The sequence below is a fragment of the Zingiber officinale genome, chromosome 6B, assembly GCF_018446385.1.
Source record: "Zingiber officinale cultivar Zhangliang chromosome 6B, Zo_v1.1, whole genome shotgun sequence".
In the NCBI taxonomy this organism is placed as follows: domain Eukaryota; kingdom Viridiplantae; phylum Streptophyta; class Magnoliopsida; order Zingiberales; family Zingiberaceae; genus Zingiber; species Zingiber officinale.
Window position 1 is genome coordinate 114899429 of NC_055996.1, and position 71344 is coordinate 114970772.

The 71344-nt window shown below is 39.6% G+C and overlaps 4 protein-coding genes across 8 annotated transcripts; 2 read left to right on the forward strand and 2 right to left on the reverse strand.

Annotated features, from left to right (window-relative positions):
• Positions 1–13950: 13950 nt before the first annotated feature.
• On the forward strand, positions 13951–15729 carry LOC121989046 (glucan endo-1,3-beta-glucosidase 10-like). Its single transcript, XM_042542856.1, has 2 exons — positions 13951–15321; positions 15399–15729. Exons 1-2 carry the CDS (start codon positions 14041–14043, stop codon positions 15465–15467), a joined length of 1350 nt encoding a protein of 449 aa, XP_042398790.1. The 5' UTR covers positions 13951–14040; the 3' UTR covers positions 15468–15729.
• An 8265-nt stretch (positions 15730–23994) lies between these two features.
• On the reverse strand, positions 23995–26095 carry LOC121989055 (protein PIN-LIKES 7-like). 2 transcript variants are annotated; one of them, XM_042542871.1, is made up of 8 exons: positions 25755–26095; positions 25583–25662; positions 25256–25502; positions 24978–25166; positions 24798–24898; positions 24658–24710; positions 24390–24575; positions 23995–24309 (listed from the first exon to the last, which is right to left on the reverse strand). In XM_042542871.1, the coding sequence occupies exons 1-8, from the start codon at positions 25887–25889 to the stop codon at positions 24302–24304; spliced, it is 999 nt and encodes a 332-aa protein (XP_042398805.1). In that variant the 5' UTR covers positions 25890–26095; the 3' UTR covers positions 23995–24301. The 2 variants fall into 2 exon arrangements, with proteins under 2 accessions (XP_042398805.1, XP_042398804.1); XM_042542870.1 differs by having other exon boundaries at positions 23995–24323; positions 25755–26094.
• A 6551-nt stretch (positions 26096–32646) lies between these two features.
• Positions 32647–34960, forward strand: LOC121989052 (probable protein phosphatase 2C 27). 4 transcript variants are annotated; one of them, XM_042542866.1, is made up of 6 exons: positions 32647–32913; positions 33013–33058; positions 33129–33445; positions 33554–33748; positions 33925–34130; positions 34277–34960. In XM_042542866.1, the coding sequence occupies exons 3-6, from the start codon at positions 33254–33256 to the stop codon at positions 34833–34835; spliced, it is 1152 nt and encodes a 383-aa protein (XP_042398800.1). In that variant the 5' UTR covers positions 32647–32913; positions 33013–33058; positions 33129–33253; the 3' UTR covers positions 34836–34960. The 4 variants fall into 4 exon arrangements, with proteins under 4 accessions (XP_042398800.1, XP_042398798.1, XP_042398799.1 ...); XM_042542864.1 differs by having other exon boundaries at positions 32647–33058; XM_042542865.1 differs by having other exon boundaries at positions 33013–33445.
• Positions 34961–34976: 16 nt separating this feature from the next.
• LOC121989063 (aquaporin TIP3-1-like) lies at positions 34977–36216 on the reverse strand. Its single transcript, XM_042542879.1, has 3 exons — positions 35892–36216; positions 35568–35815; positions 34977–35492 (listed from the first exon to the last, which is right to left on the reverse strand). The coding sequence occupies exons 1-3, from the start codon at positions 36022–36024 to the stop codon at positions 35109–35111; spliced, it is 765 nt and encodes a 254-aa protein (XP_042398813.1). The 5' UTR covers positions 36025–36216; the 3' UTR covers positions 34977–35108.
• Positions 36217–71344: the final 35128 nt, after the last annotated feature.

Consider the following 71344-nt stretch of genomic DNA (forward strand, 5'->3'; position numbering starts at 1 on the left):
AACCATTGGAAGGTCATAGTGTAAATAGGAATTAGTTTATCTTGACTATATAATTACACTAGTACACTTAGAGTGTATTGAGTAGAACCATTTGAGGTTGTTTCTTTTATACTGACTTTATAAAGGAAAAAATACCTCAGTTATTATGGAAGTGTGTGCTCTTAATCCTAATATAATAACAAGCACATATATTTGATATTTATTTCTTTAATTTATCAATGGGTGAGATTTAGTTCGATGAATCAATAAGCCCGATAAGTTGGGAAATGATATCACTTATAGTATGTGTTGTTGATTATAGAAGGAAACTGTGTCCTAGTAATGTAGGTTGATAATGTCCCCAAGATGAGCTCATAAAGATTGTCATGTTAAACCCTGCAGGTGAACTTAGTCCGACATGACGATAAGGTTGAGTGGTACTATTCTTGGATTAAGATATTGATTAAATGAGTTGTCAGTGACTTACTTAATTAGTGGACATTTGACATCTTAAACACAGGGAGACTAACATACTCATAATAAGAAGGAGCCCAAAAATGTAATTTGGGATTGATGCGGTAGTTCAATAATAGTTCTCTAGTGGAATGAATTATTATTGATAAAATTAAGTTGTGTGTTCGGGGCGAACACGGGATGTAATCGACCCACCTCCTCCTCTCGGCTCGAGGCCATCTTATGTAACTACTATACCCACCTTTTATACCCACCTAAAGGGGGTCGGCCAAGCTAGCTTGGGAATCAAGCTAGGGCTGGCCTAAGCTTGGTTTATGGGTGGCCGACCCTAGCTTGAACCCAAGCTAGAGGGGCCGGCCATAATAAAATTAAAAAGAATTTTTATTTTTATTTTTATTATGTGGAAGATATATTTTATTAAAGAGAATTAAAATTAAAATATCTTTCTTAAAAGGGTTTACAAAAGATTAAAGAAAGAGATTAGATCTCTTTCCTTATTTGTAGAATGAAAAGATATTTTATTTTCTCTTTGAAAATTATTCACATGTTGAAAAATTAAAATTATAGAAATTTCTTTTTATAAACCATGAAGGGATTTTTTTGAAGAGAAATTTTATTTTTAAAATTTCCGGAAACAAATTAGGAAGTTTTAATTTATTGATTGAAACTTGTCTAATTTTTCCTCTCTATGATGTGGTCGGCCATTATAAGATTAATTGGGAAATTTTATTTTATTTTTCTCAATTAAATCATGTCAAGGAAATTAAGAAAATTTTATTGTAATTAAATTTCCTAATTTACCAAGACTAAGGAATATAAAAGAGGGGGTTGGGGTACCTTCATGAGACATAACCTCTATTATTTTTCTCCCTCTCTTATTCCTTGGTGTGGTCGGCCAACCTCTCTTCCCCTCTTTTTCTTTGTGGTGGCCGAACCTTTCTCTTGGCTTGGAGTTCTTGTTGTGGCCGGATACTACTTGGAGAAGAAGAAGAAGAAGGAGAGAAAGTTTGCATCCCTTGGAGCTTGGTTGGTGTTTTTTTTCTTCTTCCTTGGTAAAGCTTTCTTGTTTTGGCCGAACCTAGCTAGGAGGAGAAGAAGGTGTTTGGTGGTTTCTCATCTTGGAATATCGTTGCCCACACAACGTCCGAGGTTAGAAGAGGAATACGGTAGAAGATCAAGAGGTCTTTCTAAAAGGTATAACTAGTAATTTTTCTTTCCGCATCATACTAGTTATTTTTGGAAATAATACCAAATACAAGAGGCTTACGATTCTAGTATTTCGAATATGTTTTTCGATGTTTTGTTCTTTTGTTTTTTTTCCTTGTGATTTGATTGTTCCTTTCGGTTAACCTAAAGTTATTTTAGGAAATTAAATATTAGCTTTCCATAAAAGGTTTTGTCTAGTCGGTGGTGGTTGCTCCCATATCCAAGAAGGTCATGTGCCTCGCCACGTCAGTACTGGGAACCAATTATGGAAATTAATATTTAATGGAATTAATAACTTAAGGTGATTTGGATCGAACGTGTTAAGTTCCGCAGGAGATCCAAGTCTAAACCTAAAAGAACAAATATATTAAGTTTTGGATCAAACGTGTTAAGTTCCGCAGGTGATCCAAAATTTAATTTAAAAGAACACATGGTAGCTAGGAAAAGGTTCAGACCTTTGTACAAAATTTTTGTACAGTGGAACCTTTAGGTTTTCCGAGTAGCAACCAGTATTATGGATGTGGACAACATGGCTGGCAAAAGTGGACGGCAGCCGATACTTTGTTTGATGAAGATAGCAATGAAATATGCCGTGGAAGGTTAGGAAGAATAGAGTCATAGTTAGGAAGTGAACACATTGTTTCTTGTGGACATAATCCTGGAATTGGAATGTACCATCAGTGGTCAGGATATTAGTTATAGTGAATTTGGCTCTTTTGGTCGTATACTTTATTACTTTGTTAGTTCGGTTTTGATAATTAGTGTTGAGTAATATTACTATTGTAATATGATAGGCTAAATGTTTGTAAGAACTAGCTGAAGGTTAATTGGTTTATTAGCTCAGGTGGTTAATTAGTGTTGACTAATGTTGGTATTGTAATATGATAGGATAATTAGTTTTAGTTAAGATGGATGATGTGGAACATATTAAATAATGCTTTGAACATTTTGTAATGACTTATTCTGTGTTGTTCTTCTTTCGAGACTTAGTTCTCATCTTTGATACTTCTTTAATCAAGCAAGAATGTGAAATTATATTAAAAGAAATGTAAAATTAAATTGCAGTATTATGTGCTATTTTAAATCCAAGAATGGTTATATCTCCCTCCAAAACTTAAAAGAGGATTAGTTGATGGTTTGGTTGCAATCACGACTTCTCCCCTTTTGTGTTAATCACATGACTTCATATTTTTTTTCTTCTTTTGGACTTTGTTAAAAAATTCAACAAAGGCAATGAAAGATAAGAACCAATTCAAAGCATTTGTTATAAATTCAATCTCAATTAATTTGCTGAGCCTTGGAAGCAAACAGACATTCAAATTAAAAATTCAAAGCCTTTGTTATAACATCAATCCAAAATAGAAACTAAATCCAAACCAATATTAAAAGTCAACTATCATGCCAGAATATTTTGAAAGCAACACATTATGTATTAGTTTTGCATTGAAAGGAATGCCAAAACATTAGGTTGCTGTGATTTTAATGCTTCCCTCCGCCACCACCCAGCTTAGGTCCTTTGGGTCCAGCACCCTTTGGAGCACCCTTTGGAGCACCTTTGGTCTGAGTTTTCTGAGACTCTGCAATCAGTTTAGCCTTTTTTTTCCTTCTTCTCATCTTTTGTTTTCTTGATTCTCTCTTTGATTTCACTGCAAAAGATTGAAGAAAATAGTTATTCATTAATAATTAGACAACGAAACGACAATATAGAATAACAAAACTGTCGACTGATCACACTGATACTATTGTGTGTGTGCGTGTGCATGCACGCTCTTGTGCATGCAACGTTCACAAGAATGGTAAAGGAGCCTAGCTACCTCACAGAGATGTAACTTTTATTGAAAATTCTGGCACAAATATAAACTTTAGTTATCAATCAACTGAGTTGCTAGATATCAATTTCAGTGTTCATTCTGAAGGTAAAAATGCTCATAATTTAGACCATGGTTGCATAAATGATATGTCAAATTGCCAACAATTAAACTTCGCCTCTATCAAGTATTGTGATAGATGCTCTCACCAGACAATTGTGTAACAAGTTAAGAGAAGAACCAAACAAATGTAGTACTAAGTAACAACTTGCATACTTTGGCTCATGGTAAGCAATTGCTATGATGAAAACTAAGAACGCAAGATAGTTCCCCAAAAAGCCCAAATCGATATCATCCATCACATCATTATAAGAACAATAAAGCAAATTCAAATAACAAAAGTTAAATAGCAGTGTACTAGCAACATCTTAAGAAAAAACCTAATTTACTAATGACAGATGAAGTGAATCACACTACTTAATATTGTACAAACTCCATTAACAATTTGGACAAATTAAGGGACTAACCTTTGCTTTGACATCAAATTTAAAAAAAAACAAATTATGTTGTTGATTGACTGGTTGCCACAGAACGAATCACTTGACATACATGTAACAAAGAACCCTATAAATAGTAAACCGAGATATTTGTCTACAACGAAGTATATAAAGCAAAAGTTATCTCATAAGTACCTAATAATAATCCTCTATTGATTAAAACATAATAAATCATACCTTTTTTCTGGCCTTTGCAACTAATTTCTTCACAATTTGTTTAATCTTAGATTGTTTCCTCTTTATGGATGGATGACCTCGAGATAGTACTTTTAATGGAGAGTGTATTGTTTTTGAACTCGATGTAGATGCTTCTTTCAGTTGGTCTGCCCTTGAATGATCTATCTGAATAGTAATCAATTTTTTCCTTCGCATCTTTCAAGATTTCCACCAAAATAGAACAACCATCATCATTATTTGCTCCAAGTCGTTGAACCTCTTATATCAATGGAGTGAGAATATTATGCCGATGCCTTTTTCCATCACAACATATTCATCATAAATATTAGTGATACTTTGATAACCATACTTAAAATCTTTGTGTCATCGATCTATAATATAATTTATAGGAATCTCAGCCACCTTCATTCGTATCAATACAGAGATCACATGCCTACATAAAATTCCTGAAAACTCAAAAAGATGGCATAGACACTTAACTTGACAATCTAACTCAGTATAGTGTACCCTGAAGGAAGCATCTCTTATAGGGTCTCCATTTTTTCCCAATAAAGTTTCTACCACTTCAAATATAAAAGCAACCCCTTCTTATCTCACTAGTGAGGTATTACAAAACATCAACCCTTACCTCATCTTGAAACAACTTAAATAAGTTGTTAATGTAAAAACTTTGAAATTATCTTTCAATAGGATAACCAGTAATTACTAGTATCATAGAATTAAAAGAACCAAAATCTTTTTTTTTTTCTTTCTCAATCTTCTTCTTTAGAGTATTATCATACTTCTCAACAAATTGCTTCAAATAAATTTTGGAATGAACATATTCATCAAAAAATGCATTCATACTTTCACTCCTTTGAGATGTGGACATACCAGCCCAAAATTTATCTTTGACGTACACAGATATCCATCTATTCCACTGTTCATGCAAAGATTTCAACCAGTCATTATTCTTTAAATTAAAATCCTCAATCATTTTCATCCAATTCTCATCACATTCATCAACTGTAAATAATATTCTTCAATTGTTTCTTTATCATTTTATATTGAGCATGACCAGCTAATTTTTTGCCGGTAATTTTTTTATGATATGCCAAAGACATAAATGATGATGAGAATTTAGAAATACCTCTTCAATAGCAATTGTCATAGCGCGACACTGGTCTGTGATTATGGCCTTTGGAGCACGTCCAAGCATACATGTCAGCCAAGATTTGAACAACCATATGAATCTTCTAAAACTTTGCTTGATAATAATCCACATCCAAGTAAAATAGATTGACCATGATTATTCACCCCCAATAAAAGGAGCAAATGACATGTCATAACTATTAGTCAAATAAGTTGTATCAAAAGTCACGACATCATAAAAGTAATCATATGCATCCCTACATCTTGCATCTGCCAAAAAAATATTTCTTATTCAAGACTCTTCATCTAAATCAAGCACTTAAAAGAAGTTTGAGTTCCGACTTTGCATGCGGCAAAAATAATTACTCAAGGCTTCAGCATCTCCATCCCTTAACTTCAACCTTCTAACTTCTAAAATATAATTCTTGCACTTTCTCTCATTAAATGAAAAATTCTCATAGCCTCCAGCTTCAACTGCCAATGAATGAAAACTTTTACTTAAAGTTATTCCTGCTTTATCATTTAATTCAAGTTTCCTCTTTGTAGTTGAATCCAATAATTTATTACATCTAAAATGCCGCGACTTTTCCGAGCTCAAGACATGATTATATTCAAGAGATACACTAGTTATCACAAAGTTATCATCATTCAGAATAACAACATTAATCATAGCTTTGTAATTTGTCTTAGTAGAAGGTCTAGGGTACAAAATGCTTGAGATATTGTTTAACCACTTTTGGCACATCCAAAACAAAAATATTTTTGCTTTCCATCATATCCCTTTTTACCACCTAATTTGGAAATACCAAAACCAACATTCTAAGCATAAGATTTATAAAAATTACGAACTTCATCTTCAAATGAAAAAGTGATTCTAATCTCAGGAATCCTGACTTCATTTAAACTAGATGGAGATATGTCTTGATGCACATGGTCATTGTTATCTTTTACCTCATTTGAATCATTTTTTCCTTGTTCCATGACTATTTTTCACCTACATTTATTCAAAAATGGAAGGCACTTAAGTATTCACCTACATTTATTTTTTTTAAAAAAAATAGAAAACATACCCAAAAAGTGAAGTATCCAAATGAAAAGCAAGGAATTCTGGATAGGAAAGGAGGGAGTTGAAATCAAATAAGGAAAAGAGCCTTATTCAAAGGAGAACCTACTTTGGAGAACCCACAAAAGTAGGACAATTCAATCCTAGCTCTTCTAGTTCATCTATAAAGTGACGGTGAGGACAATGGAAAAATAGGTCTCTCTCAAACATTGTCGTCTCTCCATCCCTTTCCCTCTCCCCAACTACTGTAAAATCACACACAAAAGTTTATTATACAGTAAATATAAATGAGAAATGATATACACCTCATAATTTGTCTTGGAGAGTCAAACCCAGCAGCTACCCTGGGGCAAACTGAGTAGCTAAACATAAGAAAACCGAACAACATTAAGATCCAAATAGAAGAAAGTTGATTTGGATAAAAAATACAAAATTTGTAAAATCAGCTAAGGAAACTAGTGTAATCCATTCAAACACTCATAGAAATACCTCATACCTGGATTAATTGGCTGACTCCTGGGGAAAGGAGGAGTGTTTCGTCGATATCTTCGAAGAGACAAAGGAGGGGAGATTTAGGACAGGGAGGGATAGGGGAAGAAGGATGGTTTGCCAAGGTTCAATGGGCGTGAAGAGATTTAGGGTAGGGAGGCATAGAAATGAGCGCGGAGAGATTTAGGGTAGGGAGGCAGAGAGAAATGAGAATAGAGAGATGCAGTAGAGAGAAAAAATTAATTTTTTGGTGATGGCGTGGAAGTGTCCACACAAGAGTCCACGTTGGTCAAGATGAGGTTTCGAGATAGGGTTTTGAGATGTATATCATTTTTCTAACCAAATAATGGGTCGGTCCAATTCTGACCCGTGAGGGACTAAATCTGAATGAGATTTATAGTCTCTGAAATTAATTATTTTAATTTAAAAGATTTAATTGATTAATTCAGATTTATTAGAATTAATTTAAATAGATAGATTTAATTAGATTTAATTAATTAAGTTATTTTATATTTATAAAATTTAGATTTTATTAATTTTATTAATTAGTAAATTGTTGGATATAAAATTTATTGAAGATATAGGAAATATAAATTATGTATAAAAAATTTATATATATAAAAATTTATATGATTTAGTATTTATAAAAAATTATGACTTAACATGTATAAAAATTTATATGACTTCGCAAGTATAAAAATTTTATATGACTTAGTATATATAAAAATTTAGTAATTACGAATGAAATATTCAAAGTATGGGTTGGACATGGCAAAACCTATATAATATATACCTTGAATTTTCACCACTTCTCAAACCCTAATCCCCACCTTGAAACCCTAGTTGGCCCTAAGGTTCTTGCCCATCTTGGATTTTTCCTGCCGGCTCAAGCTCTAAGAGGAGGAGAAGAAGGAGAGGGTTGGTAGCAAGGAAATCAAAAGCATATTCGGTATCTCATATAATGTATTAATTAGTTCATATAAGCTATGGATGTTTTAGGTACCATGGTAGATTAGATAAGTTTTAGATTTAAGTTTAGTTATACTATGTTTCTTCTTATTTCTTATCATGATAACTTTATAGGTTGTGTGTTAATTTCAGATTAACTTTAGTTATGCTATATTTCTTCTTATTTCTTATCATGATAACTTTATAGGTTGTGTGTTAATTTTGGATTAAGTTTAGTTATGTTATGCTTCTTCTTATTTCTTATCATGATAATTTTATATGTTACATGTAAGTTTTGGATTTTTGGTGTGACATATGTGCTACACCCATTTATGCACTTAAATGTATTTATAAGATAACTACCATGTTTTTTAATGTAGGTTTCGGTTTGGACTCATAGGGGACCTTCAGATTTTTGGTGTAACATATGTGATACATCCACTTATGCACTTAAATGTATTTAGAAGATAACTATCATATTCTTTAATGTAGGTTTCGGTTTGGACTCATAAGGGATCTTCGGATTCTATAACCTTTGGATGGTTTAATACTATGGTAGATTAGAGAAGTTTCAGATTCTAAGTTTAGGTTTATGTTTCTTCTTACTTCTTATCGTCATATCTTTATAAGATACATGTGTGAATTTTGGATTTTAGATTTAGGTTTATGTTCATGTTTCTCCTTACTTCTTATTATGATAACTTAATATGATAGAGGTTAATTTCATATTCTAGGTTTAGGAGATTATGGAACCTTAACCATATTTTTGATAACCTTGTAATATATAGATTTTGGATTTGGTTTAGTTATGCTTACGTTTCTTCTTACTTTTTGTTATGATAACTTTGTATGATTTGAATTTTAGGGTTTAATATGCTATGATATTAATCATGCTTTTGATAACTTTATAATATATGATAACTTCGGATTTTAGGGTTTAACATGCTATGCAAGTAATCATATTTATTAATCTTGTAATATAGGTTAGTTTCAGATTGAGGGTTAATATGCTATGATATTAATCATGATTTTGATAACTTTATAATACATGATAGTTTCATATTTAAGGTTAGGATGATATGCACTCAATCATTTCTTGATAACTTTATAACACTTGTTAGTTTCGGATTTAAGGTTAGGATGTTATGCATTCAACCATGTTTGATAACCATATATGTTATATGTTAATTTCAGAGTTTAGGTTTAGAATATTATAACTTTAACCCAGTTATGATCTGGGAAAGTCCAAGGAGCTTATCAAGTTATGATCTAGGGACCTATGCCTAGGGATCTTATTAAGTTATGATCCGGAGACCTACGTCTGGAGAGCTTACCAAGTTATGATCAGGGCAAGCCCGGGGAGCTTATCAAGTTATGATCCATGGACCTATGCCCTGGGAGGTTGTCAAGTTATGTACCAGGCAAGCCTGAGGAGCTTATCAAATTATGATCCAGGGACCTACGCCTAGCGAGCTTACCAAGTTATGATCCGGGCAAGCCCGGGGAGCTTATCAAGTTATGATTCGGGGATCTACGCCTAGGGAGCTTATCAAGCTATGATTCGGACAAGCTTGGGGAGCTTACCAAGTTATAATCTGGGCAAGCTCGGGGAGCATATCAAGTTATAATCAGGGCAAGCCCGGGGGACCTTATCAAGTTATGATTTGGGGACCTACGTCCGGGGAGCTTATCAAGTTATGATCCGGAGACCTATGCCCGGGGAGTTTACCAAGCCGCGATCCGAGTACCCTTGCTCAAGGAGCTTACAAGCCTCGATTCGGGGACTCACGCTCGAAATGTGTACATTATGGGTAAGACATGTCCCAAGTGTTGAATCGAGACGCACGTGAGAAGGGGGAGTGAATCATGAGGTTTTGAAAATCTCGTTCTTTTTTATTTTTAAATCAACGTACGAACACAGCGGAATAAGAGAATAGACAAACAAAAAATAATACGAACACAAGCGGTTTACTTGGTTCGAAGTCTTCAACGATTCCTACTCCAAGACTCAAGTCCCACAGACCTATCGATGGGTAATCCACTAACAAACATCTTCCGATACCTCCAGAAGAGAAGATCGAGTACAAAGAGATCAAAAAAGTGTAACAAACTACACTTTCCGTTTGTACAAATTAAGTACAAGCAAAATTACTTTGTTATTGGCATGTAGGGATCAAAGTGAAAGCGCACGAGTGTCAGTGTCGATTTGTCGACTGCAATCGAAGTCCTCGGAGCAGTTGTCAGGCGCAACAGCTTCGCAGTAGGAAATCAGAGCAATTAGAACCTCAAATAAACGCGTAGTAGCTCGTATAGTAGTTGTTGGTTGATGTTGTTAGTGCAATATCCTCTAGGTTAGGTTGACCAGGTTGATTAAACTTGAGTTGACTCAAGCTTGAGTCTTGATGTTTGAATTTTGATGTTTGACAATACATGGAGATTGCATATGCAATCATCCGATTGGGGAGATTGTTGGTACAATTCCCTTCTGGTCAAGAACTGACCAGTTAGATGTGAAGAAGAGTTAAGTAGGTCAACGTTGACCAAATACTTGACTGGGAAAATCCTAACTAGTGGTTAGACAGTTGAAAAATCCTGGTGAGTGAAGCTAGGTGAAAGATCTAGTGAGTGAAGCTAGGCAGGTTAAAGTCCCGGTGAGTGAAGCGGGGCAGTGAAAAAATCCTGGTGAGTGAAGCTAGGTGAAAACCTTAGTGAGTGAAAGTCTTGGTGAGTGAAGTTAGGCAGATGGAAAGCCCTAATGAGTGAAGCAAGACAGAAGGAAAGACCTGGTGAGTTAAGCCAGACACGTGGAGATCTAGGTGGGTTAAGGTTGACTGGACACCTGGTGTTGGGAAGCCCAAGTAGGTCAAAATATTGACCGGATACTTGGCAAGAGGAAATTCAGATGGGTCAAGGGTGACCGGACATCCGGTGGAAGTCCAAGTGGGTCATGAAAGACCGGATACTTGGCACGAGACGGTAAGTCCAAGTGGGTCAAGGTTGACTAGACACTTGGCACGAGATGGTAAGTCCAAGTGGGTCAAGGTTGACCGGGCACTTGGCACGAGAAGAAAAGTCCAAGTAGGTCAAAAGGTTGACCGGACACTTGGTGAAGAAGTACCAGCAGGTCAAGGTTGACCGGATGCTAGGAATGAGGAGTTCCAATAGGTCACAGTTGACCAGATATTGGAATTGGGGAACCTTGAACTTGAGTTAGGCAAGTCAGGGGGTATCAATCGATCAGTTGATCGATTGAACCGAAGCCCAATCGAGTAGCCGATCGATTGGGAGAGTGTTGCAATAAATAGTAGCCCAATCGATCGACCGATCTATTGGGAACTTATATCGTGCGACAGAAGCATTACCAATCGATCGACCGATCGATTGGCAGTTGGTTTTCTCGTGCGATCGCGAGGAAGCTTGGATCGATCGGTCGATCGATTCAAGCCTCCCTAATTGATCAGCCGATCGATTGAGATTTGACCATTCCGTAGGATGCAGGCGATGGGCGGCTGCGATGGCTGGGATGTGACGTGGCAATCGATTAAGACGAAGCCCAATCGTATGGGTATAGTTGTTGCGAGCATTTTTCTCAGGAGCTTTTACGCGCGATTCTTCCCGATTCTTCACGTGATCTCTCCACTGCTCACACCTAGTTCTTGAAGGCTCTTGGGAACAAGTGCTGGTGCACTTCCAAGGTTCAAGAGGCAACAACAAGTGACAAGTAAGCAAGAAGAGAGGGTTTTTCATTTGTATTCATTGTTTCTTTCTTCTTGTGTTGAGTTGTTGTATGTGTGAGTGTTGTTCGAGGTTTCTCCACCTCCGATAGTTACCAAGAAGAAGCGTTTTTATTAGTGGAGTGTACATCATGTGTGGATCCTTGGATTAGTCACCTCTTCTTGAGGTGGATACCAAGTAAATTTACTTGTTAGCATTGTGAGTGTGTTTTCTTATTCTTTATTCCGCTACACATCATCGAAGAAACACATCACCGAAGCGCGACGAGCTATTCATCCCCCTCTAGTTACAAATCGACCCTAACAGATGCTTGGTCGAGACTGCCTTATAATTAAAGGGCATGGAATGCGCCTTCCATAGACATTGAAGGCGCCTTCAATGTGGTAAATTTGATCCCGACTTCGCTGTACCTTATCTGCGATGGGGTCCAAAATTTATCCCTTGGAAGGCGCCTTCAAGCCTTTGAAGGCACTTTCCATGAATAGTGTGAAGGGGCCTTCTAATGTTTAAAGGCCCCTTCGGGTACTGTTGATCCAAAGACTTTTTGCTCATTTTGTCCTACAAGTTGTGTTAGTCCAAAACTAAAACATCTAACCTGCAAAACAAAGTTAGCATAATGAAAAATAAGAAGTAGTAATTATTTCCTGCCCTCCTAGGACCAAGAACTAGTCAAGGTCTCAAATTAGGGATCCAAAATGGACCTAACCTGAATCGACGCCTACTGTCCCTCAACTAGGACGCACCCTCATTTAGTCACTCTCCTCCAGTGACTTACATTTACTTACCAATTTGCTGTTGGTTGACTAGCTTCTTGACCCCACCAGGTTTTTATGCCAACTGTCCGGTCCGCAGACTCAACTAGACTTTTACTGGTTGTCTGGTCCTGCGGACCCAACCGGTCTTCTTATTAGATATCTAATAGGCCTGTTGACCTATTTGGACTTCGCATAAGCTATCCGGTCTCAAGGATTTAGCTAGATTTCAGCATAGTATCCGGTCCTTCGGACTTGTCAATTCCTGCACACTTGGTAAAGTAAATAGATCATAAAACACCTAACTTAACTCCCTTGTCATTTATCAAAATCTGAGTTAGGCCGTTAGTACAATCTGCACCAACACCAGAGACCTACGCTCGGAAAACTTACCAAAGATATTAGTTATAGTATGTATAGGTAGGGGTTTCCTCTCCAAGGTTTAGATCCCTACCAACTTTGTTAGGGGACAATAACATAAAACTAAGCTCTAGAGTAACTATGTTCATATTTATGTTCCGCGAGTAGTATCTTCACGATCATGCTTTGCATGAATTATGGTCACGATTATGCTTTAGTTATGCACATGTTTGTACTTTAGTTATGCTTATATTGATGCATTAGTTATGCGTATGTGTATGCTCTAGTTAGGTTTAAGAGTTATATTTTAATTATGCTTATGAGTATTATCTGGTATGCTTAGGTTATGTATTAATTATGAAATCATTTATGCTCTGTGAAACGTATGTTTACGTTAATGCTCTAGTTATGATATATAATGTAAGTAGTTAACGGTTAAATTAGTTAGTGTAGATTTTTCTATTAGAATACATGGTTATAAGAATTAATATATATATATTATAATTTGAACATGCTGAATCTTTAGATTCATAATGCTGATTGTTACAAGAGATGAGATGCATGAAATAGATGGTTTTGACTAATGAATAGGCTCAAGATAGAAATAGTATAATTGGAAGGCGCTTCAGCTCATGTTCCACATTATTTACGTTTTCACTTTCCAACTCATATTCTGTATTATTTAAATATTTTTTTAGAAAATATAAATTATAGAATTTGATGACCAGTTTATAATCAGATATTATTTTTAGAATTATTTGGATATTTTTGTTAAATTTAAAGGTCGTGGGTCGAAATTCAGGATAGTCGGAGCATAAATTCTCGGTCTCTGTATAACTCACCTCACCTATCATATACTCGTTTAGGATATTATGATTTACCTTCTTCGTGATGATCTTAAATCGGGTGCAATGGAAATATTAAGAACGGACGATTTCACCTTTTATCACATGTTTAAACTTTTTTTTTAAAAAAAAAACTCATTTAAGATAACTTCAACCTTACCATCATGCATGTCGTCCTTATCCACCCACGATGTGAATGTAGCCCAGCTATGAGCTACCTCCAAACGAAACATGTGCTCTACTTTCTATTCCTGTCCAGGTTTGACATGTTCCAGTCACCAAGTGTAATTGCTCGATAAGAACTGTGTCCATTGCGAATTATGGAATGATCCTGACTTACTGTAATCAAACGGACTGTGTCAAATGACATTTACCACTGTGGATCGGTCAGGTAAGCACGAGAATGAAGCCATGGGCCGATCCCTGTCATATGACCGTGGTCCACTTCCTACTAGCTTCTCCATTCAGTCACTCACTCACTCTCTCCCTGTCTGCGCCTGCTCATTGGATCATCCAATGCCACTCACAGACCAGTCCAGGTCTGCTCTGCCCTGGCCTTTTCATTTTCCGGCTTCCTCTGACTCTTCCGATCCGTCGTCTCTCCCCTCCATAGCCATGCCTCTGCGTTCTCCCAATCTCCTTCCATCATTCCTCGTTTCGCTCCTCCTCATCGTCCTGGCGGTTCCCTCCGCCGCCACATCCGCAGCCCTCGTCGGCATCAACTACGGCCGCGTCGCCAACAACCTGCCCCCTCCCGAGTCCGTTCCCCACCTCCTTGCCTCCGTCGGCGTCGGCCGTGCCCGCCTCTATGACGCAGACCCTTCCGTCCTCCATGCCTTCGCTAACACCGGCGTCGAGCTCGTCGTCGGCCTTCCAGACCGCTGCCTCCCCTCCGTCGCTGCCGATCCCAATGAGGCCCTCGCCTGGGTCCGCACCCACATCCAGGCATTCCACCCCGCCACCAAGATCGCCGCCGTCACTGTCGGTAACGAGGTCCTTACTGGGGCCAACTCCTCCGCGCTCTCCGGCTGCCTCGTCCCCGCCATGAACAACCTCCATTCCGCCCTCGCCTCCCTCGGCCTCGACCGTGAAGTCATCATCACCTCCGCCCACTCCCTCGCCGTCCTCGCTACCCCCTCCTACCCCCCGTCCAACGCCGTCTTCCGCCCCGACCTCCTCACCTACGTCCGCCCCCTCCTTGCGTTCCACGCTCACACCGGGGCGCCTCTCTTCGTCAACGCCTATCCCTACTTCGCCTACGCGGAGGACCCCTCCGGCGTCGCGCTCAACTACGCCCTCCTCGATCCAGCCTGCCCCACCTTCACCGACCCTGCCACCGGTCTCCGATACACCAACCTTCTCCACGCCCAAATCGACGCCGTCTACCACGCCATTTTCGCGGCCATGTCCGCCAAAGGCAGCGCCGTGGAGGTGCGGATCTCGGAGACAGGGTGGCCGTCAGCGGGCGACGCTAACGAGACGGGGGCTTCGCTGGCTAACGCCGAGCGGTACAGCAACAACCTAATGCGCCTGGTGGCGGCGCAGAAGGGTACACCGCTGGTGCCGGGGACGCCCCTACGTGCCTACGTATTCGCCCTCTTCAACGAGAACCAGAAGCCGGGACCGTCATCGGAGAGGAATTACGGCCTCTTCAAGCCAGATGGCACTCCGGTATACAATATCGCCGGCCTGACGCCGCACCAGGGCGGAAACTCCAATTCGACGGCCGGATTAGGCGGATCCGGCGGGGGGCTCGACGGCGAGTCCGGATATTTCAGCATATCCGCGTCAACAACGGTACGCCACACCGCATAAACCATTTCATGCGTACTTCTCATTGATCGCTAACTCTAACCACACGCGATTGGCAACAGATCTCGCCATTGCACTCGATTTTAACGGCGATCGCAGCAGCAGTAACAGCGTTGCGTATCCTCTCGTAGTTCGCCTGGAGCAGGAGGATGAGCTCAGCATTAGGTCATTTTCCTGCCGTTGGAATTTGTAGATGCCTGTTGTTACTTTTTACTCTATGCCTGCCGTTACTCTTCCTATTACCCTTGTATTTTTGGTCAGTAATGCTGCTGTTGAAATTGAAGCTGCTGTAGTAGTGCAGTGTTGTCAGACTTGCTACGGCTGTGTGTGGCTGGGGCCCAGCTCAGTGTAGCATTGTGCGCCTCTTTTTTTTTAAAAATTTATCTTTGTTTCTTTGTGAATTGTTATTACCTGGCAACTGGCTGGGAGGGCGGGCCCATCTTTTTTCGAATTGCAAAACTTTCGAGGAGCGTGGGCGTGCGAAGAAAGCTTAGACAGTGACCGACAGCGAGACATGGAGGAGGATTTGATCTTCCGGTGTGCATCACGTGAACCTGTGACGGCTGCTGCCGTGGGCTTTTAAATTTCGATTTTTTATTAAAAGAACGGACCCATTTTCTTATTTGTTAAAAGAAATATCTTAATTTTAAAATTATTAAAAATTTATTAAAAATAGTGTTCCTGGCAAATCTTTTAAATTTTATGTTGTTTTTTAATATATAAAATGATATAGAAAAATATTAGATCTACGATCAAATATTGGATCATATTAGATCCAGTGTGATATGAAAAAAATATTAGGTTTACATTAGATTTGGTATTGGACCATATTAAATTCAGTCTGAGTTTGATATGTTTTCATATCAGACATAATATATATGATATGAAAAATATTAAGTTTATGTTACATCTCATATTGGATTATATTAGGTTCAAAATAGGTTTGATATAATATGAGATCATATCAGATCTAATGATGTATCATCCTTTTTAATCCTGAGAAAAGAGATATATTAAAAATGGTGAAAAAAAAAAGAGATTTAGTAGATTGACGGGAGGGATTGGAAAAAAATAATATTATTTTTAGTGTTAAAATTAAGATGTTCTTTAGCTAAATAAAAAAATATATCGCTGCTTTTAGCAAAACAGCCGTTTAAATTTCCCCCTGACGAATTTGGCTAGTCGGTCCTGCTCTGTTTGCACCCGAATGCTCTTCTGCTTTTTAAATGCTCAGTTACGACGAGAAGAATGAGCCCGTTCAAACGTTTAAGCAGGTTGTTACCTAGAACTTCATTTTACGTCTAAGTGATGTGGCAATCTAGATACTGATTGTAAGAATTAAGAATCTAGGATTTTTTTTTTTACCAAAGTTGTGAGAGGCAAAATGATTTGTCTTTCAAAATAAAAAAAAAAATCAAATCAAATGAATGTATGCAGCCTTTGGACTAAGAACTTGGCATCGGAAGAAGCTCGTGAGATTTTTATATTCTGTTGTGTCGGATAAAACATTAAAATCCCACGCTTCTTTCCATTAAAAAAAAAAATCTCTCTATAAATTTTTATATTATGTTAGAACAAGTCCGGCGTAGACTTCGACTTTAGATTCAGAGGACAATGATTCATTTCATGTGGCCTTTAGACTCCTGCGTTTAGAGGATGTCGATCTTTAAGACTTTTCTTTCTCTTTGTACCTTTTCTTTAATTTTGGGTAATCATCCTTGATGTGTCATTGCTCGTTGCAGTTGTAGCATTGGACCTTCCTTTTATTTTGATAATCTCTCTTTGTCTACTATTTAAATTGATTAGACCGAACAAATTTATTGAGTTTACTTACCAGAAGAACTGTTTCATTTTCATCAACTGATTCGTCAGAGTCTAAATCGTTGGTCCTTGCCTTCAGGGCAACGTTTTGACTCGGTCCTTTTCTTTGTCCTGCGCACCGAGATTCGTGTAATTCGAAAGTAGAAAAAAAAACTTTATAAAATGCTTACCTCGAGATCTTTGGATATATAGTAGGAATCTACTATAGTTGTCCATTCAGATGTTCTTGGGAACGCATTTAACGCATACCTTACCGTTTCTCCGAGCTTTGTTAGTCCGGTGATCAACTCCTTGATTCTTCCGTGTAGTTGTGCTACTGACTCTCCTTCTTCCAACTGGAGGTTCGTCAGTTGATTCCGGAGCACGTCCCATCTCGCAAGTTTTGTTTCGGAAGTCCCTTCGTGTAACTCCAAGAACTTTTCCCAAAACTCCTTCGCGGAGTTGTAATTTTCAATCTGATTTATTTCTTGAGGTGGCAGCACACTAAGCAGGTGGAACTCGGCTTGTCCATTCACTACAAAGTCCACTTGCTCCTCCTTGGTCTAGTGATACTCTTCTTTTTCTTCTCCTTGGAGATTTTTGGGAGCTACAAAACCATATTTAATTATTAATAATATTTCAAAATCGGTTTTGAAAAATACTTCCATTTGTTTCTTCCACGACGTAAAATCTCCCTCGAATTTAGGTGGAAAAATTCTCGATCCGGCCATCATCTTGATCTTATTGCTTCAGACGACGGTTAGTCCTTCTGAGGCGGTTGGGCTCTGATACCACTTGTTGGTGCAGCGGGCCAGCAAGAGAGGAGGGGTGAATTGCCTGAAATAAAAAAAATACCTTCCTCGTTCTTTCAACTCTAAAAATGCAACAACAATAAAATAGCAGAACTAAAGAAGACTCAGCAGTTGACTTGGTTATAACTTGGGTGGTTGTTAATCCAAGGCGGTTGAACAGCTCACTAAGAATCTCCTTCTTTGAAGACGGAGAAGCTTTTTACATACTGAAAACTCTAAAAGTTGCTAGGAAGTTAGTACAAGAGTTGATATCTATTTCTTAGCTCCAAGGGTCTTTTTATAGCTCCTGAAAATTCTATCTATAGCGTTGAGGGCGCCTCCAGCGTAGCGGTGGATAAAACTTTATCCACCGCTGAAAGGATCATCTTTGACTGGTCGAGGGCACCCTCAATGCCATTGAGGACGCCTTGGATAGTTATGGAGGGCGCCTTGGATAGTTATGGAGGGCGCCCTCAAGTTATGGAGGGTGCCCTCCCGCCTGAAAAAGGCGAAGGCGAAGGCGCCTGGGTTGCCTCGGAGGCGCCTTCAGCTTGCTTTTTCCAACTCTTTTTGACCTTCTGAAGCTCCGATCGCTTGAGTGATTGCGGCCAACCAAAATAGGGTTCACTCGAACCCAATTTTCGTCCTTCTACTCGAGCAGGCTTCCACTCCGGCTTCTCGTCTCTCGAACATCGTGTACGTTATTCTCGTCCACCGGTGTACTCTTCCTCAGCTCTTTCATCCCTCGGACGCACCGAGCTCGTCGGCTCCCTTCCCGTGCCGTCTTTCTTGCAAATTGCGTCTTCCGCTCGACTTCCTGTACTCCTAAACTCCTATACACTTAGACACAGGGATCAGAACTAAACAGAACCTAACCTAACTTGGTTGATCACATCAAAAAAACCACGGGGTTCAACAGCTTTTACTAAGAGATTCGGCTTGATATGACCACAAGCATCAATATGGACAAATTGGAGTGGTTTGGTTGCTCTTGAAATGGATTGGTTTGGAAATCTCTTTCTTGGATGTTTGCCTAGTAAGCATGCCTCACATAATTGATCAGGGTGATCAATTTTGGAATCTCTTTCACCATCTTATGATCTTTCAAAGCTTTGAGTCCATCAAAATTCAAATGGTCAAATCTCATATGTCAAATCCATGATGGATCTTGGATATAAGTCTTCAAGCACATAAATCCACAATTCTTCAAATCCAATAAGAACATCATGTTCTTAGTCATAGACACCTTAGAAACAAGGTTAGAATTTTGATCTTGTAGCCAAAGACAATCATTCATATGAATCTTGTAATTTCTTTCCAAAAGTTGACCAATACAATCTTGATCTTGAGTCAAGGAGTATGGGATATAGTTGAAAATGATTTTGAAGAGTCCTTAGATATGACAACTCTATCTCAAAAACTCAAAGGATGCTTTGGAGAAAGAAAGAAAGAGAGGATTGTATTGGAAAGAAAGAGATTTTGATAAGATTCATTCTAAGTGATCAATTCTCATAGTTGAGTTTGATAAGTTGGGGGTATTGGAAAGAAAAAGATTTTGATGTTATTGACTTTGATATCACTTTGTTGGAAGGTGGTGGACTCTCAAAAGATTTCTAGGAAGAGAAGAGGAGTTGTAGTATATGACTTTTGTATTGAAAAGATACTTATCTTGCAATTTCACAGTATTTATACTACTCAATAGAAACGGCTAGACCATACATTATTAATTATATACATAAATTATAAGATTCATGTTTCACTTAGTTCATATACTGTGTTTTATGATTCATATATTCAAATTTAATTCAACTCCTAACATACAAATAGATCTTTGCGGTCATTTTAGAGCAGAGTTGCCCATTAAAATTTTGTTTTAAAAATATATCGAACTAATTGTATTCAATTCGCCATCAACTAGCTTCACAACGTAACCTTTGATTTTATTTTAATAGAACCTTAAAAATATAATGAGGCAAACTAACTAACTTTTTTTTACTTGATTTTTAAGATAATCTTAAAAAATACGAAGATTTTCATTAGGTTATTTCCTGATCAACTTTGCTGATGTAATATAGTAAGAATGCAGGTTAACCTTCCTTTTCACCTTCCTTTTCACTCACCGTGCACACGCAGCTTAACAAACACTGAGGAAGGGTCATGTCAAGTAGAACATTGGATCCAATTGTGATTCCTTGGATTTGATTCGGAAAATTAATTAATGTGGGAATACCTTGAGCACCTGAGGCCCATTTATGAACTATACACCTCCACTTTATACTCTCCCTCAAGCCAGCTGATCTACCTCCATGCACAAGGAGTGCTGTACTTCTCATTGTGTGTATATATATATTTATACAGTGTTGGAGAAAAAGTGTATATAGCAGTAGATCAGTTGGTGAGGGTGAATTGATGAGAATTGAATGCTTGGCATATGGGCATGCACATTGGGGTTTGAAACAAGTAGATGAGCAGGTGTGGAACTGAGGATTTCATTAATGGAGTGGGGTTGAGAGCATCATGAATGGTGGCAGATCACAAGACAAAAGGGAGGAATTCTGCTCCTTGGTCCAGTTCCTTGAATGCCTTCTCCCAAAAGTTGCAGGTAAATAAATTTGTCTCCAAAACAAAGTAAATGGTAAAAGACTGCTAGCTAAAGTTAAAAACTTGTCTATTAACATAATTAATAGGTAAAAACTACCTAAAGAAAAATGTCATTGGTGCCACGTCGTGACCTTTTTCTCCTAGAATAATAATTAAAGACGAACTTTATGGAAAAGGAGAGGAGAGAATTATAGATCTTATGTGATCAAGCAAGGAAAGTGGAGAAAGTCGATTAGCTTTAAAAAGAAGATCGAGACGAGTGTATATGCTATCTAACTTCTGTTCAAAGGACATTAATTCTCATTTGGATGTTCAATTACGCAGTAGGAACTTATGGGGCAGGTCTTGGCTGTCACTGGCTGGGTGTCAGTTCCAGTTCCATTAATAATAATATATTAAACCAGACCACCCCCACTAGATTTGTAGTCATGTAGCTTTCTGCCAAATCTAATATGCCCATATATTAGTTTACAAGGTTGGGATTTTAGGGTTCAATTCCAGGCAACAATTGAACCTACAAATAATTATGAGAAAAATGCCATGGCCTTTTCCGAGAGAGAGGGGCTGTATTGTGTATGACACAGCGTTACTACCGAGAGGTGGATGAAAAGATTAGGGTTTGCTGTCCTCTCTCACACACACCCAAACAAACACACACACACAGCTTCTCACCCCTCACCATCCTTATTCATACCTGTGGCTTTTCCTTTTAGGCACTGAGGGTTGATGTGTGATTGAGTGGGAAAAAGAATGGGAGAGATGATTGAATCCTTCCTTCTTCATTGAATGGTCATCTCATCATCAACTCTACTCTTGTGTGCACTTTACAAGGAGAATAATCCCATGCCATGCATACCATCCCTACCCCCTCACCAGACCATTCTTTTTCACCCGCTTTTATTAGTCACTTTGCTTAGTCTCTTTCCTCCTCCTCCCTTCTCTCTCTGTGTATAAATACCATCTATCTCTTGGTATGTGTGGTGAGGAGGTAGTATCAAAACCTGAAGGCTGTGATGCGGTGGCTGCAGTTTGTCATGTGGGCTTATCAAAGGGTCGCTTACAGAGGTTATTGGCATCCTGTCCACCTCCAATCCAATTCATATAGCACATAGCCATCTCTCAAGGCATGAGCTTGGAGAGAGATGTAGATGGAGGTGGACATAGCTGCCAAGTGAACTCTGTTGGCTTCTCTTTGTAAAACCCAAGTGACAGATCTAAATTCCTTTGCGAGTAATTAAGCAGTAAATTAAGATGACCAGATGATCAGTGTGAGGGATGTGTGGTAAAGATGACCCAAAATTGTTGCAAGTTCAAGTAGGTTTTGTTTTCTCTTCTTTTCATCTCCTTCGCATGCTGCCATCATGTATCATCATTAGAGCTTGGAATTATACATGCAAACTGTTTAACTTCTTTTGCCTCTTCAATACTTTGGAATTCACGATTATGTACTAGGAAATTTAACAATTCTCTTCTCCTAAATATATAAGTCCAACTTGTTGTACATAGTTTTAATTTACTCTTCGATTTCTCTATTGTTGTTTGTTCACATTAACCTTTCCTGCATTCCACCTCTTCAATACTGTGGTTTGTTGAGAGATTTCCTTTGCTTCCATATATCCCACGAATTAACTGATGTAGCCTCTTATTGCAATTAGGGTTTTCAGAAATTTTTGACCACAGTACAGTGCAATAGGAGTACTTCAGGCTGTAGACAATGATGAGATCTATATATTGCTGAATATATTAATAAGATGCAGTTGAATAATATTCTCAGTAAACGAGCAGGATATGGACTCGAATGTAATCTTCTTAGTTTCCTGCAAAACCATCATTTGTTTCAGGCTTTAAAGATTTCAACTCTTTATCACATTGTACAATGGCAATTACCATCAGCTTTATCACATGAGATATGGAATCTGTACTTGTATGGAAACCCTAGCAATAAATACTCGATATGGTGCATCAAATATCTTCTTTCTGTATCTTAATTTACTGCACAATCTTTTTGCTGGACAGTTGGGTCAAGACTCTTAGCGATCAGACTTTATCTGCTCAACTTTTGTGTGAGATTGCAGGTGGCTAACTAGCTTCAGGTCCTATATTTTCAACAAAAGGCAGGCAATTAACTAGTCTGCAGTTTTGTATGATTAATGCCAATGTATGCGCATTAAGGGTTTGCCTTGGTGGATTTTTCTTGTATTTAATCATCCTTAAAGATCTTCGTAGTGCTCAAATATGTTTGTAGGAGAAAAACAACAGCCCATAAGTAGTTCTTCTTGAGGACGGGACCTAATAATGAGTTGTTTGAAGTTGATGTGTAGAGTGGTCAAAGGCTCATGGAGATCTGGAGGCTCATTCATTACTTAAGCCTGCAGCTAGCTGCAGGGCTGCAGCTATTCAAGGTGAGATTTAATGTGCTTTTGGACCTCTCTGGCTTCCTCATAATTGAATAGTACATAGATAGTTAATTTTAAATGTTCACAAATTATATCTCTCTAATCTACCCTCTTTTCACTGTATAGAGTGTAGATAGTGAGTTTGTTTGAGAAATAAACAGAAGCAGATGATGACGAGCTTTTTCTAGAGATTTTAAGTGATCATCCAGAATTGATAGCAGACTAGATTAGGGTTTTCAATTGGAGGGTAGAATCCTTTAATCTTATGCCATGGAGATTTCTTGTCTGATTTAAGCATTAATTACCATTTGGAAATGTGATGTATACATGTTTGTGTGGACTAAGAGAATGAAGAGATAAAATATTAGTATTGTTCATCTTGAGCTAGAGTTGAAATATATATAGTGAGTAATTAGAGAAATATACAATAATAATTGTTTAAACATAGAAAGGAACATAAATTATAATGCACATAGAGGTGCACACATGTGTACAAATAACATAGACATATATGTGCTTTATTTCTATGGAATTTACCAAAACATATACAATCAAAGCACTTTTCTGTAATTGTTTTTAATAAAAAAAAAAGTGTCAGCTTTGCATTGTGCTTACAAAACCATCTTGCAAATTTAATTTTTTTCAAGAGATGTAGAAATAATAAAAGGTCAAAAGAGCTATTTTGAACTACATGTAATTTGATGAATCAAAATGCATGTATAGGTAGTTATGTAGATAACGTGTATTGACCAACTAGACATCTGCATTAGTAAGGTTGGAGAATATTGGTTCTTCCATTATGGTTAGATTTGTCACATTGAGTTTGAACAAATGAATTTAATGAAAATATGAAGCAAATGTGAAGTGATTGTTACCTTAGGAGTACGTGTGAGTTGTATCTGGGATTCATGAGTACATCTTAGCTTGTAAGAATAAGATAAGCATCTAAGGTTAGTATTATTTACATAGGTAGTTTTATTCTGAAAGCCACAAGCTATTTGGATTAAGATCATTTGTTGTTGTGTCAAATCTTCAACCTTTTGGAGTTTGGATGAGCCAAGTTCTCCAAATTTGCTCCAAATTAAGTGTCATCTTATATTGTTTATAACCAAGCACATCAATCCATATCAATTTATATCCAACACATTTTTTTAAAAAAAAAATCAAGGCTATTGAGATACATGTGCATGAATTCACATCCCCTTGTCGAATCACGTTTATCAAATGGAGGAGACTACGAATCATCACAAACAAACAATCCACACTGTGCAATTCTACGACACCATTGACATGAACACCATGGACCAAACAGTGATCGACAAAGTAGCAGCCAGATAAGTCCACAGGAAGATCACTGAGCACTCCTCTTTACACTGGTCAAATAACTGCGCCATTGTCCCTGCAATTTCCCCTCCATCACCATGCTTAATTTGATTCAATTTAAAAGAAATTTAAGTATCCTTACCGATGCTCATGGCCGGTGGCAATGTAAACTGTATGAGCAACACGTACTGATACAGTGGAGATTGTGGCAGGAAACCCTGGTGCTCTGCAGCCTTCACCACGGCAATGCCAAACAGAGGAAGCATCACGTAACGCACGCAGATGATCGCTGCAATCACCGCTGGCTTCACCGCACACTTGCGCAGTCCTAATCGCCGTGTGTATTTCAGTGATGAACTTTGCTTTCTTTCTTTAAATTGTACAGTAGGATTGAGCGAGACAGGATTCACCTTGTGTTAGATTGCTTCCGAGAATGATGATTGTGCACGGCACGGCGCCTTCCCTGCTTCCGGCCATCAAATTGTATCAAATTCAGTCGAGCGTACATGATCAGCTAGCAACTGAGCATTGACGAGAAGATGTTGCTCACCCTAGTAAAGTCACGGAGTCTTGAACCACTTTCACTGGGGCTTTGTCTCCTACAAATAGTGCCTTCAACCATGGCACCGAGCCGACAATGAAGCCGAGTATCTGAGGTAAACCAGCAAGTGACGGACCTTCATGTGGAGCAGCCGGAAAAAAAAAATCAACTACAGAGCCGGCACTGTACCGAGGCGGTTGTCGGTGGCGCTAACAGCTCCTTAATCAGGGCATAAGCAGTTTCCTTCCATTTGCTTCTGATTGAGTCAGTGCTGGAAGATGGCAGGAGCAGCAAGGCCTCGCGTTCTTGGTTGTTTTCCGACTTTGATGAATTTTTAATCAGATTGTAAGTATGCGTCCATATGAACAAGTTTCCGAGCTGCATAAACGAGCATATGAAGAACGACAGTTATTCCTTAAATTGACTACAGATCTAGCTAGTTTGCAGCACCGGATCTGAGTCTCTACCGCCATTGAAAAGGAAACGTAGCCAATTCCCTGGACATGGCAGACTTCGGAGTCCCCGAACGGGTTGCCATCTTGGTCGCAGATTGCCGGGATGATGATCAGCGGCATGGTGCCCAAGTTACCTGCAGAGCAACAGGCGATGACGAGGGCCTCCAGGTGGCGCTGTGGCTTCAGGATCTTGACGGCAACCCAGCCGAGGACTCCGCCGATCAAGAATGTGAGCCCAACGTTGATGGGCATGAACCACCTCAACGCATAAGAAACAAGAACAAATCGATTATTTTTCCACTGATCATATTCCAATCCACAAACCGAATCTGAACGTACCAAGAAACGAGGTCCCTTGCAGTGACCGTCTTTGCTAGGCTCGCAAACACAAGGGATGGAACGAACACAACGAACGCAATCTGTGTACGTGCATATATGCATACATATAAATGTTGAGAAATTATAGAAGGTTGAATTCTTATAACGACGTGGTGCTGTTGAATCAACTGACCTTGTTGATGTCGTTGCGGGCACTAGAGGAAAGGATGTTAAGGTAACCGGAGGCGAGGAACGCACCGACCAGGCCTACCAGCAACACCTGAAGCACTGGCATGAAAGCCAGCAAGAACAGAGACAAAAACTCCATTTTTTTTCCTAGCTTCACTTTAAATTACTGCTTTAAAAATCAATCTTTCTCTGTTTCAAAGAAGCAATCAAAGTGTAGAACTGCACTCATGATTTCTCCAAGAGTCGTCTGTTTCTATGGATGAAGGAGTGTGGGAGAGAAACTCTGAGTGCCACTGTGTCATGGCGAAGCCCAAGGAACAATGTGGAAGGTTGACTAATTGTGCTAGAAGAGATAAGATCATAAATCGATGTCCCTAAATTGCAAATTCTTTTGACCTCACAATCCACCTCAAGACAAGATGTAGCCACGTATATTGATGCGATGTGTTTGTCGGATATAATCATTGCGTTAGGTTCTGTAAATTATGATGAAATATATTTGTGTTAAGTTCAATAAAATATATTTGTCGGGACTAACGCAAATGATTGATATAGGAACATTACCATAAATAAGTCAGGGTTGATTCTTAGTACGTAGGGAATACGCTAATTAGTTCATCCTCTCCATACATCACTAAATGATGTATTAATGTATTATCATAGTTCGAATCATGATAAAATTAAAATAAATATTTTTTTAATATGTTAATCATTATTTCAAAGATTAATAATTATTTATAATTTACCTTCTCCGTATTAATCCTAGGACATATTTACAGAGAACTACGTAATCATTTTTTACCATCCCAAATTATACTTATAATGATTCTTCTCCTTCAATGGAATGTGAGGCCATCTGAAAAGGTGGACTCATCTTCTGTCACAACTAAAATTTAATGATATAATATTATTTTTTTAACCAAAGGTTTAAGAGGGCTCGGCCTCCTTAATCAGAAGTTAATAAAGAACTAATCAAAATTTTCTTTAGGAGCTTTGTCTCTTTGAGCAGAGCTAATCGAAAATTCTTTCAAAGACTCAGTCTCCCCGAATAGAAATTAATCAAAGATTCCTTTCGGGCCTCTTCGAACAAAAGCTTACCAAAAGTCATCTGGAGGGTTCAATCTTTCTGAGCGGGAGCTAAATTAATATCTCTTCAAGGGCTCAATCTCCTTGAACACGGGCTAACAGAAAGTCCTTTCGAGAGCTCTTCAAAGAATTTGCATTAAACACCCAAGATACTTGTACAAAATGAGGACGTATATTTTTTTAAGCTTTCTCTGAGTCAGGTAGCTTTGCTCATATCTTTTATAGGTTAAAAACTCTAGAGATGTGTCACGCAAAATCAGGCTGGCTTTGACAACTTGCTTGATGACTAGTACGAAGCCTTGTTCGAGCCTTTTTCATATTCGAGGGCTAAGCAAATCAAAATATTCTTGCGATTGCAAGAACTCTTGCTTGGCAGTTGCTTGGTGCTCTTCCTCCCCAACCTTATATGTAGCTAACTCGGACTACGCCAATTTTGTTACTATCCCAACATAATTTTGATGTGATAAGCCAAGTTATGTTAGATCATGTTGATTTTTAACCCTGTGTCTAAGTATGCAGGAACTTAGGAGCACAAAAAGTCGAGCGAAAAACACAGCTAGCGAGAAGGACGACACAGGAGAGAGTCGACGGACTCGATACGTCCGAGGGACGAGGTGCTGTGGAAGAGTACATAGGCGGATGATAAGAAAGCACACGGCATTTTCGAAGGACGAGAAGCCGGAGCGGAAAATTGTTCGAAAACCGGAAGTTGGGTTCAGGTGAGCCCTATTCCCGACGACCGAGATCACCCAAGTGAACGGAGCCGGAGCAAAAGACCCGGACCATGGCGAGCGGAACCGGAGCAGAAGACCGGGACCAAGAGTCGTCCGGGCGCCCGGAACCCTTCCGAGCCCCCGGACCCGAATTGTTATCCGGATCACGTCAAACGCGATCTGTTACGACGGGGATAAAATTTTATCCCCCTCCAGGTGCCTAGAACCCTTCTAGGCGCCCCGACTAAGGCTATAAATATAGTCTTAATTCCAAAAGCTAAAACAGAACACTTGTAAACAACTTCTTCAATTGAGTGCTTTAATTTTTGTAAAAAGGTTTCTCCGCCTAAAGAAGAAGTTAGTGCGTTTTTCAACTTCCTTGAATTAACAACCTCCTCGATTGTAACAAAATAAAACCTTTCGTGCCTCTTCTTGTTAATTTTACTTTCTTAATTTTTGTGCAAGTGTTTAATTAAGCTATAACGTTCGAAGAAGATTCATTTTATTTTGCAGAGCTATTAACACCCCTCTAACTGGCTGTCACCGGTTCTAACAAGTGGTATCAGAGCCAAGTTCGCTTCAGGAGGACTAACCGCCGAATGAAGCACGTGAAATGGTCAGACCAAGCATCCATCGAAATTTGAGGGGAAATTCCCGAGCGGGAAGAAAAAGATGGAGGTATTTTTATTAAGATAGACTTTGAACTATTAATAATTATGGAATATGGTTTTGCAGCCCCGAAAAACAATGAAGAATATCAATGGACGAAGAAGGAGCAAGTCGACTTCATGATAAACCGCAAAGCAGAGTTTCATCTACTTAGCGTTTTACCACCTCAAGAAGTCAACTGTATCAGAGCCTACGAGTCAGCCAAAAAACTCTGGGAGAAATTCTTAGAACTACACAAAGGGACCTCGGAGGTAAAACTAACGAGACGGGACCTACTCCGGAATCATATCAGTAACCTTCGACTAGAAGAAAGTGAAACTATCGCACACCTCCACTCAAGAATCAAGGAGCTCATCACCGGACTCACGAATCTCGGAGAAAAGGTAACCAACCGAGATTCGCTAAGGTACGCACTCAACGTATTTCCTAGGACTACGGAATGGTCGACCTTAGTGCGTACTTTATCTCTAAGGATTTAGTGGTAAACACTTTAAAAGAGTTTTTTTTCAATCCTTGAAATTTATGAGTCAAGATGTGCAGATCTAAAAGGGGAATCGAAGTACAACATTGCCTTAAAAGCAAAGATGGACGAATAAGATTCAGAATCTTCTCTCGATGATGATGAAAAGACATTAACGGTAAGTAGATTTAAAAAATAATTTAAATCTAGCAAATTTAATAAAGTGCAGGGTACAATAAGAAAAAGAAAAGTAAGATGCTACCACTGCAATGAAAAAGGGCATGTCAAAGATAACTGCCCAAAATTGAAGGACAAGGGCAAGGACAAGGATAAGAACAAGAAGTCAGCCCGACCCAAGTATAATCTTAAGAAACGTGGGATGACACATCATCCGAATCAGAGATCAAAGTCATCGCCGAACTTAGTAGCAAGTCATTAACAAGACGAAGACGAAGCAAGCTTATTCGAAATGAGCATCGATGAAGGAGGAGCGACATCGAAAGAAAGCAGTACTTCAAGGGGAGATTCAAATAACAAGATCGACAATGTAAGTCGGATATGATCTCTTCCTCTTGATAAGTTATTCAAAATTGTAAAGTTGTTATCAAAGAATTGTTGTATATTAGAAAAAGAAAATAAAGAATTAAAATATACCTTAGCTATATCTTGTCGATTAGAAGATCTCGACAAAATCAAAACTGAAAATGAAAATTTGAAAATTGAGAATACAAATTTAAATAATCAAATAGAAAATCTAAAATATTCTGCGTGTTTAAATTTGTCTGCTTCAAAAAAAGTTAGGAGGAGAGTGGCGACGACTGCGCCGAGGAGCTGGGCCACCCAATAAAACGCCGCTCGGATGAGGGAAATCCGACCGCCGATGAGAGCGCCGAGCGTGACGGCCGGGTTTACGTGGCCTCCGGATACGTTGTAGGCGACGGACACTGCCACGGCCAGAGCAAATGCGTGGGTGGTGGCCAACACCACCAACCCGCCAGGGGTGCACGCGTCCTCGTACAGCTTCCCTATAGCTCTAAGAATCAAAATTAGTTGTAATGTTCTCCCTGAGAAGTATTGGTAAAAGGAGATGAGTAGATGAAGTAATATATATCAATACATTAGATAGGTAAGTTTAGGGTTCTAGAAATTAAAAGCAGGAATCACGGAAAAAAATAGTAAAATAATATGAGCCTTAAAAAAGGGGAGCCATTTGATAGTCAATAAACATGGTATTTTAGTTTTATTTTGATAAAATTTTATGGTTAGAATCGTGGTGAACCATATTAAAATTGTGTAGGTATAGGAATTTTATTCACTATATTAAAATTGTGCAGGTATAGAAATTTTATTCTTTCTTAAAATAATTCACCAACGAGCAAATTTTTCATTGCATCCATTTATATAAATAAAATATGATTATACAATTTAAGTTTATTTTTATTCGGTATACAATTTAATTAATGGAATTGTAAATTGTAGTTTTAAATCTATTTTAGTAATATATCAAAAAATTTATTTGCTCCCTTTCTCAGATTTATTTAGTATGTTTCAATTATATGCATGATTATTTATTTTATTTATTTCATTATGTAATGCATCTCACATTTTGATTAATGAAATACACATGTTGCGTGTATTTATTTTATAAAATTTTTGATAAAGATAAGAAGATAAAATTATTAATAAATTTTAAAATTATTTTAGGTATGAAAATAAAAAATAATATTAACGTAATTTAATTTTAGACTTCATCAAATCAATTGAGATTCGACAGTTTGTATTATTATCTATAAAATAATTTTTAATAAAATTAGAATATGATTCCATGCGTATTACCTATACAAGTGGGTTAATTTTCGATGACAGAGAAGTCAATAATGACGCAAAAATTGGATTGTTATTTTTTCTAAGTATCTCGATCGGAATGTTGGATTTTTAAGAAGTAAGGTTAATGATTCACGATTTGTTGTGTGTATGTGGGGCGTATGATTAAAAATTGAGGAAATTTAAATATTAATAATAGGCAAAAAACCCTTGGTTAAAAAAATATTATTGACCACTTAAAAAAGTCTAATAAACCGCTGCCAAATAAAAAATTGAATCGATTTATAAAACCGCTCTTAAATTTCATGACGTTCAAAACAGTTTTAAATAATTGATGCTGCAATTAATCAGCTGGATCGGTTTTCCAACGGCTCCTATTACTCTTACCTTTTACAAGCGGTTTCATTTAACCACTCTTGTTGTTACACGTATTTAGAGTGGTTAATCAAACGCTCTTAGAAGACCGGCCCTAAAACATTGGTTTTTTTTGTAGTGAATTCATCTTGATGGTCCCCTCGGGATGGTCTAGTGGCTAACGTATGAGATGTTGCCGCCATGAGGTATGTTGTTCGAATCTCGTCATAGCCGAGGTAAATATCTCCCTTATGTGTTAGTCAGTATTTCAAAGATTAATAGCCGTCCGTGATTTATCTACTCCGTGTTGGCTCTGCGACGGGTTGGCGGGGTGCTGGGTGAGCGTATTCATCTTTTGTCACCATAACACCATCTTAATGAATCAATAAATTCAATGATCGACATTTGCACCGACTTACCATTAATACACAAAGAAGACAAAGAGTTAGGGAAGCCATTATGCACCATTAATACACAGGAAAGAATTGAGAAAGACATTATGCATCATTAATACATATGGAAGACATAATTAGGGAAGACATTATGCATCATTAATAGGTATGGAAGATAGACTTAGGGAGCTCATTAGCGTGGAAGGAGGTATAATATTTTTTGAGGAACCTAAGATACTACTATTCATATTTCTTAGCTAGCTCTTCACCTTTCTGCCGTATCTGGCTTGAGCGTCGAAATGATAAAGCTAAGGCAACCCCAACTCCATTCTAATCCTCCTCTTTTGCTTTTGTTCATTTTCAGGTGTTCCATACGGCGATAATTCCTCTGCTCTATCTCACTCTCCTTATGATTCCAGAGGCAACAATCAACACATCTGTCGTTTATTGGCGGATCATCCTCCCAGAGTTTTGATATAGGATCACCCAGAAAGTATGGAATATCTCGCTCATTAGCACACCCTTACCTATGTTATTATTACCAGATGAAACTCTCAATAATCTATCCCCTTGCAAGGAATATGTGGTCACTCTGAAAAGTCATAAGGTGGCGTTTCACTTTTTATCACAAAATAAGTTGTAATGATATAATAATATTTTCTTTGGCAACTTAATCAAATTAGGTTGCTTAGAAAATGGTATAAATGATAGTGAATTCATAGGATATTTCCTTATGATCCAGATGAGTTGTACGATCATACAAGAAATTGTTTGAAGGTCTTATTTTATATACTCTTATAAATAGGTTCATTCATTTTTGAATTTCCAACGAATTCTATTGCTCCAATTTCCTCCAAATTATAGATGCAAATACATTTGTCATTCTAGAAAAATGTCCTCTTCGTTTATTTAATATATAGCTTTCTGATTTTTTTTTTCTATAAACTAGATGACGAATTTCATCTTCTACTGCCAGGAAGATTTGTTAGGCTAATGACATTATTTTTTTATAAAAATTAAATATTAATTTTGATCGTATACGCGATGCATAAGGAATCTTGCAGCTGATTGCTCAAAGTATTCTCAAATCTTTAAATCGTTCCCTATTCCAACCAAAGACTGCCACGTTAGCCGGCTCAATCTTTAAAAGAAGACCACCGTCAAATTAATCAAACATAGCTGGCGCAACGACAGCCATACATCTTCCACGACCAGGATCCAATCGGACGGCTCACGGTGTCCGCTTTGATGCCTCAAACTACCATCCTATTCGACCCAATTCGGGCCACGGCGCAACGACACGTGTCCATCGTCCTGGCCTTTCGCCTTCCCCCATTAAGAAAGGGACAAGAGGGCGACCTGCGGTCGCCGGTCCCACGCTTCCGCTAATAAAGTACCGCCGCTGCCGTCGTTTTCTTCCTTAATCGCTCTCGTCTATTTCTCCACCTCCAATGGAAAATTCGTGGAGCTCGACAAGGAACACAGAAGGCAGGAGCGACCTCTGCTACGCGAGACGATGGGAAAGCCGCTGGAGCACGTCTTCGTAGATTGATTTCGTGTGTCCTTTCAGATTTCATGCATCGTGGTGATTATTGTGGAATGACTTGGTTTTCCTGCTTCGATCTCTACATCAGTTGTATTTCTGTTACTAAAGCTACAGACTTGGTGAGTTTTGGTTGAGTTTCATGCAAGTGTAGAGCAATGTAGTGTCAAAGTTCAGGTTTTTATTAGGTTTCCCTAAAAAATGAAGCATATGTGTTGCAGATTTTGGTTTGAGTTCGGAAGTCCTACTGGATCTTGTTTATAATTGGTAGCTTTGATTTTCCAATTGTCTAGTTTTATTCTCAGTTGAGATTTACAGCTGATCTGTTCTACGTTAGATTAACATTTCAATTCCTTGGGGTTGACTTCTGGAATTGGGCAACTTTGTATGAGCTATATCTTGCCGAGGATTACATTGGTTCTAGTTGGAAGTTTCTTGGAATCACATGATCTGTGAAGGATTATGGCACCGGGCACGGAAGTCTCTCCGCCATTGACTATGTTGGATAGAAATCTCAGAAGCAAAGACAATGGATCTTCGCTAGGCGGTGACAATGGAGATTCAGAGTCATCAAAGATCTCTAAGGGTGCAAGAGTTCAAAAGCCCCCTAAACACCTTTCAGTAATTCACCATTCCGCAAGCACTGCCCGCCTGGTCCGTTCGGCTAAACTACTGTTTCTTCCTTTATACTTAATCTATGGCAATGTAAGAATCTGCACATATAATTGATATGCTGGCGCTCCAATTTCCTAACTTGTATAGGGCTTCGATTTGGGGACTCTTGCTTTGATATCTCCTGAGCAAGGTAAGACTGCTTTCTTACCTGTGTTCAGGTCAGGCAGTTGCTCGGAGATTGGGCCAAAGTCGAGAATGGAGGACGAGCATATCTGCATTGATAATTTAGTCAGTCATTTTGGAGCTTCTGTGAAATTCCCATCTCCTGGTGCTTTTTATGGAGTGAGTTTTGTTATCTATAGTTGGATTCATGCATTCGTAGGCTTCTTTTCAAGATCAGTCTGCTCGTTGCCTACATGATTAATGCCATTTATTGCTCCTTCCATGTTATATTTTGTATCTTTGTTTCAGTTGAATTCTGTTGTCAGATATTGAGATAAAGCAGTTAGTAATTGCAGGTTTTTGACGGACATGGAGGATCTGATGCAGCTTATTTTGTGAAAAATAATATCCTCAAGTACATAATTGACGACAAGGATTTCCCTGTCAATCTGGATAAGGCATTAAAGAGTGCATTTCTGAAAGCTGATCTTGCTTTGGCCGACTCCCCTTCACTGGATCTGTCATCCGGAACTACAGCACTTACTGCACTAATTTTTGGAAGGTATTTCTAATCCACATCCTAATGATGTCTTGTTCTCACGAATTTTCATGATTGGTTTATGATGATCGATTTCACTCAAGTGTATATTTTGTCTTCCTCAACAGGTTGTCGATATGTTATTACCCTCATATTTATGCACTTTGCAGGTCACTGCTAATTGCTAACGCAGGTGATTGTCGGGCTGTTTTAGGAAAGCATGGTCGAGCTATTGAGCTTTCGAGAGACCATAAACCTAACTGCAAAACTGAACAACTTAGAATTGAAAAGCTAGGAGGCAGTGTTTTTGACGGATATCTCAATGGCCAACTGTCTGTAGCAAGGGCTCTTGGTGACTGGCACATGAAGGGCCCTAAAGGTTCTTCCAATCCGCTTATAGCTGAACCAGAGTTGCAGGAGACAATCTTAACAAAAGAAGACGAATTTTTGATAATGGGCTGCGATGGCCTTTGGGATGTTATGAGCAGCCAATGTGCAGTGACTATAACCCGGAAGGAACTCATGCAACACAATGATCCAGAGAAATGTTCTCGAGAGCTGGTGCGAGAAGCATTGAAGCGCAACACCTGCGACAACTTGACTGTTGTGGTTGTCTGCTTTTCTTCAGATCCTCCCCCTAGCATCGAAATCCCAAGGACCCGAGTTCGTAGGAGTATTTCTTTAGAAGGGCTACACGTCCTGAAGGGAGCTCTGGACACTAACATTTGATGTTGATCGTCTGGTGTGGTAGACCTCTATAGATTGGAGGCTCTCAACTTTTTTGGCATCCTCGATGAATTAAATTATGTTGGCTGCTGAATGAATTAAACATTAATCTATAATTTTTCTACAAATTAGTTCTGCTTCATAAATATTAAAATAGCCGACGGCAAGATTACTCTGCTAATAGATCAGGTGCCACTTATTACAATACTGAGATGCGATGTTCCTACAATCCACTCTACAACAGTAGCGTGAGCGAGAGCGAAAGCAGAGCGATAGCTAGTAGTCTTCGGGTGCTAGAGGTTGGTGAGAACGAGCCGCCTCCGACGGGATCACTAGGAATTCGTAAACCAGCCCTGCCAACGCCGCCCCTACGGACGGGCCCACCCAGTACACCCAATGGCTCTTCCACCTCCATCCGACCAGCGCTGGTCCGAACGCCCGCGCCGGATTCATGGCTGCTCCGTCGAACGGCCCGCCCGCCAGAATGTTGGCTCCTAGTATGAACCCGATGGCCAGCGGCGCGATGGTCCCGAGGTCCCCCCTCTTGGGGTCGATCGCAGTCGCGTACACGGTGTACACCAGCCCGAAGGTCATCACGATCTCCAGGAGCACCGCGTGCCAGTCGCTGACGCCCGACGCCACGGAAAACCCCACCGGCCTCTGCGTATTTCTAGTCTGATTAGTTTACTGCGTGATCAAATCGCGGACGAGGTGAATTTGTGGTGTATATATTACCATGCCGCCGGTTGCGAGGCGGAGGAGGAGAGTGGCGACGACGGCGCCGAGGAGCTGGGCCACCCAATAAAACACCGCTCGGATGAGGGAAATCCGGCCGCCGACGAGAGCGCCGAGCGTGACGGCCGGGTTTACGTGGCCTCCGGATACGTTGTAGGCGACGGACACTGCCACGGCCAGAGCAAACGCGTGGGCGGTGGCCAACACCACCAGCCCGCCAGGGGTGCACGCGTCCTCGTACAGCTTCCCTGCAACGTAACTGCTATTGTTAGTTTCCTATTAATCTTACCAAAAGCTTGAGCGGAGTGATTTTTTGCTTAGTACCGAGAGAGAGAATGGAGCCCTCGGCGGCGAAGACGAAGAGGGCGGTGGCGATGAACTCCGAGAGGGCGGCGCGCATGGTGTCTGGGTGAACGGCGTCCTCGGTGCGGCCTAAGGCGAACCTGCGAGGCTGCATGGCTGCAGCCCTTTTGATCACAGAATCAACGCTGTTGCTGAGTTGCTCTTCTGGCCGGCTGTTGCAGTACTGAAGGAGGCTTTTGCATAGTCATGGACGGTGAGGCGAGGGGAGGTTAAAGGAGGGAAGTGGAGGAGAGGAGAAGCGACGCGTGCGAGGGAGATGAGTTAGAGGCATGGCACGTCGATGAAGCTACGGTAGCGTCCAAAATAAAGGTGGCCAAAACCGCTTTTCCAGTGCCTGTTCTTATCTTGAATTGGGCTGCCCTTCACCACACCGCTACACCTGCATGCTGTCCAAATGTACGCGATCCCGTAAGATGCTCCGCCCAAGAAATGGCTCCGGCGGCAATGTGGGGGCAAGAAGTTTAGGCATCCCAAGCTCATGCTAACTGCAATGAACAGATGATGAACAGAGGCAGCACTTGTCCCTGTCTAGAATTTGACTGGAATATGAATTAGAAGACGAAGATCTATTGAGATGACATCGATATTGACATAGAGACGATTTAGACACCCCTAATATATATATATGCATCTGAAAATGGATCTTCACATAGAACTGAAGAATAGCGGTGGTGAAACTAGCGGTATTTAGGTTCTGCGCATACTCAGACAAGTACATGAAACGTTAGAAATTAGAAATCAGAAAAAAAATCTCTAGCGCATGCCCTCCAACATTCAAATTAAGTACTTTCCCCCCCAAAAAAAAGAATATACGAAGGAAAAAAGAACTATAAAAGATGAGTGTGTATGTGTGTGTACCTACTCAAGGGAGAGTATCTTCCTTTTTATATGACAATGCGTACTTTTGAAAACTGACCGGTGTCAGAGAATGTTGGGTGTCAGAGTCTGTCGGGTGAGGGAGGATACATGGTACCCTCTCATTGATTAAAAGAAGGTTCCATTCGCAAATGATAACGGATCATTGGAATATTCCCTAATGTATGTCAGTTATTCCCTGACAAAAGGTTACGATTCCCTAATATTGTTGTCGCCTAGTGCTTTCTGTCCCGTCTAGGTTTAACTACGGACAACTCGGGATGACCGTTCGAGTGAGCCACCTAACTTAAGTCTTGATGAGGGAAACGAGCTGTGGTGAGGGCCCCATCTTTCAAACTAGGATCGCTAGAGGGTCGACCGGAAGTTGTCTTACTGAAAGTACCATACATGGCTATGCGGATCGGGTTGAGGAAACCCGACCAATCGAGGGAGATCAGGTATTCCTCCAGGCTATGTCTTATGTATCAGATCCGGAATCCTGCTCTGTTTGTACCCGACCGGGAATTATGCAGCTGGTGACACAAGACGGTTTAACTTCTTCTTTCTCCTAACTGTTGACTGTCATATCCCTTTGACTTCTGATCGCCACGTCCCTTTGACTTCTGACCGCCCTGTGCCCTTGACTTTTGACTATCACGTCCCCTTGACTTCTGATTGCTACGTCCTCTTGACTTCTGAGTGTCACGTCCCCTTGACTTCTGATTGTCTGACCTTCTGACTACATGGCATTATCGGGCCCCACCTTTATACACTGTATCATAAGCCTCTCCTCCAAGTCTAATAGAAGGAAGCTCAAGTCCGACTGACTAGACCCAACCTCAAGTTTCATTTACTTCACTTCTATGACTATACATGCTACTTCTTTTCCCAGACCATCGGTATTGTAACCTGTTTAATTGCTCAATCAACCGCAGGAGAAGGACCGCTCTAATTCCTACAGAAATTGACTTTCCCCCTCTTCTTCTTTAAAAAGGGGCTGACCTCCACTAACAGAAGCATATTTCCTTTAACTGACGCCCCTTAATCATGGATTCAAACTCCGAGTTGGATGAACTACAACACCTTCACTAGCAACTGGCTCATATGACCCAACTACTTGCCCAGAAGGATATGGCCTTAGTTGAGATGATGCAAGAGAGGGATCTTCAATCTTCCCTTTGTAGGGAAATTGAAGCACTCGCTAGCTGCTAAATCACGGGCCCGTGCTGAGGTAGCGCTGAAATAGAAAGCTTATTTAGATATGGAGAGTCAAACTCTTCCTAATCTATTTGAAAGAGAAACACACCTCTTCTATGTCCCTTCTGCAAGAAGAAGCAAAAATTAAGGATGAAACAATTGCTCAACAACGACGCATGCTTCAGTTGACTTAAGCTGAGCTAGAACATGCTCGAATCTATCTTGAGCAAGCAGGTCAGGCAGAACGTGTTTGCCTAAGGTGTCGACTCATGGCTGACACTGGAAGAGAATTCTGAGCATTTAGGTGTCCTCTATGTCTTTACAAATGTAAGAATGAGCTTTTGAGGGGTGATCCCCTGTAATTTATCAATTAAATGTAGATCTGATCGGGTTTCAGTCTTTATTCTTGTCTCTTTACTCCTTTCCCACTGAAACTCTCTTGCTTCATGCAGACATCTTTAACAAAAAGGGCGTTTTCGAATATCCCCGAATTATGTGACGATAGAGATGCTAGTTGCCCTTAGAGAAATTACTTCTTTGAGCCATGGCAAGGACCCTGCCCATCTATCACCCCTGATGTGATGAGTTTAACATACTGACTAAGAGGTAATTGGTGTGGTGAAGGCCTTGCTTCCTTATAACCTGTGCAAGGGTGAGAGTTTAAGACACCGACTGAGAGGCCTTTGGTCGTGAGAGCATTCTCGCTTATAATTCGCGCTGGGATGAGAGTCTGGAATGTCGACCAAGAGGTCGTTGGGCATGAGAGCATTCTTACTTATAACTCGTATTGGGTCGAAAGTCCGGAATGCCGACCGAGAGGTCGTTGGTCGTGAGAGCATACTCACTTATAACTCACGCTGGGGCAAGAGTCTGGAATGCCGACCGAGAGGTCGCTGGTCGTGAGAGTATGCTCACTTATAACTCGCACTAGGGCGAGAGTCTAGAATGTCGACCGAGAGGTCGTTGGTCGTGAGAGTATGCTCACTTATAACTCGTGCTAGAGCGAGAGTCTGGACTACCGACCGAGGGGTCGTTGGTCGTGAGAGCATCCTCACTTATAACTTACGCTAGGGTGAGAGTCTAGAATGTCGACCGAGAGGTCATTAGACGTAAGAGCATGCTCACTTATAACTCGCGCTGGGGCGAGAGTCTGGACTGCCGACCGAGAGGTCGCTGGTCGTGAGAGCATGCTCACTGATAACTCATGTTAGGATGAGAGTCTGGAATGTCGACCGAGAGGTCACTGGCCGTGAGAGCATGCTCACTTATAACTCGTGCTAGGAGCGAGAGTCTGGAATGTCGATTAAGAGGTCGCTAGTCATAAGTGTTGGAATCCTAAGGTTATTTTAATGTGATCAAAAAAGTTAAGTTAGGTCCTGTTTGGTTTAACCCTTATGTCTAAGTGTGTAGGAGCTTAGGAGCATACGAAGTCGAGCGGAAGACATGACTAGCGAGAAGGATGGCACGGGGAGAGAGTCAACGGGCTCGGTGCGTTCGAGGGACGAGGTGCTGTGGAAGAGTACACCAGTGGACGAGAAGAACGTACGCAATGTTCGAGGGACGAGAAATCGGGGAGGAAGGCTGCTCGAGGAGAAGGCCGGAACTTGGGTTCGTGTGAGCCCTATTCCGGATGGCCGAGATCACCCAAGCTAGTGGAGCCGGAGCGGAAGACCCGGACTGAGACGAGCGGAACCGGAGTAGAGGAACCGTGCCGCAAAAGGTCAATCCTGTTGACTTTTGTGGTCTGGGCGCCCGGGGCCTTTAGAGTCCGAGCACCCGAAACCCAAAGTTTATCAAGAGTGACTTGGTCGTTGACCGATGCTTCGGGGATAGATTTCTATCCCACTCCAGGCACCCGGAACCCTTTCAAGCGCCCAGAACAATGCTATAAATATAGCACTGATTTCAACAGTTAGAACAACAACTTGTAATTCCATTTCTTCTGTTCTACTTTTGTTTGTGAGTTGCCAACGTTGTAAGAGGCTACTCCGCCCGAAGGAGATCTTCAGAAAAGTGCGCTTCATTCTCCTTGGATTAGCAATCTTCTTATTGCAAACCAAGTAGTTCTTCTTGTGTCTATTTCATTTTTATTAGTCTCTTTAGTTTTAATTACAAGTGTTCTTATTCAAGCTATAAGTCGAGAATGGTTGATTTGTTTTTGTAGGGCAATTCACCCCTCCCCTCTTGTCGGCCTCCAAAGAGACCAAGAAGTGGTATTAGAGCGAGGACGCTTCAGAAGGACTAACCGCCGACCAAAGCAAAGCAACCAATGGTCGGACCAAGCATCGTTCCACCAAAATTCGAGGGAGACTTCGCACACTGGAAACATCGTATAGAGGTATTCCTGAAAATAGACTTTGGGATTCGTTTAATAATAAAATATGGTTTTGTAGCTCGTACGAATCAAAATGGAGACGAAAAAGAAGAGAGTCTTTAGACGAAGAAAGAGCAAAATGATTCCGTAGTGAATAACCGAGCGTTGTATCACTTGCTGAGCGTACTGCCACCTCAAGAAGTCAACCGCATTAGGAGCTACTCGTCAGCCAAAGAACTCTGGGAAAGATTCCTAGAACTCCACGAAGGCACATCTGAAGCCAAGCTCACAAGAAGAGACATATTTCGGAACAAATTGACGAATATTCGTCTGGAAAGAGGTGAGAAGGTAGCCGATCTACACGCGAAGGTAAAAGAACTAATCACCAGACTCGAAAACCTCGGTGAAATGGTAACCAACCGGGACACGATACACTACGCACTCAATGTCTTTCCCAGGACTCCAGAATGGACCTCAATAATCGACGCCTACTACATCTCAAAGGACCTGGAGGTAAGTACCATAGAGGAACTCTTTTCCACTTTAAAATTACATGAAACTAGATGTGCAGGGACAACAAAAGAATCAAGCCAGATTATGGCGCTAAATGCAACCAAGAAGGATGAACTCGAGTCAGACTCAGAAGAAGATCAAGAAGCATATATGGTAAGGAATTTCAGAAAATTCTTTAGATCTCATAAATTTAAAGAAATGCAGAATAAGAAAAATCCAAGAAATAGAAGAAGAGTTCGATACTACCAGTGTCAAAAGGAAGGACACTTAAAAGAGGACTGCCCAGAACTCAAGAAGGAAAAAGGCAAGATGCCCAAGAAACACAAGACTCTAACTGCTACTTGGGACGACAGGTCATCATCAGAGTCAGAAATAAAAGAGTATGCCGGACTAGCACTGATGGTGAACTATGAAGGGCAAAGCACATCAGAAGACAGCATCAATGAAGGGGGAACGACTTCAGATGAATGCAGCGAAGCAGGGGGAGAGTCAAACTTCAAGTCTGATATAGTAAGTGAGGTATGCCTCTTACCTCTTGATCAACTTTATTATGGTATTAAGTCTATGGCAAAATCTATGTACAAATTAAAAAGTAAAAATAATAAATTAAAAAATGAAAACTTAGAAATAAAAATAATTTTAGCAAAATTATGTCTGATAGAAGATTTTGATAAAAAAGACTTGAAAATGATAAATTAAAAGAAGAAATAGAAAATTTGAAAAATTTTGCTTGTTCAAATATTTCTACTTTTAGACACTATAAAGGATTAAACTGATACTATAGGTTTCACAAAAGTCAGATCAGAAAAATATCAAAAGCTTATATACCTAGAAAATACCTGATTAATCCTGTAGGAAGGAACTTATATTGGGTTCTAAAAACTTGTTTAAATTGAAAATGAAATTAGACTTAGGGCTTTCAGGTAGAAAATTGAATATTTGAATTCATTAAAAGGCTTTGTCTAGAAGTGGTTGATAATCTAATAACCAAGAAGGCATAGTGCCTCACCACAACCTAGAAGCTAATTTCTAAATTAAATATATAATTGACAAACTGATAAGCATAAAAATTAATCGCCTTCAATCTTTGTCAATGGTTTAACATTTGTTAAAATTTCTTTTAAAAAAAAAAATACTTCACTTAGAAAACTTCTTCAAACTTAACTCAACAAATTTTTTTATATAGCAGACTGCGTTTAAATTATTTCTGTTAAATTTTTTAATCCGTTGCACAAAAATTTTATTTTTAACTTAGAAAAAAAAATCTGCTTGAAAATTTTCTCACTTAGATTTTTTTTTAAAAAAATACTTAAAACTTTCTAATTTATTGCAAATTTTTTAAAATTAACCTTAGACTTATTAAAGAACCCCATTTTTATGTGATCAAAGAGGGAGAACGATATTAAGTCTAGGGGGAGGTATAATCCAATTTTTAAACTGAAAAATCTTTTTGCACTTATTTGAAAAATTAATTGTCTTTACATTGCATTTTTTTGTATTTGTTTACCCTAGCTTAACTTGGGTTGCTCATATCAAAAAGGGGGAGATTGTTGGAACTCCAAGGTTATTTTGATGTGATCAAACAAGTTAAGTTAGGTCCTATTTGGTTTAACCCTTGTGTCTAAGTGTGCAGGAGCTTAGGAGCATAGGAAGTTGAGCGGAAGACGTGGCTAGCGAGAAGGACGGCACGGGAAGAAAGTCGACGAGCTCGGTGCGTCCGAGGGTCGAGGTGCTGCGGAAGAAGACACCGGTGGATGAGAAGAACGTACGCGATGTTCGAGTGATGAGAAACCGGGGAGGAAGGCTGCTCGAGGAGAAGGCCGAAACTTGGGTTCGGGTGAGCCCTATTTCAGATAGCCAAAATCACTCAAGCTAACAGAGCTGGAGCGGAAGACCTAGACCGAAACGAGCAGAATCGGAGTAGAGGAACCGAACCGTAAAAAGTCAATCTTGTTGACTTTTGTGGTCCGGACACCCAGAGCCTTTAGAGTTCGAGCGCCCGGAACCCTTCCGAGCGCTTGAAACCCAAAGTTTATCAAGAGTGACGTGGTCGTTGATTGATGCGTCGGGGATAGATTTCTATCCCACTCCAAGCGCCCGGAACCCTTCCAAGTGCCCGGAATAGTGCTATAAATATAACACTGATTTCAACAGTTAGAACAACAACTTGTAATTCCATTTCTTCTGTTCTACTTTTGTTTGTGAGCTGTGAACGTTATAAGAGGCTACTCCGCCCGAAGGAGATCTTCAGAAAAGTGCGCTTCATTCTCCTTGGATTAGCAATCTTCTGATTGCAAACCAAGTAATTTCTTCTTGTGTCTATTTCATTTTTATTAGTCTCTTTAGTTTTAATTACAAGTGTTCTTATTCAAGCTATAAGTCGAGAAAGGTTGATTTGTTTTTGTAGGCAATTCACCCCTCCCCTCTTGCCGACCTCCAAAGGACCAACAGTAAGAGCATGCTCACTTATAACTCATGCTGGGCCGAGAGTCTGGACTACCGATCGAGAGGTCGTTAGGCGTGAGAGCATGCTCACTTATAACTCGCGTTGGGGTGAGAGTCTGGAATGCCGACCGAGAGGTCGTTGGTCGTGAGAGCATGCTCACTTATAACTCGCGCTGGGACGAAAGTCTGGATTGTCGACTGACAGGTCATTGGTCGTGAGAGCATGATTACTTATAACTTATGCGGGGGCGAGAATCTGGAATGCCGACCGAGAGGTCGCCAGTCGTGAGAGCCTGCTCACTTATAACTCACGCTGGGGTGAGAGTCTGGACTGTCGACTGAGAGGTCACTAGTCATGAGAGCATGCTCACTTATAACTCACACTAGGGCGAGAGTCTGAACTGCCGACCGAGAGGTTGTTGGTCATGAGATCATGCTCACTTATAACTCGCGCTTGGGTGAGAGTCTAGACTGCCAACCGAGAGGTCGTTGGTCGTGAGAGCATGCTCTCACTTATAACTCACGCTAGGGAGAGAGCCCGGAATGCCAACTGAGATGTCGTTGGGCGTGAGAGCACACTCACTTATAACTCGAGCTGGGGCGAGAGTCTGGACTGCCGACCAAGAAATCGTTGGTCATGAGAGCATGCTTACTTATAACTCACGCTGGGGTGACAGTCTGGAATGTCGATCGAGAGATTGTTGGGCATGAGAGTATGCTCACTTATAACTCGCACTAGGATGAGAGTCTGGAATGCCGACTGAGAGGTCGTTAGTTGTGTGAGCATGCTCACTTATAACTCACGTCGGGGTGAGAGTCTGGACTGCCAACGGAGAGGTCGCTAGTCATGAGAGCATGCTCACTTATAACTCACGCTGGGGGGAGAGTCTGGAATGTCGACCGAAAAGTCGTTATTCGTGAGAGCATGCTCACTTATAACTCGCGTTGGGGTGAGAGTATGGAATGTCTTGAATCCCGACCGAGAAGTCGTTGGAGATGAAGGAATGCCCCCGTGGACTTAGCCCAGTCCACCTGTTATCATGAAATGTATTACATAAGACATTAGTTAAATTTGAATCTTACTCTAATTCCGAGGTTATGGCGGGACACCAAATTTTGATCAACGCTTCCCGCCGCCTCTTACTTCCTTTCCCGAGGTAGCCGCATGGAATTTTCGGTTCACGAGGCATGATCTCAGTGAGACATGGTGACACTATTCTTATATCAATTCCATGATTTTCTTGTCTTTTCCATCATAAATGTCACTTCATAAGCAGCTAACATGTGTCCCATGAATACCCCTTGATTGTTAGAGTGTATACTGAAAGCCTAAGCTTTTGTAAATATTTATTTTGAATAAAGAATCACATTTGGTCAAATTATCTACATTTGTTTGTAGTTGTTCAATTAATTTATATTGTAGATAACATAGTATGTGGTGTCACATACAGAAGATGATGTTATCAGTACCTTATAAATTATAAACAGTAGCTCACGACCAAAATGGAAAGGAACAAGCCATTGGAAGGTTGTAGTGTAATTAGGTATTAGTTTATCTTAACTATATAATTACACTAGTACACTTAGAGTGTATTGAGTAGGACCATCAGAGGTCGTTTTCTTTTATACTGACTTTATAAAGGAACAAAGACCTTAGTTATTATGGAAGTGTGTGCTCTTAATCCTAAGATAATAACAAGCACATATATTTGATATTTATTTCTTTAATTTATCAAAGGGTGAGATTTAGTTCGATGAATCAATAAGCCCGATAAGTTGGGAAACGATATCACTTATAGTGTGTGTTGTTGATTATAGAAGGAAACTGTGTCCTAGTAATTTAGGTTGATAATGTCCCCAAGATGAGCTCATAAAGATTGTCATGTTAAACCCTGCAGGTGGACTTAGTCCGACATGACGATAAAGTTGAGTGGTACTATTCTTGGATTAAGATATTAATTAAATGAGTTGTCAGTAACTCACTTAATTAGTGGACATTCGACATCTTAAACACAGGGAGACTAACACACTCATAATAAGAAGGAGCCCAAAAATGTAATTTGGGATTGGTGCGGTAGTTCAATAATAGTTCTCTAGTGGAATGAATTATTATTGATAAAATTAAGTTGTGTTCGGGGGAAACACGGGATGCTTAATTTTATCGGGAGACCAAAACCAATTCCTCCTCTCGGTCCCTATCGTAGCCTCTTATTTATAGAGTACTATACCCACCTATACCCACCTTCGTACCCATGATATAGGGGCCAGCCAAGCTAGCTTGTGGTTCAAGCTAGGGCCGGCCAAGCCTTAATTCATGGGTGGCCGGCCCTAGCTTGAACCTAAGCTTAGGTGGCCGGCTCCCATTAAATTAAAAAGAATTTTAATTTTTAATTTTTATTATGTGGAAGATATAATTTATTAAAGAGAATTAAAATTAAAATATCTCTCTTAAAAGGATCTACAAAAGATTAAAGAAAGATATTAGATCTCTTTCCTTATTTGTAGATTGGAAAGATATTTTATTTTTTCTCTTTGAAAATTATTCACATGTTGAAAATTAAAATTATAGAAATTTATTTTTATCAACCATGAAGGGATTTTAAAAGGAAATTTTATTTTTTAAAATTTCCAAAGACAAATAAGGAAGTTTTTATTGTTGATTGAAACTCTCCTAATTTGTCTATTTGAGGTGGTCGGCCATGATTAATTGATTAAGAAATTTTATTTAATTTTTCTTAATTAATTATTGTCAAGGAAAGTTAAGGAAATTTTATTATAAATAAATTTCCTTATTTGCCAAAGACAAGGAATATAAAAGAAGGGGTAGGGGTGCCTTCATGGGTTACAACTTCTATTGTTCTCTCCCTCTTTTCCTTGGTGTTGTGGTCGGCCATCCTCTCTTTCTCTCTTCCTCTTTGTGGTGGCCGAATTCTTCATCTCCCTTGGAGCTCTTTGTGGTGGCCGAATTCTTCATCTCCCTTGGAGCTCTTGTGGTGGCTGGATACTACTTGGAGAAGAAGAAGAAGAAGGAGAGAAAGCTTGCATCCCTTGGAGCTTGGTTGGTGGTTTTCTTCATCCTTGGTGAAGCTCTTGTTTTGGCCGAATCTAGCAAGGAGGAGAAGAAGGTGTGTTGGTGATTTCTCATCTCGGAAGATCGTTGCCCACACAACGTCCGAGGTTAGAAGAGGAATACGGTAGAAGATCAAGAGGTCTTTCTAAAAGGTATTACTAGTAATTTTTCCTTTCGGCATCATACTAGTTATTTTTGGAAATAAATACCAAATACAAGAAGCTTACGATTCTAGTATTTCGAATATGTTTTTCGATGTTGTGTTCTTTTGTTTTTACTTTTCCTTGTGATTTGATTGTTCCTTTCGGCTAACCTAAAGTTATTTTAGGAAATTAAATATTAGCTTTCCTTAAAAGGTTTTGTCTAGTCGGTGGTGGTTGCTCCCATATCCAAGAAGGTCATGTGCCTCGCCACGTCAGTACTGGGAACCAATTATGGAAATTAATATTTAATGAAATTAATAACTTAGGTGATTTGGATCGAACGTGTTAAGTTCCGCAGGAGATCCAAGTCTAAACCTAAAAGAACAAATAAATTAAGTTTTGGATCAAACGTGTTAAGTTCCGCAGGCGATCCGAAATTTAATTTAAAAGAACACATGGTAGCTAGGAAAAGGTTCAGACCTTTGTACAAAATTTTTGTACAGCAGAACCTCTAGATTTTCTGAGTAGCAACCAACAATTGGTATCAGAGCTAGGGTTTTGCCTTTGTGTATTTGGTATTAGTTTAATTATGCACATGTCATACATAATTTAGGCAGGTTAATAGTAGGATGTGCTAACTTTGTGGATGCAGGATCCAACTATTATGGCTTATAGTTTTCTTTATGTGTATGATTGGATCCTTGGACATGTCAAGGGCAATTATATGTGTGTGCATGATTGTATTATAAAATACAGCAGGAGCTGTATTTAGTTTTTATTAGGATTTTATTTTTGATCTAGTTACATGTACATTCCTTTTATGGAATATAGGATCGATGGATGTAAATTTTTATTTTATGTTCGATCTAGTTTACATGTACATTCCTTCGAGGAATATAGGATCGAAAAATATAAAATTCTATTTATGTCGCGGATCGAATCTTGCAAGGCGTGGAACCTTTTTGAGGACCAGAGGCGCAGCGGAACAAGGAGCAAGATGGATGCGGTAGCTAGACCCGGTGGCGGTGGCCAAATATAGCAGCAGCTTGGGATGACAACACACGGAGGACAACAATAGATAAAAGCCATAATAGTTGAAAAATAGTTTTTCATTTATTGCTTTTATATTGTGCTGTGTGTGCATGTTAGTATACATGTCCAGTAGGCTAGCATAGTTAAAATTCCTCATTCATAAATAACTAAGTGGGAGAGGAATTTTAAATAAATTCTACGGTCTCCATTACTGGTTTGTAAGTGATGCAAACAAGCTTGCGCATTGGCTCTGAGTGTCTTCCTCCATATCGGATGAGCTTGTTTGTGGATCACTAGAACAAACTTCCATTTAGGATGACTATAGGAAATTAATTAAGAGCGTGTGATCTTCCCCATCGGAAGGGGCACAATCTTATTAATGGACTTAGTGTCAAGTAATGGTATACACTTAGGCACATCTAATAGTATCCTCCCCATCGGAGTCACTGCTATTATTTGTATGACCAAAAGATACCAACTATTAATTTTATTTGTCAAAAAGTTAGGTTGACAAGATAATAAAATTAATGGGTTAAAACCCTCCTTTTACAAATGCTGAATTTGTATACGTCCACACTATCGTGACATACAATATTCGTGGTGTTTTGAGGTGTTGGTTAATTTAAAATAGTATTGTTTGAGAAATCAATATTATTCTAAATTTAGAGTTCTGACCAAAAGTTATTTGTGATTCTTAGGATGACTTTCAACCCACTGTCCATCATACTACAACAAAATAGACTTACTGGACCTAACTACATAGATTGGAAAAGGAACCTAGACATTGTTCTTACTGCTGAAAGCTATAAGTTTGTAGTGACTGAGCCTTGTCCTGATGCACTCACTGGTGAATCTACCCAAGAGGAGATTGAATATCATAGGAAATGGGTAAAAGCAGATGAGATGGTGCGGTGTTACATTTTGGCTTCAATGTCAAATGTATTGCAACATCAGCATCAAGATTTACCAACAGCCTATGATATTATGAACAATCTCAAGGAACTCTTTGGTCATCAGGATCGGGCTTCTAGGCAAGAAGCCATGAGAAAGATAATGACAGCCACCATGCAAGAGGGTACTCCTGTGAGGGATCATATCCTAAAGATGATGGCTTATCTGAACGAAATACAGATCCTTGGAGGAGAAATTGATGGGAAAACCCAGATCGATATGATCCTCCAAACACTACCTAGAAGTTTTGAGCAATTCCGCCTAAATTACAATATGAACAAAAGGGTATATTCATTGGCGGAACTACTGACAGAACTTCAGGCAGTAGAAGGTTTGTTTCGTCACAATTCTCATATTCACTATGCTGAAAACAGTTCTACTTCTAAACCGAAAGGAAAGAAGAAGAAGAAACAAGTTGGTTCAGCAAAGAAAGTGAATAAATCTCAGAGTACAGGACCTAAAGCTGGAGTGAAGAAGCCGAAGGGCAAGTGCTTCATCTGCAAGCAGTCAGGGCATTGGAAGGCGGACTGTCCTCATAGGAATCAGAATAACAAAGGTATATCTCATGCTCTAGTTGTTGAAACATGTTTAGCGGTGTTATCTACCAGCACCTGGTGTGTAGATACGGGAGCCACTGATCATGTCTGTAATTCCTTGCAGGGGTTCCAGGAAACCCGACGACTATCTGAAGGAGAGATTACTGTCTACATGGGCAATGCTACTAAGGTGGCGGCTGTTGCAGTGGGAGACGTATACTTATCTTTTAATAGAAATAGAAATTTGGTTTTAAGAAATTGTCTTTATGTACCCAGTTTTAGAAAGAATTTAATTTCAGTTTCTAAACTATTTTTTGATGGATATTCAGTTTCTTTTAGTAATGATGTAATTATTAAGAGAAATAAAGTGATTATCTGTTCTGGTGCATTAGTTGGCAATTTGTATACTTTAAATCTAATTTCTCCCACAAAGCAAAACATGGAAATTTATAACTCATTTTCTAACTCTAATAAGAGAAAAGAACCTTCGGAAATGAACCAAGCATATCTTTGGCATCTAAGGCTTGGTCATATTAACTTAAGTAGGATTCAGAGGCTTATAGCCGATGGACTTTTGAGTTCATTAGAGTTGGAAAATTTTCCAACTTGTGAATTTTGCTTAGAAGGTAAAATGACCAAAAGGCCTTTCAAGGCCAAGGGGTATAGAGCCAAAGAAGTGTTAGAATTGGTTCATTCTGATTTGTGTGGTCTTATGTCTATCCAGGCAAGAGGTGGTTTTGAATATTTTGTCTCTTTCATAGATGATTATTCAAGATACGGATACATTTACCTAATGCGCCGCAAGTCTGAGTGCTTTGATAAGTTCAAAGAATACAAGGCTGATGTGGAGAAACGACTAGGTAAAAGTATCAAGACACTACGGTCTGATCATGGTGGCGAATACCTCTTAGGAGAGTTTAGGAATTACTTATCAGAGGTCGGGATTCAATCCCAACTGTCTGCACCTGGTACACCCCAACAGAATGATGTGGCAGAACGAAGAAATAGGACTCTTATGGAGATGGTTAGATCGATGATGAGTTACTCAGAATTACCAAATTTGTTTTGGGGATACGCTCTGGAAACAGCAGTGTACATTCTGAACTTAGTACCTTCTAAATCAATTTCTTCTACTCCCACAGAATTGTGGAATGGGCGAAAGCCCAGTCTAAGACATATTCGGATTTGGGGTAGTCCAGCACATGTTCTGAAACCAGATGCTGATAAGTTAGAATCTCGTATAGAAGTTCGCGTGTTTGTGGTGTTGGTTGCTACTCGGAAAACCTATAGGTTCCACTGTACAAAAATTTTGTACAAAGGTCTGAACCTTTTCCTAGCTACCATGTGTTCTTTTAAATTAAATTTTGGATCGCCTGCGGAACTTAACACGTTTGATCCAAAACTTAATCTATTTGTTCTTTTAGGTTTTGACTTGGATCTCCTGCGGAACTTAACACGTTCGACCCAAGTCTCCTTAAGTTATTAATTCCATTAAATATTAATTTCCATAATTGGTTCCCAGTACTGACGTGGCGAGGCACATGGCCTTCTTGGATATGGGAGCAACCACCACCGACTAGACAAAACCTTTTATAGAAAGTTAATATTTAATTTCCTAAAATAACTTTAGGTTAACCAAAGAGAACAATCAAATCACAAGGAAAAGAAAAAACAAAAGAACACAACATCGAAAAACATATTCGAAATTCTAGAACGTAAGCCTCTTGTATTTGGTATTATTTCCATAAATAACTAGCATGATGCGGAAAGAAAAATTACTAGTTATACCTTGTAGAAAAACCTCTTGATCTTCTACCGTATTCCTCTTCTAACCTCGGACGTTGTGTGGGCAACGATCTTCCGAGATGAGAAACCACCAAGCACCTTCTTCTCCTCCTAGCTAGGTTCGGCCAAAACAAGAAAGCTTCACCAAGGAAGAAGAAAAACACCAACCAAGCTCTAAGAGATGCAAGCTTCCTCTCCTTCTTCTTCTTCTTCTCTAAGTAGTATCCGGCCTCCACAAGAGCTCCAAGCAATAGAAAGTTTTGGCCACCACAAAGAGGAAGAAGAGAAGAGATGATGGCCGGCCACAACACCAAGGAAAAGAGGGAGAGAAAATAATAGAGGTTGTCTCATGAAGGCACCCTCACCCCTTCTTTTATATTCCTTGGCCTAGGCAAATTAGGAAATTTAATTACAATAAAATTTCCTTAATTTCCTTGACATGATTTAATTGAGAAGAATAAAATAAAATTTCCCCAATTGAATTCAAGTGGCCGGCCACATCATTGGAGAACAAATTGGACAAGTTTCAATCAACAATTAAAACTTCCTAATTTGTTTTCGGAAATTTTAAAAAATAAAATTTCTCTTTAAAATCTCTTCATGGTTGATAAAAGGAAATTTCTATAATTTTAATTTTATCAACATGTGAATAATTTTAAAGAGAAAATAAAATATCTCACCAATCTACAAATAAGGAAAGAGATCTAATCTCTTTCTTTAATCTTTTGTAGATCTTTTATAAGAGAGATATTTTAATTTAAATTCTCTTTAATAAATTATTTCTTCCACATAATAAAAATTAAAATTAAAATTTCTTTTTAATTTAATTTGGCCGGCCCCCACTAGCTTGGATTCAAGCTAGGGCCGGCCACCCAAATTCATACCCAGGCCGGTCCTAGCTTGTTCCCAAGCTAGCTTGGCCGACCCCTATTGGATGGGTATAGAAGGTGGGTATAGGTGGGTATAGAACTCTATAAATAAGAGACTACGATAGGGACCGAGAGGAGGAATTAGTTTTGGTCTCCCGATAAAATTAAGCATCCCGTGTTCGCCCCGAACACACAACTTAATTTTATCAATGATAATTCATTCCACTAGAGAACTATCATTGAACTACCGCACCAATCCCAAATTACATTTTTGGGCTCCTTCTTATTATGAGTGTGTTAGTCTCCCTGTGTTTAAGATATCGAATGTCCACTAATTAAGTGAGTTACTGACAACTCATTTAATTAATATCTAAGTCCAAGAGTAGTACCACTCAACCTTATTATCATGTCGGACTAAGTCCACCTGCAGGGTTTAACATGACAATCTTTATGAGCTCCTCTTGAGGACATTATCAACCTAGTATCTCTAGGACATAGTTTTCTTCTATAATCAACAACACACACTATAAGTGATATCATTTCCCAACTTATCGGGCTTATTGATTCATCGAACTAAATCTCACCCATTGATAAATTAAAGAAATAAATATCAAATATATATGCTTGTTATTATATTAGGATTAAGAGTACACACTTCCATAATAACCGAGGTATTTGTTCCTTTATAAAGTCAGTATAAAAGAAACGACCTCAAATGGTCCTACTCAATACACTCTGAGTGTACTAGTGTAATTATATAGTCAAGATAAACTAATACCTAATTACACTACGACCTTCTAATGGTTTGTTCCTTTCCATTTTGGTCGTGAGCTACTGTTTATAATTTATAAGGTACTGATAACATCATCTTCTGAATGTGACACCACATACTATGTTATCTACAATATAAATTAAATGAACAACTACAAAATGTAGACAATTTGACCAAATGTGATTCTTTATTCATAATGAATGTTTACAAAGCTTAGGCTTTCAGTATACACTCCAACATGTGGGGTATCCCAAAGAAACGAAAGGTGGTTTATTTTATAGTCCTAAAGACCAGAAGGTCATTGTTAGCACCAATGCCCAGTTTTTAGAAGAAGACTATATAATGGATCACAAGCCCAGTAGCAAAGTTGTTTTAGAAGAACTTAGAGAGGATGCGTCTACTTCAGTACCAAAAGTACAAGATGAAGTACCGCAAGAGACTGCAACATGTGTCACACATGATACATAATCACAGACAGTGCCTCGTCGTAGTGGGAGGGTTGTAAGGCAGCCTGAAAGATTCATGTTTTTGGGAGAGTCTTCGGACTTGATCCCGGGTAAACATGAACCTGATCCCTGAACATATGACGAAGCACTCCAAGATATAGATGCAGCATCTTGGCAAAAGGCAATGAATTCTGAAATAGAGTCTATGTACTCTAATAAGGTCTGGGAGCTTGTAGAACCATCTGATGGTGTAAAAGCCGTTGGATGCAAGTGGATCTACAAAAGGAAAAGAGGGACAGACGGGAAGGTAGAAACCTTCAAAGCTATGCTTGTTGCGAAAGGGTACACTCAGAAAGAGGAAATCGACTATGAGGAGACCTTTTCACCAGTAGCCATGCTTAAGTCTATCCGGATACTCTTATCCATTGCTGCTCATATGGATTATGAGATTTGGCAAATGGATGTCAAGACAGCTTTCCTTAATGGAAGTCTTGAAGAGAACATCCATATGAAGCAACCAGAAGGGTTTATTGAAAAAGGCAAAGAGCATCTAGTGTGCAAGCTCAATCGGTCCATTTATGGACTAAAACAAGCTTCAAGGTCTTGGAACATCCGGTTTAATGAAGTAATCCAGTCATATGGATTTATTCAGTGTCCGGATGAGTCTTGTGTATACAAGAAGTGTAACGGAAACGTGGTGGTATTTCTTGTACTATACGTAGATGATATTTTGTTAATTGGCAATAATGTCAAGGTATTATCGGACGTAAGGGTATGGTTGTCCAAACAATTTGATATGAAGGACTTAGGAGATTGTGCACACATTCTTGGGATCAAAGTAATAAGAGATCGCAAGAAAAGAATGTTGTGTCTGTCCCAAGCTTTATATATAGATACAGTCCTTGCTCGTTTTAGCATGCAGGATTCCAAGAAAGGTTTCTTACCTTTTAGGCATGGAGTAGCTCTATCTAAAGAGATGTCTCCGAAGATATCAAAGGAGATAGAGGACATGAAAGCAGTTCCTTATGCTTCGGCTGTAGGGAGCCTAATGTATGCAATGCTATGTACGAGACTTGATATCTGTTTTGCCGTGGGCATGGTTAGCAGATATTAGAGTAACCCTGGACAAGGACATTGGACTGCGGTAAAGCATATATTAAAGTACCTGAGAAGGACTAGAGATTATATGCTAGTTTACCAAGCAGACGATTTGCTCCCTGTGGGTTACACGGATTCAGATTTCCAATCAGATAGGGAAAATAGTAAGTCTACATCAGGCTATGTGTTTACTTTAGGAGGTGAAGCCATTTCATGGAGGAGTGTTAAGCAGAAATGTATTTCGGACTCAACCATGGAAGCTGAGTATGTAGCAGCTTTTGAGGCAGCTAAAGAAGCAGTATGGCTCAGAAACTTTCTAATGGACTTAGATGTGATTCCTGGTTTGCCCAAAATCATCACAATTTATTGTGATAATAGCGGTGCAGTTGCAAACTCGAAGGAACCACGAGCTCATAAGGCAAGTAAACATATAGAGCGCAAGTACCACCTGATATGAGATATCGTGAAGCGAGGAGAAGTTGTCATCGCCAAGATTTCATCAGCGGATAACCTGGCAGATCCTTTCACTAAGGCCCTTTCGGCGAAAGCTTTCGATCGGCTTGTGGAGGGAATGAGAATCAGATGTATGGCAGAAGATATGGTAGCTTAGTCATTAGTATAAGTGGGAGATTGTTAGAGTGTATACTGAAAGCCTAAGCTTTTGTAAACATTTATTTTGAATAAAGAATCACATTTGGTCAAATTATCTACATTTGTTTGTAGTTGTTCAATTAATTTATATTGTAGATAACATAGTATGTGGTGTCACATACAGAAGATGATGTTATCAGTACCTTATAAATTATAAACAGTAGCTCACGACCAAAATGGAAAGGAACAAGCCATTGGAAGGTTGTAGTGTAATTAGGTATTAGTTTATCTTAACTATATAATTACACTAGTACACTTAGAGTGTATTGAGTAGGACCATTAGAGGTTGTTTTCTTTTATACTGACTTTATAAAGGAACAAAGACCTCAGTTATTATGGAAGTGTGTGCTCTTAATTCTAATATAATAACAAGCACATATATTTGATATTTATTTCTTTAATTTATCAAAGGGTGAGATTTAGTTCGATGAATCAATAAGCCCGATAAGTTGGGAAACGATATCACTTATAGTGTGTGTTGTTGATTATAAAAGGAAACTGTGTCCTAGTAATTTAGGTTGATAATGTCCCCAAGATGAGCTCATAAAGATTGTCATGTTAAACCCTGCAGGTGGACTTAGTCCGACATGACGATAAGGTTGAGTGGTACTATTCTTGGATTAAGATATTAATTAAATGAGTTGTCAGTAACTCACTTAATTAGTGGACATTCGACATCTTAAACACAGGGAGACTAACACACTCATAATAAGAAGGAGCCCAAAAATGTAATTTGGGATTGGTGCGGTAGTTCAATAATAGTTCTCTAGTGGAATGAATTATTATTGATAAAATTAAGTTGTGTGTTCGGGGCGAACACGGGATGCTTAATTTTATCGGGAGACCAAAACCAATTCCTCCTCTCGGTCCCTATCGTAGCCTCTTATTTATAGAGTACTATACCCACCTATACCCACCTTCGTACCCATGATATAGGGGCCGGCCAAGCTAGCTTGTGGTTCAAGCTAGGGCCGGCCAAGCCTTAATTCATGGGTGGCCGGCCCTAGCTTGAACCCAAGCTTAGGTGGCCGGCTCCCATTAAATTAAAAAGAATTTTAATTTTTAATTTTTATTATTTGGAAGATATAATTTATTAAAGAGAATTAAAATTAAAATATCTCTCTTAAAAGGATCTATAAAAGATTAAAGAAAGAGATTAGATCTCTTTCCTTATTTGTAGATTGGAAAGATATTTTATTTTTTCTCTTTGAAAATTATTCACATGTTGAAAATTAAAATTATATAAATTTATTTTTATCAACCATGAAGGGATTTTAAAAGGAAATTTTATTTTTTAAAATTTCCAAAGACAAATAAGGAAGTTTTTATTGTTGATTGAAACTCTCCTAATTTGTCTATTTGAGGTGGCCGACCATGATTAATTGATTAAGAAATTTTATTTAATTTTTCTTAATTAATTGTTGTCAAGGAAAGTAAAGGAAATTTTATTATAAATAAATTTCCTTATTTGCCAAAGACAAGGAATATAAAAGAAGGGGTAGGGGTGCCTTCATGGGTTACAACTTCTATTGTTCTCTCCCTCTTTTCCTTGGTGTTGTGGCCGGCCATCCTCTCTTTTTCTCTTCCTCTTTGTGGTGGCCGAATTCTTCATCTCCCTTGGAGCTCTTTGTGGTGGCCGAATTCTTCATCTCCCTTGAAGCTCTTGTGGTGGCCGGATACTACTTGGAGAAGAAGAAGAAGAAGGAGAGAAAGCTTGCATCCTTTGGAGCTTGGTTGGTGGTTTTCTTCATCCTTGGTGAAGCTCTTGTTTTGGCAGAATCTAGCAAGGAGGAGAAGAAGGTGTGTTGGTGATTTCTCATCTCGAAAGATCGTTGCCCACACAACGTCCGAGGTTAGAAGAGGAATACGGTAGAAGATCAAGAGGTCTTTCTAAAAGGTATTACTAGTATTTTTTTTTTCGGCATCATACTAGTTATTTTTGGAAATAAATACCAAATACAAGAGGCTTACGATTCTAGTATTTCGAATATATTTTTCGATGTTGTGTTCTTTTGTTTTTACTTTTCCTTGTGATTTGATTGTTCCTTTCGGTTAACCTAAAGTTATTTTAGGAAATTAAATATTAGCTTTCCTTAAAAGGTTTTGTCTAGTCGGTGGTGGTTGCTCTCATATCCAAGAAGGTCATATGCCTCGCCACGTCAGTACTGGGAACCAATTATGGAAATTAATATTTAATGCAATTAATAACTTAGGTGATTTGGATCGAACGTGTTAAGTTCCGCAGGAGATCCAAGTCTAAACCTAAAAGAACAAATAAATTAAGTTTTGGATCAAACGTGTTAAGTTCCGCAGGCGATCCGAAATTTAATTTAAAAGAACACATGGTAGCTAGGAAAAGGTTCAGACCTTTGTATAAAATTTTTGTACGGTAGAACCTCTAGGTTTTCCGAGTAGCAACCAACATTGATATGATTCCTGACGCACTTCTTCTACACGCGACCCAATGTCGCTTCCTTCCCTTGATCCGACGGCTATCTTATAACCCTCTATTTCAATTGTTCGGCTCAAATCCCGATGCTCATTAAGGGTTTTTGTTTTAAAAACCCTAAAGGCCTCCAGCAGCTGTTCATCAGCGCTTCGTCTTCCTTCAACCTTTCCTTCTCTGTTCGTTTGCTTTCCCCTTCGTGCATCTTCTTTATAAGTGCTTCTCCTGCCTCATTTCTATTCCTTCGTTTTTCAATTTGATAATGGTTGGAGAAACAGTAGTACCGTGGTATGCATATTTTCATTCTGATTTTGATAGGTGTTATCTCAGGGCAGTACAGTCTAGCTTGCAGCTGTCTAATGCCTACCAGTTTCGCCTTCCGAGACTCAATGACCATCCTTATCCTCCTCCTATTAGCTTCGTGACCTTCTTCAAAGACCAGCTTCTTGACGGTCTCCGTTTTCCTATCCCCTCTTTCTTTTTCCTCTTTGAGTTGGTATTTTTGTATCCCCTTATCCCAATTCACCCCCAATGTCTTCCGCGCTATGTGTGGAATGGTAATTCTATATCGCCTGTATGAAATCCCTTTGACTCCTCATCTTTTTCACAATTTCTATTCTCTTAAGCGATTGGAGTCGGGTGTCTTCATGGTGCAATTAAGGACTAGGTATAAATTTTTCGAGGGTATGCCTTCTTCCAATAAAGGCAAGAAGTCCCGCTTTTTCTATGTTCAGTTGCCCGACTCCATGACTTGGCTTGTTGAATAGCTTCCCAATTTTCCCTCTCCTTCTGAGTTGAGGGACTATCAGCACCAACCTCCCTGTTTCCTTGCTCTGAGAAATTGGATGGAGTGTAACTTCTGTTGGTGCGGTTAGCACTAATGGTGTAACTCAAGTTTTGATGAATGAAAAAATAGGTTAAGTTAGTTTCGTTGTGGTCTAACACTTTGACTAAGTATGCAGGAGAAGCCCAGCTAGGTCGACGGGCCGACCGGATAGCTGACACGAAGCCCAGCTAGGTCAACGGACCGACCGATAGTTGGCACAAAGCCCAGCTAGGTTGACGGACCGACTGGATAGCTGGCACGAAGCCCAGCAAGGTCGACAGGCCGACCAAATAGCTGGCACGAAGTCCAGATAGGTTGACGGGCTAACCGGATGTCTAGCACGAAGTCCGGCTAGGTCGACGGGTTGATTGTTAGGATGTATACTAAAAGTCTATCTTTTGTATAGACATTTATAAGAATCACATTGGTCAAATATCTACATTTTTACTAAGTGTAGTTGTCCATTTAATTTATATTGAAGATAACATGGTGTGAGGAGACACACAAAAGATCATGTTATTAGTTCCTTATAAATTATAAATAGTAGCTCACAACCAAGATGGAATGGGGCAAACCATTGGAGTGGTTGTAGTGTAATTTGGTATTAGTTTATCTTGACTATAAAATTATACTAGTACACTATGAGTGTATTAAGTAGGACCATTTGATGTAGTTTCTTTTATACTGACTACATAAAAGAATAAAATCTCTGTTATTATGGAAGTGTGTACTCTTAATCATGATATAATAACAAGCACGTATACTTAATATTTATTTCTTTAATTTATCAAAGGGTGTGATTTAGCTCGTTAAATCAATAGGCTCAATAAGTTGGGAAATGATATATTTATATGATGTGTTGTTGATTATAGAATGAAACTGTGTCCTAGTAATCTAGGTTGATGATGTCCCCTTGAAGAGCTCATAAGGATTGTCATGTAAACCCTGCAGGTGGACTTAGTCCGACATGACAATAAAGTTGAGTGGTACTACTCTTGGAGCTAAATATTAATTAAGTGAGTTGTCAGTAACTCATTTAATTAGTGGACATTTAATATCTTAAACACAGGGAGATTAATGCACTCATAATAAGAAGGAGTCCATAATGTATCTTGAATTTCTTCAAGATCGACTTCACTCCCACTAATTTTTCTAGAAATAAATTCTCTTTCTAGAAAGACACCAGTTCTGGCAACAAACACCTTGCCTTGTGTGGGATTATAGAAGTAAAATCCCTTTGTTTCCTTAGGATATCCAACAAAATAACACTTGTCTGATTTGGGTCCTAGTTTATCTGAGACTTGTCGTTGAACGTAAGTCTCACAACCCCAAATCTTCATAAAAGACATCTTGAGACTCTTCCCTGTCCATAACGTATATGGTGTCTTTATGACAGCCTTGGATGGAATTCGGTTAAGTGTTAAAGCGGCCGTCTCTAGAGCATGTCCCCAGAAGGAGGTAGGAAAATATGTATGACTCATCATCAATCGTACCATATCTAATAAAGTATGATTTCTCCTTTCTGATACACCATTCCATTGTGGTGTTCCAAGTGGAGTGAGTTGAGATCCCACACTCAATGAGATGGTCATGAAACTCTTGGTTAAGGTATTCTCCACCTCGATCTGATCGAAGCATCTTAATACTCTTACCAAGTTAGTTTTGTACTTCATTCTTGAATTCTTTAAACTTTTTAAAGGATTCTGACTTGTGTCTCATCAGATACACATAGCCGTATCAACTGAAATCATCAGTGAAGGTAATGAAGTAATAATAGCCTCCTCTAGCTGCTATTCTGAAAGGGCCACATACATCAGTATGTATGAGTTCTAACAGATCATTAGCTCTTTCGCTATGCCCACTAAATGGAGTCTTTGTCATCTTGCCTTGAAGACAAGATTCGCATGCCTCATATGATTCAAAATCAAATGAGTCTAAGAGTCCATCCTTATGGAGTTGGGATATACGACTCTCATTTATGTGACCCAAGCGACAATGCCAGAGATATGTTTGACTCAAATCATTAGATTTGACCATTTGGTATTTATGTTATAGATTGAGTTTTCAAAGTATAGAATATAGAGGTCATTCATAAGAGATACACTATAATAGAACATATCATTGAAATAAACGGAATAATATTTGTCCTTTATTACAAATGAAAAACCTTTCTTGTCCAAACTATTAGGATGTATACTAAAATCCTAGCTTTTGTATAAACATTTATAAGAATCACATTAGTCAAATGTCTACATTGTTGCTAAGTGTAGTTGTCCATTTAATTTATATTCAAGATAATATGGTGTGAGGAGACACATAGAAGATCATGTTATCAGTTTCTTATAAATTATAAATAGTAACTCACAACCAAGATGGAATGGGACAAACTATTGGAGTGGTTGTAGTGTAATTTGGTATTAGTTTATCTTGACTATAAAATTACACTAGTACACTATGGGTGTATTAAGCAGGACCATTTGAGGTAGTTTTTTTTATACTGACTACATAAAAGAACAAAACTTCTGTTATTATGGAAGTGCATACTCTTAATCATGATATAATAACAAGCACATATACTTAATATTTATTTCTTTAATTGATCAAAGGATGTGATTTAGCTCGTTAAATCAATAGGCCCGATAAGTTGGGGAATGATATTAATTATATGGTGTGTTGTTGATTATAGAATGAAACTGTGTCCTAGTAATTTAGGTTGATGATGTCCCCTTGAGGAGCTTATAAGGATTGTCATGTAAACCCTGTAGGTGGACTTAGTCCGACATGATAATAAAATTGAGTGGTACTACTCTTGGAGCTAGATATTAATTAAGTGAGTTGTCAGTAACTCATTTAATTAGTGGACATTCAATATCTTAAACACAGGGAGATTAATGCACTCATAATAAGAAGGAGCTCATAATATAATTTGGGATTGGCGCCGTGTTCAATAATAACTCTTTAGTGGTATGAGTTATTATTGATGAACTTGAGTTGGGTGTGCGGGGCGAACATAGGAAGCTCAAGCTCATCGGGAGACCAAAACCAATTTCTCCTCTCGGTCCCTATTGTAGCCTCTATAAATCTTTGTATCCACAAAGTCCACTTCTTACCCAAGTAATGGGTTGGATACATCCTTGCTTAGTGCAAGGGGCCGACCAAGCATGAGCTTGGAAGCCAAGAGGTGGCCGGCCAAGCTTGGTGCCCAAGCTAGGGGTCGATCACTAAGAAAGGAAAAGGAATTTTTTGTAAACATAATTTTGTTAAATCTTTCCTTATTTGTAGTAATATACAATGGTTACAAAAAATTATTTTGTTAAAATCTTTCCTTTTTGTAGTTATCTACAATGGTTAAAAGAAAGATTTTAATTTTGTTAAAAATTTTCCTTTTATAGCCATCTTTATGGATTTAAAAGAGAGTTTTAAAATCTTTTGTAGTTGTCTACATGTTTTAAAAGAGAGAGATTAATTTTAAAACTTTCCTTTATTACCATGTACAATAGGAAATTTAGAAAAGAGATATTTTAATTATTGTTAAAATTTCCTTTTTTAATAGGAGACCACAAATAAAGAAGTTTTAATTATGTTTAAAACTTTCATTTTTTGTCTTGAGCAAGGATTATAAAAGAGAGGTAGAGGATGCCTCATGAGAATAAATTCCAAGTTTCTCATCTTAGCATTGTGTGGTCGGCCCCTTCTCCTTGTTCTCTTCTCTTATGCCGGCGGAACACACAATCTAGGACATCTCCTCATCTTCTAATCCTTGGTGGCCCGTTTTTCCTTTCTCCCTTTCCTTTTCCTAAGGCCGGTGGCACCATCTCTTCTTCTCTATTTTTCTTCTTTCTAAGGCTGACTTCCATCTATTCTTGGTGGCCAAAAATTGAAAGAAAAAGGACAAGCTATTGGTGGTCGAAACGTAGAAGAAGAAGAGAAGGAGTTTTCTATTTTAGCATCCCTTGGTGGTTCGAGAGTCTTGGAGGAGAAGAAGTGGTTCGAGTGGATTCCATCTTGGTAGATCGTTGCCCACACAACATCCAAGAGGAGGAGAGGAATACAACAGAAGATCAAGAGGTCTTTAGCTACAAAGAAAGGTATAACTAGTTATTTGTTTCCGCATCATAACTAGTTCATGTTCTTTGTATAGATCTTGAAAAACCAAACACAAGAGACTATCGGTTTTAGTTTATCGTTTTGTTATCGATTTTATTTTTCGATTTCATGTTCGATATTGTGTTTCTATTGAGGTCTCTATAGTTAAACCGAGTTTACTGTAAGAAGTTAAATTTCTGATTTCTTTGAAAGACTTTGTCTAGGAAGTGGTGGATGATCTCATATCCAAGAAGGCTAGTGCCTCGCCATGTTTAACCTGGAAGCCGATCTTTGAAATAGTTATTTAATTAACTTATGTAATATGGTTTAACTTAGGAAGATCACATCGATTAAACTTGGAATAAGAATGTTAAGTTTCATTCCCAATCCAAGTTTAACTTCTAAAGGGAAATTTGGATTAATAATATTAAGCATCATTTGCAATCCAAATTTAACTTTAGTAGAACACATGGGTAGCTAGGATAGTTCTATGTGTTGGAACCCCAAGGTTGTTTTGGTGTGATCAACAAGTTAAGTTAGGTCCTGTGTTGGTTTAACCTTGTATCTAAGTGTGCAGGAGCTTATGAGCACAGGTACTCGAGCGAAAGGCGCAGCTAGCGAGAAGGACGGCACGCGGTGCGTCTGAGGGACGAGGCGCTGCGGAAGAGTGCACCAGCGGACAAGAAGGAAGCGTGCGGTGGTTCCGAGGGACGAGAAGCCGGAGCGGAAGATTGCTCAGGGAGCAAGAGACGCAGCTAGCGAGAAGGTCGGCACGGGGTGCGACCGAGGAACGAAGACTACGGATGAGTACGCTGGTGGACGAGAAGGAAGCACACGGCGATTCCGAGGGACGAGAAGCTGAAGGGAAGCCTGCTCGAGAAGACCGGAAGTTGGGTTCGGGTGAGCCCTATTCCGGATGGCAGGGATCACCCAAGCGAGCGGATCCGGAGCGGAAGACCCGGACCGAAGCGGGATTGAACCAGAGAAGAGGTCCCGGACAAAAAGTCAACAACGATTGACTTTTTACTCCGGGGCGCTCGGAACAGTCCGAGGCGCCGGGAATGCTTCCGGGCGCCCGGACCTAACGTTTGACTAGGATCGAGATTTGACTCGATCTAATTGTTGAGGGATAAAGTTTATTCCCCCCAGGGCGCCTAGAACCCTTCGGGGCGCCCCGACCAAGGCTATAAATATAGCCTTGGTCCAAAAGCTTTTAAACGAGCTCATTACTTGTAATTCCAACGCTTGTGCACTTCTAGTTGTAGTTGAGCTTCTATTTTCTGTGCTTCAACGTTGTAAGAGACTTCTCCACCTGAAGGAGTTTTAGTGCTTAATCTTCCTTGGATTAACAACCACATCGATTGTAACCAAGTAAATATCGCGTGTCTCATTTTTTAATGTTTTATTTATTTGCTCTATTCATTATGCAAGTATTAGCTTTAAGAGTTCGAGAAGAGTTGTCTTTCTTTTTATTGTTGCAGGATATCCAACCCCCTTCTAAGCCGGCCGCAACAGTCCTACAAGTGGTATCAAAGCCGAGTACGCCTCAGAAGGACTAACTGTCTTCTGAAGTAACAAAACAATGGCCGGAGTTAGTGACTACCCACCAACATTCGAGGGGGAGTTTTCTTCCTGGAAGCAACAAATGGAGGTATATTTGAATTCAGATTTTGGTATTTCTTTAATATTGAAATGTGGTTATGAAGCACCAAAGACAATGAATGGAGAAGAACTCGATCTGCGCCTCTGGAACAAGAAGCAACGTGACGAGTCAATGGCAGACGGTCGGGCAAAGTTTCACATTCTAACTGTAATACCAAATGAAGATCTTGATAGAGTTGGTGAATATAAAAGCGCAAAAGAACTTTGGGAGAAGTTCTTGAAGCTCTACGAAGAACCTTTGGAAGCCGACAACTCAATGGACACCAAGCCGCCGATAGAACAGTCCGAGAATGAAGAAACTGGCGAAACTGCCGAAGTTCATCCCAAGGACACAGAAAGCCCTTCTTCAATGAGCATCGATGAAGGGGGAGAATCTTCGGAAGAAAGTGATTCAACAGGGGGAGAACCAACGACCGACGAGGTAAGTAAGGTATGGCCTCTACCCTCTGAACAACTGGTTAATTCAATAGAAAAGTTGCCTGAAGATTTTTGCGATTTAAAAATTGAATTATCGAAAGAGTGTTTCGATTTACTAATCATTTTGAAAGAATTTTGCAAATTACAAAATATTTTGACAAAAGAATTATGCAAATTAGAAATATTGTCGAAAACTTTCTTCAAATAATTTTTCGAATTACAAATTACTTTCTTGAAAGATTTTTGCAAATTACAAAATATTTTGTCGAACGAATTTTGCGAATTAGAAATGTTGTCGAAAAACTTTATCAAGTTAGAACTCTTATCAAAATATTTTTGTAAAATTCAGAAATTGTAAACAACACTTGTACACTTCCACTGTTTAGATAAGCTTCTGTCTTTCTGTGCCTACATTGCTGTAAAAGAGGTTTCTCCGCCTGAAGGAGATAATAGTGCAATCATCATCGTTGGATTAACAACCTCCCCGGTTGTAACTAAGTCAAATCCGGTGCCTCGTCTTTTGTTATTTTCTGTTTATTTTATTATTCTGCAAGTGTTAGTTTAAAGTTCGAGGAGGGTGTTTTTGCTTTTATTTCAGGGCTATTTAACCCCCCCTTTTAGCTGGCCACAACGGTCCTACACTATGCTTGTACAAATTTTTGTACAGGGGAACTAGGACGATATTCTGAGTAACAACCAACACTGATCTGATAGCTGGCACGAAGTCTAGATGGGTTGACGGGCTGACCGGACGTCTGGTAGGTAAGTTAAGGTAAGTCACTGGGGGGGAGTGACTTGTGAGGATGTGTTCCTGGTTAGGAGACTTAGGTGTCGATCCAACTTAGATCCATTTCAGAAATTTAAGTTAAGATCGTGACTAGATTCTGGTCTCGAGGAGACGAAATCTAATTACTACTCTGTTTGATTATAAATTGTTCTAACACCTTGTTTTGCAGGGTAACATAACATTTATTTTGCCTCGGACTAACATTTTCTTGCAGGGGAATGTGTCTCTGGAAAATGGTGGTCCGAGCGCCCGGAGCAACTCCGGGCGCCTGGAATCGGTTTGGGCGCCCGGATGGCAAAAGTTATCCTGATAGCTAGGCAAGCGCTGATTGAACGACCGATGTCATGGTCTAGGCGCCCGGAGCATGCATATAAAAGAAGGCCTCCACAGAGCATCAAAATACAACAACTTCTTCCTACGACTACTCCATTGCGCACTGCTCATGTGACACTGCGAGGCTACTCCGACAATCTACGATTCGAGCTTATTGTTTTTCTGCTGTCAGTATTTCATTCCTGTACTTAACTTTGTAATCAATTTTTGAAATGCTAGTGAATTGCCCAACGAAAGCACTCGGCGAGTGCGAGCCTTGTAGTAGGAGTCGACGAAGACTCAAAACCAAGTAAAACTGGTTCGTGTTAACGTTGTGTTTTGTCTTTCCTTTCCGCTGCTTACTCTATTTCAATAACAAATTTTTAATCGTTATTCACCCCCCTCCCTCTAGCGACTTCTACGATCCAACAAGTGGTATCAGACCAGGTACCACTCTGAATTGGTGCAACCACCAATCGAGCAAGGGGGGGTTCTTTTTAAAATAAAAATAGATATTGTTTGTGTTTAAAAAATTCATTATCATCTTTTCATCATTGGTTAGTATTAACAAAATATCACATTTACTAAAATTTGAAATAATATTTTTTTATTAATACTTTATTATTTTTTAAAATTAGTGAAATACTATATTTTTTTTCCAACACTGCTAATCCAAGATCAAGTCTTGGCACCTCTTTTTAGTTTTCTATGTTTAGTGCTTAATGGCTCAAGTCGAAGGACGAAGCATTCACAAACCACCTCCATATGAGATGTACAAGAGACATGAATTCAATTTGTGGAGGATGCAATAGAAACTTTTATTTTCATGAACGACTTCGATGGTGGCATGGTACTAAGAAGATCAACACAAAACTCAGAAGCAAACCAAAAGGTAATAAAGTTAGTTTCAGATTTATTACCTAACAAAGTTACTTGTAGGATAGGAAAGGTCAAGGATGCCCACGAGTTTTGGACTTGTCTGACCAAGCTTCACGAGGAGCCATTGGAGTTAGACGATCAAGTCAAAATCAAATCCGGATTCAAGTCAGATCCAATGGAGAAGCCTACTGAATTAGGGGATGCGCTCAAGGTTAGTAATATTTATCAAAATACACCTGCTATTAGTAATTTTAAAAATATGCATGTTAATTTAGATATTTCTGAAAATATACGTGAAAATAATGTATTTGACAATACATGCAAAAATACCCTTAGGATATTATCTGATAAAACAAATCTAATTAATTTAGAAAATATGAAAATAATTAATAATCCTAAAAATTCAAATGATGGCCAAATCAATTTGAATCACAATCTAAATTTTGATCAAGTCAACAAGACTTTGATCAAATTGACATCAACCGTGATTTGGTCAAACAAAATATTAACCAAATCAATTTGAATGACTATCTAAATTTTGATCAAGTCAATCAAGATTTTGATCAAATTGACATCAACCGTGATTTGGTCAAACAAAACATTGACCAAATCAATTCAAACACATTAATTAATTCAGAAATAATTAATTCAAACATTAAAATAAAGTTGAATTCAAAAAATAATAAAATATATTTAGATGAAATCAATAAATACCTTAACGAATTATTTAATAATCTAGACAATATCAATCTAGAAAATTCTATCCAAAACCAAGATAATTTAATTAATAAAAGATTAAATAAAGATAAAACTAATCTAATAAATTAACTAATAATATAAACTTAAAAGATAAAGAAAATATAAGGATAAATTCAAACATTTCAATAAAATCAAAACCGAACTTAATAAAATTAAAATTGAAAGAAAATTAAATATTAAATACACTCCTTTAAAGAATAAAAATTTGACCAATTTAATTAATTCAAAATTAAAAACTTAAACTTAAATTACACTGCAAACGACGGAGGACAAAACTCGAACTGCCCGGGACCTAGCTTATGCAGAGTCGGAGAAGGTGCAGTCCTTGAAGACCAGCAAGTCCAAGCTGAAGTCTGAGGGTTTGAGGCGTATCCAGATCCTAGCTGACTTGGAGGCGAGGGGCGTAGAGGTTACCACCCTCTCCTCACAACTACGAGAGCTCCAAGAGGCACACACCTCTCTAAAGATAGACCTGGCGACTAAAACAACAGATCTGTCTGCCAGCATTAATCGGGAGACCGCCCTTTAAAAGCAGGTGGATGTGGCTCAGGTTGCCCTCAAGTCTGTGCAGGCAGAGCTCTCAACAGCCAAGGCAGAGGTAGTGGCTACTCGCCAGGGGTTGGCTAAGGCACGGGACGACACATACAAGGCTAGGGAAGAGCTAAAAGACTACTAGGCGGGCGAGGACTCTCGTCTAGCAGCTTACAAGACCTCCTTCCTAACTTCTAAAGATTTTGGAGCTAAGGTAGGCTACCTCATCGATCAGATGCTTTGTTATAGTGGCGCAGGAGCTTTGTTGCAGCTGCAAGAGAAAGGCTTGCTTTAATCAGCTCCTCCTAAAGACTTCTTGGATTGGACCCGCCTTCTCAACGAGCTCCCTGACGAAGCATTCCCTACCTTTGAATACTCTTTGTCCCCTTGTAACTGCCTTTATTTTGGAAGATGATGTAAGTTTTCAAACCTTTTTGTGCCTTTGAACTTGAAATTTCTTTAAGATGTCGTGTAAGTGTTGTATGTGAATGAACATATTATCCGTGTGCAACAGGGTGTTCAAATGTATACGGGGCTTGTCCAGGACCCTTAGACATTTCACTTTGTATACTTAAATGCCCTATTGAGTGTATGCCCCCTTCATGGATGTCTGGTCGGCTTATCACCCATGCAGGCATCAGTAAGGGTCATTTCACCGGATCGAGCGTTAATCCTCACTCTCCCGGCCTTTTCAGGGTTATATGACATTTTTCAAAGAACAGATTGTAATTGGCCTCCATTTTCCTATTCACCCTTTCCTCTCTAAAGTGAGTTGCTATTTTCGCATTCCCCTTTGTCAGCTTACCCCCAACTCCATCCGGATTCTGTGTGGGTTCATTCTTGCTTGTGAACTATGTGGCCTTCATTGGACCCCTCGCCTGTTCCACTGCTTCTTTTCCTCTCGACGTCCCACTGTGGGTTTTTTTCACCTTCAGGCCCGCCTCAGGACCACTCTTTTTAGGGTCCGAGTGGAACACAAAGTACTTCTTCCTTCACTTTCCCATTGTTGTAGATTAGCCCACCGAGCGAAGGTCCTTGCTTCCTTCAGCACCTTTCGTGGGCAATTATCACACGGACCCTACGTTTATGGAAGCAAAGGCACAACTGGCAGGCTGGCACTTTGACTTGCATGTGCTATTGACGAAGAATGTGTTGTACCTGTTTAGGCTGAGCGTCGTTCCTTCAGAACTTCCGCATTCCCTTGGTAAGTGTTTTCCTTATCCTAATTTGCTTTCGCCTTCTTATCTTGACCCCTACTTTGTTGCAGCGGACACTCTTGTCTGGGTGTCCTTGATCAGGACTCTTCCACTGAGCGCCTTGAAAATAAATCATCGAGGGCATACAATCCTAGGCAGCGACGTCCCTCATCTTCCAATCTGATCACTTCCGGAATGGTCACGGATAGCCCTTCATCTCATCCTGCCGCCCCTCCCGCGACATATCCTGGTAGCTCTGTCCCTGAACCAGCTCAGCAAACTTCTGGTGTTCCTCCCCCTCGTCACCCCCTTCCTTCAGAAGAGTGGTCGGACTCGGATGATCAACCGCTTTCGCGTCGGCCGAGGCGCAGGCCTGCTGAGGTAGGGCCTAAGGCACGAGCCTTCCCTGCGACCCAGGTGCCCCGGTCATCGGCAGCCTCTGTTCCAAAACCACAACCCCAGGGTGGCCCTTCCATTCTTTCTGATACTCAGCCGGGGTTTAACTGAGGGAAAATTCATGTCGTTAAAGAGGAGATCGAGCTAGAGGAAGAATATGTACCAGCTGCATCGGTCGAACCCTCCTCTCCTCAACCATCCACCTCCGCTCGTCCTACCACTAGCGGGACCGCTCCCAGACCCTCCAAGGCATGGTTGTTCCGCTTTCATGCTAATATACTTTTCGAATGGGGGATACGCCATGATCCTTCTTTTCATGCGGACACTATCTGGCAGTGGAGGAAACTGGCAACGACTTGGCAAGATTCTATGGATCAGATAGACTCTATCACAATTCATGGCCTAGCGGACATGTTCACTGAAGATGCTACTACGGTTAGTCCTCGACTTCTTTTTATTGTTCCTCCCTTCCATTTCTGACTGCCCCTTTTTTATGACCAGCTCTGTGCCACAGTGTTGTGCTTGAGTCAGACAGTCGTGGACATGCATCAACAAAACAAGATTTTAAAGGAGCGCATTGAAGACCTGGAATCTTCTCCTTCTGACCCCCCTCCAGAGTTGCGTCAACTAAGGGCGGAGGTAGCGTCCTTAAAAAAGTTGAATGCTTCCCAGGAATAGATCCTCAGTGAGGCCTTACTAGGGGTCCATCAATTGAGAGATGACAATAAGAAACTTGATGCCCTCCATCAATCAGTTGATGTTAAGTATTAGGAGGAGCTGACCCTCAAGGAAAAGACCAGTCAGAGCTGGCTCAACAAACTGCAACCCTAGAGAACTTCAAGCTCATGCACAAGCAAGAGATGGACCGCCTAACCAAGGAACTTAATGCCAAGGGCATGCCCCTCATAGACCATAGAAGGGATCTAGAATCTCAAGCTATAGAACTGGGCTCCTTACAGGTAGATTTGTCTCAAGCTCGGTCTGCTTTGTCTGACTCAACCCAAGCCTTGGAAGCTTATAAGGTGAAAGAGAACAAGCACCTCTTGGTCGATCGGGCAGAATACATGTGCTCTCCAAAGTTTGGCTCACAAGTAGGAGATCAGTTCGTCTAATCGCTGGCCTATGGAGCAGTGGGAGCAATCTGCCAACTCCAAGAGGGAGGCTATCTGTCGTCCGACCCTCCTGAAGATTTCTTAGACCATCATCGGATCATTAAAGAAATGCCCGATGATGTATTTTCAGAATTTAAATGACTCGGCCCATATACTGCTTCATTTTTTTGTTACTTTTCTTGTTTATAAGAGCTTTTCCATAGTCTTTCAGTTCTTGCTCCCATGGGGATTTACCTATTGTACTTAAGCTGGCTTCATGTGTGTAAGTGAGGCAGAGCTCTTTAAGCCAAGAGCCAAAAGAACTTATTGTGAGAGATCTTCTAGATCTTTGCCCGTCCTGGTTGGGACAGTCAACCAGGGATTAGAAGAACTTTGTTCGAGGCTTGAACAAGGAGTGTAATAGGACTTAACTAAGTCCTACTTCTATGACTTGAGGACTCTTGAAGTGCCTCGTTGAAAGAATCAAGCTTAATCCAGGTCAGACTTTTTGTGCAAATACCTGTGTGCTCATCATTCCCTGGCCTTAGATCTCTTCTCTCAAACAACTACTGTTACAAATAATAACACCCTCAAACACAATAAGGTTGGAGGTAATTAGTATTCCATGGACGGTCCAACCTTCTACCTTGAGCATCTTGTAAGTAATATGCACCGGACGCTAGTTTCTTAATGACCTTATAAGGGTCATCACACTGAGGCGCTAGCTTAGTTACCTCTCCTACTGGTCTGATCCTTTTCCAAACTAGGTCCCCTTCTCCGAAGAAGCAGGGAATCACCTTCTTATCATAGTTTTGTAGCATCCTTTGTTGGTAGGTGTTTAACCAAGCGGTCGTCCTCTTACGAGTTTCACTGATAAGATCCAGCTCTAGAAGCTGCCGCTCAGTATTCTCAGGGTCATACAGTAAACGCCGGATGGATGGCATCCTAATCTCGATCGACATGACTGTCTCATTGTCATAGACGAGATGAAAGGGAGTGAGCCCTATACTTTCCCGAGGAGTCGTACAATATGCCCATAGGATGCTGGAGAGCTCTTCAACCCAATTACCACCCACATGGTCCAGCTTGACCTTTAGCTCGCGCAGTATCTCCCTGTTAGTGACTTTGGTCTGTCCATTGCTCTGTAGATATGTCACCGAGGTGAAAGTCTGGGTGATGCCAAACCCTCGACACCATTCTTAGATCCTGTGCCCTTGGAACTGTCGACCATTGTCCGAGACTAACTTGTGAGGAACTCTGAATCGGCACAAGATGTTCTTCTATAGGAACTGGATGACAACTCCTTCCGTTATCCTGACCAGGGCCTCTGCCTCTACCCATTTAGAGAA

Excerpts from the sequence above, each read along its gene's own strand:
- LOC121989055 (XM_042542870.1), bottom strand. The coding sequence starts at position 25,889 with ATGGAGTTTTTGTCTCTGTTCTTGCTGGCTTTCATGCCAGTGCTTCAG. Across the intron at positions 24,576-24,657 it reads CGGAAGCAATCTAACACAAG|GACTGCGCAAGTGTGCGGTG; the intron begins GTGAATCCTGTC and ends CACGGCGATTAG. Across the intron at positions 24,324-24,389 it reads GCCACCGGCCATGAGCATCG|GGACAATGGCGCAGTTATTT; the intron begins GTAAGGATACTT and ends GGGAAATTGCAG.
- LOC121989052 (XM_042542864.1), top strand. The coding sequence starts at position 33,254 with ATGGCACCGGGCACGGAAGTCTCTCCGCCATTGACTATGTTGGATAGA. Across the intron at positions 33,446-33,553 it reads CCGCAAGCACTGCCCGCCTG|GGCTTCGATTTGGGGACTCT; the intron begins GTCCGTTCGGCT and ends TAACTTGTATAG. Across the intron at positions 33,749-33,924 it reads CTCCTGGTGCTTTTTATGGA|GTTTTTGACGGACATGGAGG; the intron begins GTGAGTTTTGTT and ends TAGTAATTGCAG.
- LOC121989046 (XM_042542856.1), top strand. The coding sequence starts at position 14,041 with ATGCCACTCACAGACCAGTCCAGGTCTGCTCTGCCCTGGCCTTTTCAT. Across the intron at positions 15,322-15,398 it reads GCATATCCGCGTCAACAACG|ATCTCGCCATTGCACTCGAT; the intron begins GTACGCCACACC and ends GATTGGCAACAG.
- LOC121989063 (XM_042542879.1), bottom strand. The coding sequence starts at position 36,024 with ATGCAGCCTCGCAGGTTCGCCTTAGGCCGCACCGAGGACGCCGTTCAC. Across the intron at positions 35,816-35,891 it reads GGGCTCCATTCTCTCTCTCG|GGAAGCTGTACGAGGACGCG; the intron begins GTACTAAGCAAA and ends GTTACGTTGCAG. Across the intron at positions 35,493-35,567 it reads GCCTCGCAACCGGCGGCATG|AGGCCGGTGGGGTTTTCCGT; the intron begins GTAATATATACA and ends AGAAATACGCAG.